This window comes from Petromyzon marinus (assembly GCF_048934315.1).
Source record: "Petromyzon marinus isolate PM22_M1 ecotype Great Lakes invasive population chromosome 68 unlocalized genomic scaffold, UKy_Petmar_22M1.pri1.0 chr68_unloc.1, whole genome shotgun sequence".
Lineage (NCBI taxonomy): Eukaryota > Metazoa > Chordata > Hyperoartia > Petromyzontiformes > Petromyzontidae > Petromyzon > Petromyzon marinus.
The window spans coordinates 4,101,836-4,173,924 of record NW_027422597.1 but is presented as its reverse complement, the minus strand read 5'-3'; the positions used below and the strand labels follow the sequence as shown (position 1 = coordinate 4,173,924).

At 43.0% G+C, this 72,089-nt stretch overlaps 1 protein-coding gene and 1 long non-coding RNA gene across 2 annotated transcripts; one reads left to right on the top strand and one right to left on the bottom strand.

Moving 5' to 3' along the window:
• Positions 1 to 43,162: 43,162 nt before the first annotated feature.
• Positions 43,163 to 50,664, top strand: LOC116957946 (E3 ubiquitin/ISG15 ligase TRIM25-like). The gene is made up of 6 exons (XM_032980404.2): positions 43,163 to 44,771; positions 45,259 to 45,354; positions 47,420 to 47,653; positions 47,777 to 47,799; positions 48,339 to 48,442; positions 49,580 to 50,664. Exons 1-6 carry the CDS (start codon positions 44,199 to 44,201, stop codon positions 50,125 to 50,127), a joined length of 1,578 nt encoding a protein of 525 aa, XP_032836295.2. The 5' UTR covers positions 43,163 to 44,198; the 3' UTR covers positions 50,128 to 50,664.
• A 3,699-nt stretch (positions 50,665 to 54,363) lies between these two features.
• LOC142908017 (uncharacterized) lies at positions 54,364 to 62,337 on the bottom strand. The gene is made up of 2 exons (XR_012931554.1): positions 61,658 to 62,337; positions 54,364 to 56,004 (listed from the first exon to the last, which is right to left on the bottom strand). It is a non-coding gene; the product is annotated as an uncharacterized LOC142908017 (long non-coding RNA).
• Positions 62,338 to 72,089: the final 9,752 nt, after the last annotated feature.

Here is a 72,089-nt window from a genome sequence, read left to right as displayed (position 1 = left end):
TTTCGTGACTGCAGGAATTAATACCCGATGGTTCTTTCGGTAAAGTCACGTAGATTGAAAAAAATATATTTAAAATTGAAAAAAATATTTTATTTAAATTGAAAAAATATATTTAAAAAATTGAAAATAAAAAAAATATTAAAATATAAAAAACTCACGAAGTTTCAAATTTTAATAAGAATAGGCATAACAGTACAAAGGCACACAGATAACTCTGTTTTTCACCATTCTCTGTGTGCAGGTATTTGTTAATTCCCTGATGTCGCACTCCACTGTAAATAGCAGGCGACTGTGTGGAGGTTGGGCATCTGTTTAGGATGTCAATGTTAATGTGAAATGCGTGTTTGTGTTTTTCAGGATCCCGTTAATGAGAGTCCCAGGTCAGTACCAACCCAGACTCAAACTCGAGCTCTGCCTGCCACCTGGTGGACAAATCATCAAACGGTCGTGATGTGATTCCTAATAAACCCAATTGTATGCAGTCGTATCCCATTGTGATCTATTGTATCCCGTACGGGCAGTCCTCGGGTTATGCACGCAATTTGTTCCTGAGACTCCGTTTGTAAGTCGAACGGTTCGTAAGTCGGAAAACAATAATGCACCGTATTTAAATGCCGACACGGTTATAAAATGTGTTGCGATTCAACAAAGCATCTAACAATGTAAAACAATATACTGTATAGTAAATTAATCATAAAATAATATAACACGAATAGAAAGCAAACTTTGTTTTCACTTACATGTAGTCGGTAGGGGCGCAATGAGTCACCACAACAAACGGGGCACGCATGCACACACAAAGACAAAGACACCGCAACGACAACAATCCCCCGTGTAGCCTTCACAAGATGTTTGGGGCAATTCTAGTTTTAAAGCTTTCGTGACTGCAAGGATCCATACGCTTTGGTTCTATTCGGTAAAGTCATGTAGGTAAAAAATCAAACAACAAAAATCACGACGTTTCGACCACAACACAAGTGGCCTTCATCAGGTGAAGAGACCAGACTGTTTGGGGCAAGTTCTCTCAGCGAGCAGCGCCTAAGATGGCCGCCACTGTGGCACACGAGGGGGTGGGTGCCCAGCGTCACGGCCCGCTGCTTTTGTCTCCCCGTTGGCGATGTTTACGCACCACACCAGGTACTGGTGTTGGCCGTGAGCAAGAATCGAACTCGGGTCGTCGCTTTCCTAGCGCAGCGCAGTCACCGCTAAACTGCCGCTCCCCACACCAATATCAATACCCGCCATTCACCACTAAGTGACGGTGACATTACCATGGCGCCTGTGCCAGGCCAGGTGCACTTTGAGGCCACGTGAAGTGTCGAAGGCTCGCTGGCAGCAGGTCTCGGGATGGACCCAGGTGCCATAGGTTGGCTTTGACTGAGATGACTGGGAGATGCACCAGCTGTACCCCCCACACTTTCACACACACACAATGTTAACACACACACAATGTTCACACACATGCACAATGTCTGTACACACGCAAACACTCCCAGCACGAGGCCGACTCATTACATCTCGCGGAAGATCGTTCCTCTGAACAAAATCGTTCTGATGTTCAGTTTGCAACTGCGAGTTTGCATTTTAAGTCAAAGTTATTTTTTTATTTCATGGATGCTGGTTTGTAAGTACGGCCATTCACAAGTCGAGGGCTGCCTGTTTTGTCCGTTTGTAGAGAAACATGGGCCTTCATTAGACTGTGAATCTCGTGCTGTGAGTGTAGAGAGACATGGACCCTCATTAGACTCTGTATGTCCCCTGTGCTATGAGTGCAGAATGAGCTCCGTCTCTCAGGAGACTCAGGATGACCCAGCCCCTGTCTCCAGCCGCCTGAACCTCGCAAAATTCATCTCAGTGGGAGGCGTCCAAACGAATTTCCTGGCTGCTGTGTGTAAGTCTCTTTGCTTCACTCATAGCTGCAGCCCCATTCGCTACAAACACACGATTACCACCACGAGGCGGGCCTGTGTCGTGTATTAAAGCCTGGCGAGAGTGCACGGCACTTGCCAACTTGGGTAGGGGAGACGTGAGGTGGATTCAGCGATAAATGCGGTCACCGAGGTGATAACAAGGAGAGCCTCAGTGTATCAAGAGGTGCATCACGCAGCGGACAAAGTGTTCCTTGAGAGCAGTACGGTGGCCGTCTAAGCCAGGGGTCGGTAGCCAAAATACCAATAAGAGAATTTTGTTTGAATCCAGTATATAAAAAAGACAGCTCGACATTTTAAAAGCCAAAACAATGCACGAGGTGAACACGAGACGGTGGTGACCTTGAGAAATAACATCATGAAGCAGTCCCTTAAGGAGAGCTGCAGGTTGCAGACCGCTGGTCTAGGGAGATCAATCGCCGTGCAGAGTCTCTGCGTAGAATGTCGACGCCGCTGGCCATAGGGCACCCTCAGGTGGGCACCCATTCTGTCACGCGGGGTGGAGTGGGGAGCAGAGGAGGGTGACGGTGCTGGCTGCCGAGTTGGACTCAGCGCTGATGTGAGACGAACACGTTGTGCCCTGCAGGTGTTCTAAACAAGGTACTGTTATAAGGATTGTACCCTTTCTGGCAATTAAACAGCTGTGTTAAGATGTTAAAACACCAAACTGAAACCTTTTGCAAGTAATCATGTCTGCATTAACTGCATACACTTGTGGTGAACATGCAAAAAAATATATTGAATTTTGATAGTGGCAAGGGAGGTCCCATGATGTAGCTGCTCATGCCGAGCTCTCAATGTCCTGATAGTGGCGTTGTCGATTTAAAGCTATCGTGACTGCAGGTATTCATTTTCTTGGTTCTTTCGGTAAAGTCACGTAGAATGGAAATAAAATAATAATAAAACATAATAAAAGTAAAATTCTCACGACGTTTCGGCCACAACACAAGTAGCCTTCCTCAGGTGAAGAAACAGTACTGTCGGGACGACAACGCTTCAATGAACACTGCTAAGCTTGGCAGCGTCTTTTAAGCTGGGTAGGAGGAGCAAAGCGCTTTGACAAAGGAGTTTACATATCAACAGAAAAATTTAGCATTGAAGTAGCTGTGTTAATGTGTTGGATTAGCTGGATGTTAAAGTAAGAAATTAGCATGTAACTGGGAGATTAGCATGATGTTAGTGTGAGGGATTAGCATGTAACTGATCACGGAATTAGCTATGTTAAAGTCAGGGTTTACATATCAACAAAGGCATTTAGTATATTGACGCTAAAGAACTGCAACTACCCAACTATCATAAAATAAGCCGATGTGAAAGAACTAAGTATAAACTACATCAATATAATAAATGTACTCAATATATTCTTCAATAAGTTGAGCTATTAACATAAAGTAACTGGGTATACACTACACTATATCATGAATACATATAGTAAACTGATAAAAAACTAAAATATAAACTACATCAATGTTATAAATAAACTCAATATACTCTCCAATTAGCTGAGCTACTAACAATAAGTCGTTATACATTACAATTCTGCGTCGAAAAAGTGGCGGTTTCTTTTTTCTTTTCAACATTAGCACAACGGAAAGCGACGAGCTTTGTTCAGACGGACGAGTCCATCTATGCTCGGAACGGAGGAGGGGGGAAAGAGAGAAACAGCCACAATGCGCTGTTCTGTCCTGTGTTGCGTTACAACTATGCTATAAACTAGACTACTATACATTACAATATTATACCTTCCAATCTAAAATACATTGTACAATATCGTATACACAGCACAGTGTAAGCTCTAACATTATGCATTATATTGATATGTCTCCAACTAAACTTTTTTCTAAATTACGTAACTATACACCGTAATATACACTGCCATAGACAAACCCCATCCTTGATTATACAATGCGTTACTATACACTACCCTATACTTTAGACTATCAAATATTAGACTTGTAATATTAAACTTTGTATTATTCTACCAACCATACTGTATACCACACTGCTGTATATTCACTATACAATAACGATACTACATATTGCCTTATACTAACTAGTATTAGTTTGTGTACACTAATACTAAGTAATATAGTGTGTGTACACTAATACTAACTAATATTAGTATGTGTACACTAATATAACTAATATTAGTTTGTTTACACTAATACTAACTAATATTAGTATGTGTACACTAATACTAACTAATTTTAGTTTGTTTACACTAATACTAACTAATATTAGTATGTGTACACTAATACTAACTAATATTAGTATGTGTACACTAATACGAACTAATATTAGTACGTGTACACTAATACTAACTAATATTAGTATGTGTACACTAATACTAACTCATATTAGTATGTGTACAATAATACTAACTAATATTATTATGTGTACACTAATACTAACTAATATTATTATGTGTACACTAATACTAACTAATATTAGTGTGTGTACACTAATACTAACTAATATTAGTGTGTGTACACTAATACTAACTAATATTATGTGTACACTAATACTAACTAATATTAGTATGTGTGCACCACTAATAACGAATATTTGTATGTGTACACAGATACTAACTAAAATTATTATTTAATAAAATAATACTAACGAATATTAGTATGTCTACACAGATACTGAAGAAATATTAACATGTATACACTAATACTAACTAATATTAGTGTGTGTACACTAATACTAACTAATATTAGTATGTGTACACTAATACTAACGAATATTATTATTTTACAAACTAATACTAACAAATATTAGTATGTGTACACAAATACTAATTAATATTAGTGTGTGTACACTAATAGTAACGACTATTAGTATGTGTACACGAATACTAATTAATATTAGTTTATGTACACTAATACTAAGTAATATTAGTATGTGTCCACTAATAATAACTAATATTAGTGTGTGTACACTAATACTAACTAATATTAGTGTGTGTATACTAAACCTTACTAATATTAGTGTGTGTACACTAATACTAACTAATATTAGTGTGTGTAAACTAATGCTAGCTAATATTAGTATGTGTACACTAATACTAAGGAATATTAGTATTTATACAATAACACTAACTAGTAATAGTATGTGTACACTAATGCTAACTAATATTAGTTTGTTTACACTAATACTAACTAATATTAGTATGTGTACACTAATACTAACTAATTTTAGTTTGTTTACACTAATACTAACTAATATTAGTATGTGTACACTAATACTAACTAATATTAGTATGTGTACACTAATACGAACTAATATTAGTATGTGTACACTAATACTAACTAATATTAGTATGTGTACACTAATACTAACTCATATTAGTATGTGTACAATAATACTAACTAATATTATTATGTGTACACTAATACTAACTAATATTATTATGTGTACACTAATACTAACTAATATTAGTGTGTGTACAATAATACTAACTAATATTAGTGTGTGTACACTAATACTAACTAATATTATGTGTACACTAATACTAACTAATATTAGTATGTGTGCACCACTAATAACGAATATTTGTATGTGTACACAGATACTAACTAAAATTATTATTTAATAAAATAATACTAACGAATATTAGTATGTCTACACAGATACTGAAGAAATATTAACATGTATACACTAATACTAACTAATATTAGTGTGTGTACACTAATACTAACTAATATTAGTATGTGTACACTAATACTAACGAATATTATTATTTTACAAACTAATACTAACAAATATTAGTATGTGTACACAAATACTAATTAATATTAGTGTGTGTACACTAATAGTAACGACTATTAGTATGTGTACACGAAAACTAATTAATATTAGTTTATGTACACTAATACTAAGTAATATTAGTATGTGTCCACTAATAATAACTAATATTAGTGTGTGTACACTAATACTAACTAATATTAGTGTGTGTATACTAAACCTTACTAATATTAGTGTGTGTACACTAATACTAACTAATATTAGTGTGTGTAAACTAATGCTAGCTAATATTAGTATGTGTACACTAATACTAAGGAATATTAGTATTTATACAATAATACTAACTAGTAATAGTATGTGTACACTAATGCTAACTAATATTAGTATGTGTACACTAATATTAACTAATATTAGTATGTGTACACTGATACTAACTAATATTAGTATTTTAAAAACTAATGCTAACTAATATTAGTATGTGTACACTAATACTAACTAATATTAGTATGTGTACACTAATACTAACTAATATTAGTGTGTGTATACTAACACTAACTAATATTAGTGTGTGTACACTAATACTAACTAATATTAGTGTGTGTAAACTAATACTAATATTAGTATGTGTACACTAATACTAAGGAATATTAGTATTTATACAATAATACTAACTAATAATAGTATGTGTACACTAATGCTAACTAATATTAGTATGTGTACACTAATATTAACTAATATTAGTATGTGTACACTAATACTAACTAATATTAGAATGTCTGCACTAATTCTAACTATTATTAGTATGTGTACACTGATACTAACTAACAGTAGTATGGGTACACTAATACTAACTAATATTAGTTTGTGTACAATATTACTAACCAATTATTATGTGTACACTAATACTAACTAATATTAGTATTTTAAAAACTAATGCTAACTAATATTAGTATGTGTACACTAATACTAACTAATATTAGTATGTGTACACTAATACTAACTAATATTAGTATTTTAAAAACTAACACTAACGAATATTAGTATTTTATGAACTAACACTAACGAATATTAGTATGTGTACACGAATTCTAACCAATATCAGTATGTGTACACTAATACTAACTAATATTAGTATTTTAGAAACTAATACTAACTAATATTAGTATTTTATGAACTAATACTATCTAAAATTAGCATGTGTACACTAAAACTAACTAATATTAGTATGTGTACACTAATACTACATAATATTAGTGTGTGTACACGAACACTAACTAATATTAGTCTGTGTACACTAATACTAACTATTATTAGTGTGCGTACACTAATACTAACTAATATTAGTATTTTATAAACTAATACTAACTAATATTAGTATTTTATGAACTAATACTAACTAATATTAATATGTGTACACTAATACTAACTAATATTAGTATGTGTACACTAATAGTAACGAATATTTGTTTGTGTTCCATAATACTAAGTAATATTAGTATGTGTACACTAATGCTAACTAATATTAGTATGTGTACACTAATACTAACGAATATTATTATTTTACAAACTAATACTAACAAATATTAGTATGTGTACACAAATACTAATTAATATCAGTATGTGTCCACTAATAATAACTAATATTAATGTGTGTACACTAATACTAACTAATATTAGTGTGTGTATACTAACACTAACTAATATTAGTGTGTGTACACTAATAGTAACTAATATTAGTGTGTGTAAACTAATACTAACTAATATTAGTATGTGTACACTAATACTAAGGAATTAGTATTTATACAATAATACTAACTAATATTAGTATGTGTACACTAATATTAAGTAATATTAGTATGTGTACACTAATACTAACTAATATTAGAATGTCTGCACTAATTCTAACTATTATTAGTATGTGTACACTGATACTAACTAACAGTAGTATAGGTACACTAATACTAACTAATATTAGTTTGTGTACAATATTACTAACTAATTATTATGTGTACACTAATACTAGCTAATATTAGTATTTTAAAAACTAATGCTAACTAATATTAGTATGTGTACACTAATACTAACTAATATTAGTATGTGTACACTAATACTAACTAATATTAGTGTGTGTAAACTAACACTAACTAATATTAGTGTGTGTACACTAATACTAACTAATATTAGTGTGTGGAAACTAATACTAACTAATATTAGTATGTGTACACTAAAACTAAGGAATATTAGTATTTATACAATAATACTAACTAATAATAGTATGTGTACACTAATGCTAACTAATATTAGTATGTGTACACTAATATTAACTAATATTAGTATGTGTACACTAATACTAGCTAATATTAGTATTTTAAAAACTAATGCTAACTAATATTAGTATGTGTACACTAATACGAACTAATATTAGTATGTGTACACTAATACTAAGTAATATTAGTATGTGTCCACTAATAATAACTAATATTAGTGTGTGTACACTAATACTAACTAATATTAGTGTGTGTATACTAAACCTTACTAATATTAGTGTGTGTACACTAATACTAACTAATATTAGTGTGTGTAAACTAATGCTAGCTAATATTAGTATGTGTACACTAATACTAAGGAATATTAGTATTTATACAATAATACTAACTAGTAATAGTATGTGTACACTAATGCTAACTAATATTAGTTTGTTTACACTAATACTAACTAATATTAGTATGTGTACACTAATACTAACTAATTTTAGTTTGTTTACACTAATACTAACTAATATTAGTATGTGTACACTAATACTAACTAATATTAGTATGTGTACACTAATACGAACTAATATTAGTATGTGTACACTAATACTAACTAATATTAGTATGTGTACACTAATACTAACTCATATTAGTATGTGTACAATAATACTAACTAATATTATTATGTGTACACTAATACTAACTAATATTATTATGTGTACACTAATACTAACTAATATTAGTGTGTGTACACTAATACTAACTAATATTAGTATGTGTACACTAATACTAACTAATATTAGTATGTGTACACTAATACTAACTAATATTAGTATTTTAAAAACAAACACTAACGAATATTAGTATTTTATGAACTAACACTAACGAATATTAGTATGTGTACACGAATTCTAACCAATATCAGTATGTGTACACTAATACTAACTAATATTAGTATTTTAGAAACTAATACTAACTAATATTAGTATTTTATGAACTAATACTATCTAAAATTAGCATGTGTACACTAATACTAACTAATATTAGTATGTGTACACTAATACTACATAATATTAGTGTGTGTACACGAACACTAACTAATATTAGTCTGTGTACACTAATACTAACTATTATTAGTGTGCGTACACTAATACTAACTAATATTAGTATTTTATAAACTAATACTAACTAATATTAGTATTTTATGAACTAATACTAACTAATATTAATATGTGTACACTAATACTAACTAATATTAGTATGTGTACACTAATAGTAACGAATATTTGTTTGTGTTCCATAATACTAAGTAATATTAGTATGTGTACACTAATGCTAACTAATATTAGTATGTGTACACTAATACTAACGAATATTATTATTTTACAAACTAATACTAACAAATATTAGTATGTGTACACAAATACTAATTAATATCAGTATGTGTCCACTAATAATAACTAATATTAATGTGTGTACACTAATACTAACTAATATTAGTGTGTGTATACTAACACTAACTAATATTAGTGTGTGTACACTAATAGTAACTAATATTAGTGTGTGTAAACTAATACTAACTAATATTAGTATGTGTACACTAATACTAAGGAATTAGTATTTATACAATAATACTAACTAATATTAGTATGTGTACACTAATATTAAGTAATATTAGTATGTGTACACTAATACTAACTAATATTAGAATGTCTGCACTAATTCTAACTATTATTAGTATGTGTACACTGATACTAACTAACAGTAGTATAGGTACACTAATACTAACTAATATTAGTTTGTGTACAATATTACTAACTAATTATTATGTGTACACTAATACTAGCTAATATTAGTATTTTAAAAACTAATGCTAACTAATATTAGTATGTGTACACTAATACTAACTAATATTAGTATGTGTACACTAATACTAACTAATATTAGTGTGTGTAAACTAACACTAACTAATATTAGTGTGTGTACACTAATACTAACTAATATTAGTGTGTGGAAACTAATACTAACTAATATTAGTATGTGTACACTAAAACTAAGGAATATTAGTATTTATACAATAATACTAACTAATAATAGTATGTGTACACTAATGCTAACTAATATTAGTATGTGAACACTAATATTAACTAATATTAGTATGTGTACACTAATACTAGCTAATATTAGTATTTTAAAAACTAATGCTAACTAATATTAGTATGTGTACACTAATACGAACTAATATTAGTATGTGTACACTAATACTAAGTAATATTAGTATGTGTCCACTAATAATAACTAATATTAGTGTGTGTACACTAATACTAACTAATATTAGTGTGTGTATACTAAACCTTACTAATATTAGTGTGTGTACACTAATACTAACTAATATTAGTGTGTGTAAACTAATGCTAGCTAATATTAGTATGTGTACACTAATACTAAGGAATATTAGTATTTATACAATAATACTAACTAGTAATAGTATGTGTACACTAATGCTAACTAATATTAGTTTGTTTACACTAATACTAACTAATATTAGTATGTGTACACTAATACTAACTAATTTTAGTTTGTTTACACTAATACTAACTAATATTAGTATGTGTACACTAATACTAACTAATATTAGTATGTGTACACTAATACGAACTAATATTAGTATGTGTACACTAATACTAACTAATAGTAGTATGTGTACACTAATACTAACTCATATTAGTATGTGTACAATAATACTAACTAATATTATTATGTGTACACTAATACTAACTAATATTATTATGTGTACACTAATACTAACTAATATTAGTGTGTGTACACTAATACTAACTAATATTAGTATGTGTACACTAATACTAACTAATATTAGTATGTGTACACTAATACTAACTAATATTAGTATTTTAAAAACTAACACTAACGAATATTAGTATTTTATGAACTAACACTAACGAATATTAGTATGTGTACACGAATTCTAACCAATATCAGTATGTGTACACTAATACTAACTAATATTAGTATTTTAGAAACTAATACTAACTAATATTAGTATTTTATGAACTAATACTATCTAAAATTAGCATGTGTACACTAATACTAACTAATATTAGTATGTGTACACTAATACTACATAATATTAGTGTGTGTACACGAACACTAACTAATATTAGTCTGTGTACACTAATACTAACTATTATTAGTGTGCGTACACTAATACTAACTAATATTAGTATTTTATAAACTAATACTAACTAATATTAGTATTTTATGAACTAATACTAACTAATATTAATGTGTACACTAATACTAACTAATATTAGTATGTGTACACTAATAGTAACGAATATTTGTTTGTGTTCCATAATACTAAGTAATATTAGTATGTGTACACTAATGCTAACTAATATTAGTATGTGTACACTAATACTAACGAATATTATTATTTTACAAACTAATACTAACAAATATTAGTATGTGTACACAAATACTAATTAATATCAGTATGTGTCCACTAATAATAACTAATATTAATGTGTGTACACTAATACTAACTAATATTAGTGTGTGTATACTAACACTAACTAATATTAGTGTGTGTACACTAATAGTAACTAATATTAGTGTGTGTAAACTAATACTAACTAATATTAGTATGTGTACACTAATACTAAGGAATTAGTATTTATACAATAATACTAACTAATATTAGTATGTGTACACTAATATTAACTAATATTAGTATGTGTACACTAATACTAAATAATATTAGAATGTCTGCACTAATTCTAACTATTATTAGTATGTGTACACTGATACTAACTAACAGTGGTATAGGTACACTAATACTAACTAATATTAGTTTGTGTACAATATTACTAACTAATTATTATGTGTACACTAATACTAGCTAATATTAGTATTTTAAAAACTAATGCTAACTAATATTAGTATGTGTACACTAATACTAACTAATATTAGTATGTGTACACTAATACTAACTAATATTAGTGTGTGTAAACTAACACTAACTAATATTAGTGTGTGTACACTAATACTAACTAATATTAGTGTGTGGAAACTAATACTAACTAATATTAGTATGTGTACACTAAAACTAAGGAATATTAGTATTTATACAATAATACTAACTAATAATAGTATGTGTACACTAATGCTAACTAATATTAGTATGTGTACACTAATATTAACTAATATTAGTATGTGTACACTAATACTAACTAATATTAGAATGTCTGCACTAATTCTAACTATTATTAGTATGTGTACACTAATAGTAACGAATATTTGTTTGTGTTCCATAATACTAAGTAATATTAGTATGTGTACACTAATACTAACTAATATTAGTATGTGTACACTAATACTAACGAATATTATTATTTTACAAACTAATACTAACAAATATTAGTATGTGTACACAAATACTAATTAATATTAGTATGTGTCCACTAATAATAACTAATATTAGTGTGTGTACACTAATACTAACTAATATTAGTGTGTGTATACTAACACTAACTAATATTAGTGTGTGTACACTAATACTAACTAATATTAGTGAGTGTAAACTAATACTAACTAATATTAGTATGTGTACACTAATACTAAGGAATTAGTATTCATACAATAATACTAACTAATAATAGTATGTGTACACTAATGCTAACTAATGTTAGTATGTGTACACTAATACTAACTAATATTAGAATGTCTGCACTAATTCTAACTATTATTAGTATGTGTACACTGATACTAACTAACAGTAGTATAGGTACACTAATACTAACTAATATTAGTTTGTGTACAATATTACTAACTAATTATTATGTGTACACTAATACTAGCTAATATTAGTATTTTAAAAACTAATGCTAACTAATATTAGTATGTGTACACTAATACGAACTAATATTAGTATGTGTACACTAATACTAAGTAATATTAGTATGTGTCCACTAATAATAACTAATATTAGTGTGTGTACACTAATACTAACTAATATTAGTGTGTGTATACTAAACCTTACTAATATTAGTGTGTGTACACTAATACTAACTAATATTAGTGTGTGTAAACTAATGCTAGCTAATATTAGTATGTGTACACTAATACTAAGGAATATTAGTATTTATACAATAATACTAACTAGTAATAGTATGTGTACACTAATGCTAACTAATATTAGTTTGTTTACACTAATACTAACTAATATTAGTATGTGTACACTAATACTAACTAATTTTAGTTTGTTTACACTAATACTAACTAATATTAGTATGTGTACACTAATACTAACTAATATTAGTATGTGTACGCTAATACGAACTAATATTAGTATGTGTACACTAATACTAACTAATATTAGTATGTGTACACTAATACTAACTCATATTAGTATGTGTACAATAATACTAACTAATATTATTATGTGTACACTAATACTAACTAATATTATTATGTGTACACTAATACTAACTAATATTAGTGTGTGTACACTAATACTAACTAATATTAGTACGTGTACACTAATACTAACTAATATTAGTATGTGTACACTAATACTAACTAATATTAGTATTTTAAAAACTAACACTAACGAATATTAGTATTTTATGAACTAACACTAACGAATATTAGTATGTGTACACGAATTCTAACCAATATCAGTATGTGTACACTAATACTAACTAATATTAGTATTTTAGAAACTAATACTAACTAATATTAGTATTTTATGAACTAATACTATCTAAAATTAGCATGTGTACACTAATACTAACTAATATTAGTATGTGTACACTAATACTACATAATATTAGTGTGTGTACACGAACACTAACTAATATTAGTCTGTGTACACTAATACTAACTATTATTAGTGTGCGTACACTAATACTAACTAATATTAGTATTTTATAAACTAATACTAACTAATATTAGTATTTTATGAACTAATACTAACTAATATTAATGTGTACACTAATACTAACTAATATTAGTATGTGTACACTAATAGTAACGAATATTTGTTTGTGTTCCATAATACTAAGTAATATTATTATGTGTACACTAATGCTAACTAATATTAGTATGTGTACACTAATACTAACGAATATTATTATTTTACAAACTAATACTAACAAATATTAGTATGTGTACACAAATACTAATTAATATCAGTATGTGTCCACTAATAATAACTAATATTAATGTGTGTACACTAATACTAACTAATATTAGTGTGTGTATACTAACACTAACTAATATTAGTGTGTGTACACTAATAGTAACTAATATTAGTGTGTGTAAACTAATACTAACTAATATTAGTATGTGTACACTAATACTAAGGAATTAGTATTTATACAATAATACTAACTAATATTAGTATGTGTACACTAATATTAACTAATATTAGTATGTGTACACTAATACTAACTAATATTAGAATGTCTGCACTAATTCTACCTATTATTAGTATGTGTACACTGATACTAACTAACAGTAGTATAGGTACACTAATACTAACTAATATTAGTTTGTGTACAATATTACTAACTAATTATTATGTGTACACTAATACTAGCTAATATTAGTATTTTAAAAACTAATGCTAACTAATATTAGTATGTGTACACTAATACTAACTAATATTAGTATGTGTACACTAATACTAACTAATATTAGTGTGTGTAAACTAACACTAACTAATATTAGTGTGTGTACACTAATACTAACTAATATTAGTGTGTGGAAACTAATACTAACTAATATTAGTATGTGTACACTAAAACTAAGGAATATTAGTATTTATACAATAATACTAACTAATAATAGTATGTGTACACTAATGCTAACTAATATTAGTATGTGTACACTAATATTAACTAATATTAGTATGTGTACACTAATACTAACTAATATTAGAATGTCTGCACTAATTCTAACTATTATTAGTATGTGTACACTAATAGTAACGAATATTTGTTTGTGTTCCATAATACTAAGTAATATTAGTATGTGTACACTAATGCTAACTAATATTAGTATGTGTACACTAATACTAACGAATATTATTATTTTACAAACTAATACTAACAAATATTAGTATGTGTACACAAATACTAATTAATATTAGTATGTGTCCACTAATAATAACTAATATTAGTGTGTGTACACTAATACTAACTAATATTAGTGTGTGTATACTAACACTAACTAATATTAGTGTGTGTACACTAATACTAACTAATATTAGTGAGTGTAAACTAATACTAACTAATATTAGTATGTGTACACTAATACTAAGGAATTAGTATTTATACACTAATACTAACTAATAATAGTATGTGTACACTAATGCTAACTAATATTAGTATGTGTACACTAATACTAACTAATATTAGAATGTCTGCACTAATTCTAACTATTATTAGTATGTGTACACTGATACTAACTAACAGTAGTATAGGTACACTAATACTAACTAATATTAGTTTGTGTACAATATTACTAACTAATTATTATGTGTACACTAATACTAGCTAATATTAGTATTTTAAAAACTAATGCTAACTAATATTAGTATGTGTACACTAATACGAACTAATATTAGTATGTGTACACTAATACTAACTAATATTAGTGTGTGTAAACTAACACTAACTAATATTAGTGTGTACACTAATACTAACTAATATTAGTGTGTGTAAACTAATACTAACTAATATTAGTATGTGTACACTAAAACTAATGAATATTAGTATTTATACAATAATACTAACTAATAATAGTATGTGTACACTAATGCTAACTAATATTAGTATGTGTACACTAATATTAACTAATATTAGTATGTGTACACTAATACTAACTAATATTAGAATGTCTGCACTAATTCTAACTATTATTAGTATGTGTACACTGATACTAATTAACAGTAGTATGGGCACACTAATACTAACTAATATTAGTTTGTGTACAATATTACTAACTAATTATTATGTGTACACTAATACTAACTAATATTAGTATTTTAAAAACTAATGCTAATATTAGTATGTGTACACTAATACTAACTAATATTAGTATGTGTACACTAATACTAACTAATAATAGTATGTGTACACTAATGCTAACTAATATTAGTATGTGTACACTAATATTAACTAATATTAGTGTGTGTACACTAATACTAACTAATATTAGTGTGTGTAAACTAATACTAACTAATATTAGTATGTGTACACTAAAACTAAGGAATATTAGTATTTTATAAACTAACACTAACGAATATTAGTATGTGTACACGAATTCTAACTAATATCAGTATGTGTACACTAATACTAACTAATATAAGTATTTTAGAATCTAATACTGACTAATATTAGTATTTTATGAACTAATACTATCTAAAATTAGTATGTGTACACTAATACTAACTAATATTAGTATGTGTACACTAATACTACATAATATTAGGGTGTGTACACGAATACTATCTAATATTAGTCTGTGTACACTAATACTAACTATTATTAGTGTGCGTACACTAATACTAACTAATATTAGTATTTTATAAACTAATACTAATATTAGTATTTTATGAACTAAAACTAACTGATATTAGTATGTGTACACTAATACTAATATTAGTATGTGTACACTAATACTAACGAATATTTGTTTGTGTTCCATAATACTAAGTAATATTAGTATGTGTACACTAATGCAAACTAATATTAGTATGTGTACACTAATCCACAACTAATATTAGTATGTGTACACTAATACTAACTAATATTAGTGTGTGTACACTAATACTCACTAATATTTAGTATGTGTACACCCCTTGACAAAGGAATTAGCATAGAATATAGTAACCATTGGAAAGATGTTTTAAACCATTTCGGTTCTTAATTAATTGTATTATACGATGACCTACAGACCGCAGCTCTTTCGCTGGCATTGACTCTTAATACCTCTCACACCACGGTTAATGGTATGGTTTACAACATGGAGTATAACAGCGCCTCGCAGCTGTCTCTCTTCCCCTCCTCTGTTCCGACCATGGATGAACTCGTCCGTCTGAACGGGGCCTGTAGCTATCTGTGTTGCTAAACTTGAGGGTAAGAATCCACCCATTTTTTTCGCCATATAGCATTGTGATATATAACGACTTATTGTTGGTAGCTTGCTGATTGGAGAATATATAGAGTTTATTGATAACATTGAGGTAATTTATATATATTTAATTGGTTTACTATATATTATTCATTATATATTGTAGTGTATCCCCAGTTACTGTGAATAGCTCAGATATGTAGGCCTTGACTTCAACATAGCCATTTCTGTGACCAGTCACAAGCTAATCACTTAGTTTTTTGCAATGTTAAATTCGCCTAGTTATTTCAATGCTGAATTATCCTGTTTGATTTGTACTAGGTGCCTCTGTGAATGTGTATGCTCTGACTCTAACATAGATATTTCTGTGACAAAAAACAAGCTAATCCCTCAGCTATATCAATGCTAAATTGTATGCTAATTCCTTTGTCAAGGGGTGCCTCTGCGGATGTGTATGCTTTAACTTAGCTATTTCAATGCTAAATTCTATGCTAATTCCTTTGTCAAGGGGTGCCTCTGCGGATGTGTATGCTTTAACTTTAACATAGCCATTTCTGTGACCAGTCACAAGCTAATCACTCAGCCATTTCAATGCTAAATTCTATCCTAATTCCTCTGTCAAGGCACCTTGTTTGCTCGCACACAGCTCAAAGGTCGCGATCTGAGCGTGGCTTTTTCACTCCAGCGCTGTCCTCCAGACAGTCTCGTCCCTTCACCTGATGAAGGCCGCTTGTGTTGTGGCCGAAACGTCGTGATAAAATTAGTGTTATTTTATTTTATCAATTTATTATTTTATTCTCATTCTACGTGACTTTACCGAAAGAACCAAAGAAGATGAATCCTTGCAGTCACGAAAGCTTTAAATCGAAATTATTATTGGTATGTGTCCAGTAATACTAATATTTAGTGTGTGTACACTAATACTAACTAATATTAGTGTGTGTACACTAATACTAACTAATATTAGTATGTATACACTAATACTAACTCATATTATTGTGTGTACACTAATACTAACTAATATTAGTATGTGTACACTAATACTAACTAATCTTATTGTGTGTACACTAATACTCACCACAGATGGACGCTCACCGACTCTGGACACAAACTCAGCCCACGACGACCTCCAGATTTCCTCGGATCTCAGGACGGCGACGCTGAGCGATGTCCCCCAGGGTCGCCCCCATCACCCACACCGCTTTGATGTCTATCCACAAGCGCTGTGCTCTGAGAGCTTCTCGTCGGGTCAGCACTACTGGGACGTGGACGTGGGGAGCGCGAGGTGGTATCGGGTTGGAGTCGCGTGCGGGACGATCCCACGGAGAGGGGGTGGTGCTGAGTGCCACCTGGGAGAGAGTGACGTCTCCTGGTGTCTAGAGAAACGTGGCGACAGCTTCTCAGTGCTGCATGGCGGGGTAGCGACGTCACTGTCGGTGCCGCAGCCTCCGCGGAGAGTCGGGGTTCACCTGGACTGTGACGCGGGGCTGCTGTCGTTTTACAGCGCCGACTCGATTGCGCCGTTGCACTCGTTTCACCAAACATTCACTCAGCCCCTACACCCGGGGCTGGGGGTGTGGTGGGGGTTGTTCGGGGGTAATGTTGGTGACTCAGTGAGGATCGTGGATCTGAGTGGTGCGTCCTGAGAGAGGTGAACGGGAACAGCGCAGATGGCAGACGCCACGACGCACGGCGCTCGCCACCCTCGTCACTGCCACGCGCAGCGCCACGCCCGTGACTGGCTGGTGGCGATCGGTGCCTGGGGGCTGCGTGGCTCTCCATAACAACGGGGTGGTTGAGCGTAAACAATCCTCACAATCTTTATTGGGTGGGGTGATAAAATAAGTACCGCTCTGTGTGTGTGAAGCCAGCGTGGATGTATTCACCCTGCCAGAGGAGTGTGACTGTGGTGTAGGGTGCAGTGATTAGCAATGGTGAACTGGGATTTGTTTATACACTGGTGGTGTCATGGGTTGTGGGAGAGATACAACAATAATAATATTAATAATTAAAAGTATAAATGTACGCGTACGACAGTGACATTGTAACGCTTGTATCGTTGATTCTACAATAAAAATACAGAACACAACAACAACAATGTAGTTGTGTACAGCGTCATTCGTGCTCACTGCATCTCGCAACACCGTTGATTAATTGAACACGAGGACAAAATCCTCTACACAGCCACTGCCAAGCAAATTAAATCTGCAAATTAATAAACAAATAAAGAGACGGCGCCAAACACAAAAGGCGCCACCAATGTCCCAGCTGTTCTAGTTGTCTGCTGCTAAATTTCGATTTAAAGCTTTCGTGACTGCAAGGATTCATTTTCTTTGGTTATTTCGGTAAGTCACGTGACTTTACCAAAAGAACCAAAGAAGTTGTCTGCTGCTGCGTCATGAACGTGGTGACGTCGCCACGCTCACTCCCCCAACGCGGTGACGTCACCATGCTCCCCCCTCTCCCCCTACCCCCACACGCGCTCCCCCGACGCCCGCCCCTCAGCACTGCACCATCTGTGAACACAAAGAGCTTCACAGCTCTACCTTCTACGTGACTTACCGAAAGAACCAATGAGTATGGATTCCTGCAGTCACGAAAGCTTCAAATTATTTGTAATTGTACAAGGATAACAATAAAATAAATACATTTATTATTCAGTTGTATGTTCAAGTGGATAATGTAATAGAACTTTATTTATCTTGATTTACTTATATTTAGTGACTTGCGTAACTTTTGAAAAAAAGCGAATTCTTCAGTCGGCTTTACCTGGTAAGATAAAACATCGATTAGTTGTATTTGTATATTTTGTATAATTCTACTTGCGTAGTTTTATAATTGACTTTTGACTCTCTTTTATACCCTTATCGGTTTTTATTTAGCATTGTTTGCTGCTGTAACTTGCCGTGACCCCGTGCCCTTACTGGACATCTGTTAGAACTTAAAGAGCTTCACAGCTCATCGTATTCCCCCTCCTGCAGCCTAAACCACGACTCTGACAGTGCGCAGCTGTGGCAGTGTGGGGCAGGGGGCTAAGTGGAGCAGAGAACTCGTCAGCTCCACTACATTGGTGGGCATGGAGTGGGGTGGTGGTAATAGTGGTGTTAGTGATGGTGGTTGTGTTGGGGGTAGTGGTGGTGTTGGTGGTGGTAGTGGTGTTGGTGGTGTTAATGATGGTGGTTGTGTTGGGGGTAGTGGTGTTGGTGGTCGTAGTGGTGTTGGTGGTAGTGGTGTTGGTAGTGTTGGGGGTAGTGGTGTTGGTGGTTGTGGTGTTGGTAGTGGTAGTGCTGGTGGTAGGGTGGTGTTGGTGGTATCATAGGCCTTGACCTGGTCAAGGCCTATGATACCATCAGTAGGCCTGGGCTCTGGGTTGTTCTTAATGCTTTTTGAGTACCTGACCCTCTGCTCACGATCATTAAGGACCTTCATGATGGTGAGCGGGCCCGGGTAAAACTACGTGGCCGGGAGTCAGAGCCATTCCCTGTACACCTTGGGGTACGACAGGGATGTCCTCTGGCTCCCACATTATTTAACATCTATTTTGACCACGTAGTTTGTGAAGCCTTCAATAGCTGTACCGGGGGAATCTCCATATGGTACAGATATAATGGGAGGCTGATCGATGCCCGGGTGCGGTCAAGGGATGGCTCCCTATTGCTCAACCACGTTATGTATGCTGATGATTTGGTAATAGCTGCTCATTCAGAGGAGGAGTTGGAGACGCTGCTGCTGAGACCGGAGCGTGCCACTAATAGATGGGGCCAGATGACGCCAAAAGGCGCACAGATAAATGGGTAAAAAAAAACAATTATATTTTGCTACTGGCAAAGGAGGTTCCAATGGTGTCTTATGGTTGATATTGTTTGACTTGCATCACACTGGAATTTTTGCACACAGCGTTGTAATACGGTGTGGGGGGGGGGGTTCTGGAAGATTTGCTGGTTTATCCCAGGATGTTTCTGTTGCGCGTTGTCGCTTTAAGATGTTTCTCTGTTCATATTTTGTTTGTTGCGGTTGCACCCGACTCAAGAGCCGCATGGCTCACAGGGCTATACCTAATAAATGAAACTTGAAAACTTGAACTTACCATCAGCACCACCAAAACTAAGCACCTGCCTGGGTATTTTGTACCATCGGACACTCCACCCCCACAACTCCCAATCGGGGATGGGGCAGTTGTGGAGAGAGTGGAGAGTTTCCCATACCTGGGCAGTGTGCTTATAACCGGCTCCAGTTTAACAGCAGAGGTCTCACTCCGAATCAGTCGAGCGGCAATATCTTTTCATTGGTTGCATAACGCTGTTTGGAAGCTACCTGGTCTTTCGCTCCGCACTAAGCTTCAGGTCTTCTCGGCCACGGTCATTCCCTCCCTTCTCTACGCTTGCGAAATGTGGACCCCCTAATGGAACATCTTCGCCGGTTAGAAACATTTAGGCTAGCCTGCCTACGATACATCCTGGGTTTAACCAGGCTGGATTGTGTGAGGAGCTCACAAATCCTTGAAAGATCTGGGCAAGGTCCCATCGGTGAGTTCCTCCGGCAGGCAAGGCTGCGTTGGCTGGGTCATGTAGCCTGCATGCCCAGCCACCGCATGCGAAAACAGCTTTTGTTCGGCCGGATCGAGGGGGCTAAACGGGCGCGGCATGGGCTAGAGAAGAGATGGAGTGATGTGGTACAGGAGGACGTGGAGCTGAGTGGACTTGCCGATGACTGGTACCAGCGGTGTCAAGATCGGCCTCTGTGCAGGAGGCTCGTAAAGGACGCTACTGGGCAGTTGGATGTAGTCGCCCTCCAACAACAATGGAGGGCGGAGGAGCGACGCTCACAACAACGAGCAGAGCGCCGGGTGGCTAAAGCACAGCAGGTTGGCACAGTAGGGGACACAGGTGGTGCATCAGCCAGTCATCTCAGTCAATCGACCCGTCGCACCTGGGTCTGCCCCGTGATCTACTCGCGGGCGTTCGGCGTTTCACGTGGCCTCAAGGTGCACATGGCCTGGCACAAGTGTCGTGGTGACGTCACCGCCACTTAGTGGCGAATGGCGGTTGTTATTGTTGTTGGTGGTAGTGGTGTTGGTGGTAGTGTGGTGTTGGTAGTGTTGGGGGTAGTAGTGTTGGTGGTTGTGGTGTTGTTACTGGTAGTGGTGGTAGTGCTGGTGGAAGTGGTGGTGTTGGAGGTAGTGGTGTTGGTGGTTGTGGTGTTGGTGGTGTTGTTGTTAGTGGTGGTAGTGGTGTTGTTGGTAGTTGTGGTAGTGGTGTTAGTGGTGGTGGTAGTGGTGGTGGTAGTGGTAGTAGCGGTGTTGGTGGTTTTGGTGGTAGTGGTGGTGTTGGTGGTAGTGGTCGTGTTGGTGATGGTGGTGTTGTTGTGGGGAGCGATAGTGTAGCGGTTAGCGCGCTGCGCTATGAACCCGGCGACACGGGTTCGATTCCCGCTCACGGCCAACACCAGTGGCCATTATCTTAACCGGTCCCGGGCCTCCCCTAGGTCGACTCAGCCTCAAATGAGTACCTGGTGCAGTGTGTAAACATTGCCACTAGGGAGACAAAGGCGGTCGGGCGTGGTGCTGGCCACCCACCCCCTCGTGTACCGTTACCGGCCTTCATAGGTGCCCGCTAACAGCACTTGCCCCTACAGTCTGTTAAGGCTATATGGGGGATCTTTGTCTTTGTCTTTTGTTGTTGGTAGTGCTGGTAGTGGTGGTTGTGGTGTTGTTAGTGGTAGTGGTGGTGGACTGTGACCATGTGTGTCGATGCGGTGTCTCTTGGCCAGCGGTGACGGTGCGAGAAGTTAACTTTAAGCTTGGGCCCAGTTTGGGCACCTTTATTAATTTAATTTTAGTGTTTACAATATAAAATAAACTAAATGCACCCGCGATTCCTAATGTGAGGGACAAATATAGAAGTCAAACTCCGCCAATGATTTTAAGTCTTCAACGTTGCCTCATTCGCTGCTTTATTTTTTTTTGGCGCCAAAAGTGCAAATACAAAATGGCGTCGGGAACTCCATTCCGTTTTATTTTTATTTATTTATTAACAATTAACGATCGTTGACAACTTTGTTATGGAAATTCTGAGGTAAATGAATATGCATAAAGGAATCGGAAGGTGGCTACAACGTTCTGAATGGTAAGGAAATATAGATGCCGTTATGTATGGAGCTTGTTCAATTTGATGTTTGTTTTTAAGTGTTAATGGTTAAAACGTACAAAATGGCTGTCTTCAGGTTGGTTCTGAGTCTTGATCGAGATGACCGCAGTGGCTGATTCAGATTGGAGAGGCGTTTTTGTTTTATTTATTCGTGATTAGTACGGTGTTATTTGCCTCATGAATATGATGAGATATGAAGATGTATTTATTATTATACCTAAATATTGTTTAATTTCTGTATAATAGCGATTTTGAATAGGAAACGTCGGCTAACTATATATTTGAGTATCTTTTGTTAAAGTACGTCTTGTGTTCAGTGCTGGTTCAATAAGCCATGGGGGGGGGGGGGGGGGGGGAGCACAGTGGTGGATTGTGGCATGTGCTGTTTTTTCCTGTATTTTCTGTTTGCACAGTCACATAGTCACTTTAAGATGATTTTTTGTTCGTGTTTTTTGTTTGTTGTGGTTGTACTCGTTTCAAGAGCCGAATGGCTCACAGGGCTATACCAAATAAATGAAACTGAAATGTGGAATGATGCAAACTAAAAACTATTTTCTATTTTACTAGGCAAGGCTCACTGAGATAAGTCTTTCTTGTTCACGTGTGACCTGGTTATCACAAATTACAGCTCAATGGAGTGGCTTGTCACGTGGATATTTACAGCGGCAGCCAAATCCTCTGAATGCAAATTGATTCTGAATACTCTTTGGTTCTATTCGGTAAAGTCACGTAGGTAAAAAATAAAACAACAAAAATCACGACGTTTCGGCCACAACACAAGCGGCCTTCATCATGTGAAGGGATCAGGCTGTCTCGAGGACAGCGCTGTAGTGAAACACAGCCACGCTCAGTCCGCGACCTTTAAGCTGTGTGCGAGGAAACAAGGTTCCTTGACAAAGGAATTAGCATAAAAAAATAGCATTTGATTGGCCGACTTAGCATAGAGGTGGTTTACATGTGGGTGCACATGCCGGTTGGCGCGGGGGGGGGGGGAGTTTACATATTGATGGTGTTGAAAGGGAATTTAAGAGCTGCGAAAGTTTGGGGTACCACTACTTGAAAAATATACTGCACCATTGAAAATTAGTTTAATGTTTGGTTTGATTTAGAACACCTTTCCAATGGTTGCTTAATTTGAAACCATCTTCTCGGTTGAAATTGTGTCTGTGCTTGTAGATCTGAATTGCCTCGTGAACAAATCTCTGATAGAAACCCGTGGGTTTGCAAAGAACCTTGGTATCAGAGAAAATTATATCGTGATCACCCACAGCGTTGTAACAATGATCAGCTACGGCAGAATAATTCGTTTTGCCGTGTTTCAAATCTGATTTGTGCTCGCGAATTCGGTCAGAGACATGTCACTTTGTCTCCCCGATATAGCAATCACCACAGGTACAACTCAATTTGTAAACCCCGTAAGTCAGGAATGACATCCTTCACGGATGGGATCAGATCACGAATTTTGTGTACTGTATTGAACCGGACCTGGATCTTGGGGAGACAAAGCGACATGTCTCATACCGAATTCGCAAGCACAAATCAGATTTGAAACACGGCAAAACGAATTCTTCTGCCGTAGCTAATCATTGTTACAACGCGGTGGGTGATCACGATATAATTTTCTCCGATACCAAAGTTCTTTGCAAACCCACGGGTTTTTATCAGAGATTTGTTCACGAGACAATTCAGATCTACAAACACAGACACAATTTCAACCGAGAAGATGGTTTCAAATTAAGCAACCATTGGAAAGATGTTCTAAATCGAACCAACCATTAAACTAATTTTCAATGGTACAGTATAATTTTCAAGTAGTGGTACCCCAAACTTTCGCAGCTCTTAAATTCCCTTTCAACACCATCAATATGTAAACTCCCCCCCCCCGCGCCAACCGGCATGTGCACCCGCATGTACACCACCTCTATGCTAAGTGGGCCAATCAAATGCTAATTGTTATGCTAATTCCTTTGTCAAGGCACCTTGTTTCCTTGCACACAGCTTAAAGGTCGCGGTCTGAGCGTGGCTGTGTTTCACTCCAGCGCTGTCCTCAAGACAGCCTGGTCCCTTCACCTGATGAAGGCCACTTGTGTTGTGGCCGAAACGTCGTGATTTTTGTTGTTTTATTTTTTACCTACGTGACTTTACCGAATAGAACCAAAGAGTATGGATCCTTGCAGTCACGAAAGCTTTAAATCTAGAATTGATTATAAATGTGGAGGGGAAAAACGGAGGACCCGGGGATAAATCTACGCAACAACGGAGAGAGACATGATGACTCAAAATATACAGCAGGCATTAGGGTCGGGATTGAACCCACGACCTCCTGTGTACCAGGCGAGGTAGTTAACATCTCGCCACCAACGCAGTGACTCTTGACCACTGTTGCAGAGATACGAGGGCTAACCAGAAGTGATTTGTTGACTTTTGTTTAGAGCGCACAATGAAATGATAACTCGGAATGCTGCTGAGCCTTGTGCCAGTGTTTTATGAATCATTCCACTTCTAGTTGGTCTCCAAAGTACGCAAGTGTTTAAACGTTTAAGCTGCCTGACAGTTCTCAACGTAAATCAAACCTCTTATGTAACTTGTAGATTTAGAATTATTATTTGATGACACTTCGTTGGCAGTTGTGCACAAGCAAAGATAACAAACTCTCCACACATTGGTTAATAACAGCCAAGTAATATAAAGCGTGTAACTGGTGACGTTTCAGGCAATGGCTCTTCTTGAGAGCATATTCAGAATGGGTTTAAGAAGAATGGCAATTGCTATAATATTAATTCATTTTATGGCGGTGTTATTGACTAACGTGTTGAGTTGTTTTTAAAAACGATTAAGAAGATTACAATTCGTAAAGCGCAGCGCATCGTCAGTAGAACACGCGCACAGACTGAAGAGGCTTGACCACCACCTTGATCAGCTTCACTTGGTGGGGCCCACCTGAGTGGGGTGGGGGTTGGGGGTTGGTGGATCATGAATATTTGTGAAACTAAAAAATAGCTGAGGCTGCAAAGAAGCCAGATGTTGTACATGAAGCAGGTTCGTTAAACCTTCTGTGTGGCCCTATATGTGTCTTGCCTCTGTCAGTCAGTTATTTTCCAGTTGCTTGGCTGGACATTGATGTGGGTAGAACAGGGTAGAGCTGAACAACCCAATGTTGTACTGGAACATGTACCTCTGTCTATAGATGCCACGTCTACCACCAACCAGTACTGGCTGGCGTAGTGAAGTATGACCAAACAACCCCCACGATCCACACGGCCTGTGGATACTATAAATTATTTATTCAGAATAAATGCGTGCGTTTAAATGGGTGGCTCGTAGATGAATAGCTCCGTCCATAGCAGAAATACTCAACTTTACCGATCTCTTTCGATATCTTACCCCTTTTTACTCCACCAGCTAAAGCCTTTAATTTTTAAATCATTCATAAACTTCACAGACTTTCTAACCACGCTCTTTTTTGCCCTCCAACAACCTACTCTACTGTACCTGTATAGCACTGGCTGTGGCAATGCGTGCCTGAAATCCAGTACTGGATTCCATTGGGGATGGATCCTTTGTAATACAGGTGGAGCAATCCCTTCCTCCTGGGCATTGAGGTCACCTTACCCTGGCTTGCCAGAAGATGGCAGTGCAGCATTTAGATTAACTCCTGCTCCATCGTGTTAGATGTGTCTGCGCAGACGGGTTCCCTCCCGCGTGTACAATCACTCATTAATGGAGTTGGACAAACATCGCTATTTAGATGTGTCCAAGCTACACATTTCGAACTCAACATGGAATGCGTTTGTGCGTTTATGCTTTTGCATACACATACATACAAAGACATGTACCAGTGCATAGATTAACAAAGACAATGATCCCCAATGCAATTTCCATAGACAGGTGATTGCAGTGTTGCAAGCGAGCGCATTTTAAGGCTATGGGGGATGAGGCTCACGCAATGCCAAGCCAGGTTTATCTCCCTAGCATTAGGCACTCGTTTCAGAGATAATCGCCACTGATGTTTGAGCACAATGCCACCCACCCCATCCTCCAACTCATACTACAGTCAGACAAGACTAAGACAAAGGTCCCCATTACAGCCTTAACAGACTGTTGGCGCAGTGGTATTGGCGAGTACCTATGATGACCGGCACAACAGACCAGGGGTTGGGTGGCTAGCACCACGCCCGGCGGCCTTTGTCTCCCCAATGTTAATGTTTACACACCACAACAGGTCGTCATTTGAGGCTAAGTTGACCAAGAGGAGGTCCAGGGCCGGTTCATTAAAGAGCTGCATAGCTCGGTGGAATTTTACTGGTACAATAAAAATATAGTAAAGTTTATGGATTTATGATGCCACGTGTTGACGGCTGATTGTAAAGAAGAATCAGAAAGGGGCAGCCTCAGAATGAATCGCATCCAAGAGAAAGACAACCAAGGAGATGGAGCGATGAAATCGGTTCGTGTAGAGATGCTCGGTGGATTATTACAATGCAAGTGTTGTGAGAGTTGTCAGCAGATTAAAATAGGTCTACATCTAGCAGCAGATTAAGCATTTCCAATGATGACTTTAAACAAAGAGCATACATGCTCATATTTAATTTATGAAGAGTCTACAGACCTGAAATGCCTCAATCATGGCATGATGCCTCAATCTTCTCTCTATTTAAACGTGGTGACAGAACTGATGTGAAAAATGTCACACGTTAGACTCGTATTGCATGCACGTTTATATATTCTTGGATGAGAAAATTTTAATAAATAAATGCCAACCAACCAGTTGAAATGTTGTATATATCTTCTTTGGTTCTTTCGGTAAAGTCACGTAGAATGAGAATAAAATAATAAATTGATAAAATAAAATAACACAATAAAAATTCTCATTCTACATGACCGAAAGAACCAAAGAAGATGAATCCTTGAAGTCACGAAAGCTTTAAATCGAAATGTTGTATATAGTTAACTGGTTCACAGTGGGTGTCTACTACGTGCACTGTACTGAAATACATGGAAGGCTTCGCAATTTGGACTCAACTAGGCTGAGTTGTACGTGAGGGTAATTAGTAAAATACATTTGGCGATGAAGGGAAAAACCGCAAAGTAAAATATTACACAAGACTGTAAAGGTTCGTCATTTATTATGTAAAACACCGATAAACTTAATGAACTTCCCCCATTTCTGTTTGATCATGGATGAACTTTGACCTTTGTACCCAGACTTATTGTTTGGTGGCGACATCACGTACAGCAAAGCCTTGCCTATCGTGGAGGTTACGTTTAAAAAATATATATCTGCCAACGGCAAATCTGCGATAGGCAAACTGAACGACAATGGGAAGACTCGGGTTTGGTTCGTGGTTCGCAATACGACACCCCTCTCATTTCCTTTCATGAGATAAACCCAGACATTAAACATTAAGTATTGTGAATGTAAAATATGATTTATATATTCTCGTTTTTAATACATATTGTATGGTAAATGTATAGAATGAAAAAAATAAAGAATATAGTGTATACAATACTGTACATGTAAACAGTACTGTACACTAGAGAAAGATAAATCGTGGGGGGCTGAACCTCCATCGCCTCCTCACTGTGGGCTGGGAACACCACGTGGCCTGAAAGCCGCGATGAGTCTCTGCAAGTTCTCATGATAAAATTCTTATGACATGGCTATCACTCATTCCCCATTTATCCAATTAATTCATCATCATTTACTGTCATAAATTTGGCTATCACTAAATTCTCGCATAAAAGATTTGTCCATTGCTTCCCGTCATATATTTCATTTACCTAATCTCCACCATTACATTCATTTGTACCGTCGTTAGTTACCAATACAGCACCTCGGTTTAGGCGCTATATAAATTGCTTTAAGATAAGATAGAAAGATGTAAGAGCAACGTCAATGACAGAGCAGGCAGTTATAAACAAAGTGCTGCATGGTGCCACGCTATCAATAACAAGTAAATATGCAAATTATACTGCAAACCACATTCACTGACAAATCAACAAAACCAACCCAACTAAGATATGTGTATATATTTAACCTGATGAGTAACATACTCTTTGGTTCATTCGGTAAAGTCCCCCCCCCCCCACCCTGCGTCCGTCCTCCCTGGCTCCTACCCCCTCCTCTTACCCTTTATAACAATCTCTCATCACAAATAGCTCTCTCTATGGTAATTTTGATGTGCTATTTACACCTGATAAAGGAAGCTTGTGTTGCCTCCGAAACGTCGTGATTTAATTTAGTTAAAATTTTTGTTGTATTTTATAAATTATTTACTTATTTTTTTACCTACTTGACTTTACCGAAATAACCAAAGAGTATGGATCCTTGCAGTCACGAAAACTTCAAACCTGAAGAATAACAATACAATAATAATATAGTCCGATAATCACACGAAGCAAAACCATTACGAAAGCAAAAAACTGACCTATTTGCAGCGGGCGTCCATTTTAATTATTTAAATAATCAACATATCAAAAGTAGTGAAGGCCAGAATAGCGAATTCATGGAAATGACCCACTTAGACCAAAATGCCCATTCATTGGCAGTTTATGATGTCACAGTGGGGTAATTAAAGTGCAGTCGCCTGAAGCAGCCCACACGATTTCCAAGCGAACTGTATCTGCATAAACTCTATGCAGTCTGAGAGATGCACGTTGTATATTGGTGTTAAACTCTGTCAAAATTATTACACCATTGGTGAGTTAGTTGATTAGATTGTTTAGCCAGCTAGCCAGGATTAGAAAATTTCTCAGTGGGTCTCTATGCATTGCTTTGAGTTTATATGTATTGCTAGGAATCTCTTTCTATCTCTATGTATCTCTATGAGTCTCTATATACATCTAAGAGTCTCTATGCATATATAAATCTTAATTTTTCTCTCTCTCTATGTACCTCTATATGTCGTGTTTGTTGAGCCAGCTGGCTCGGATTGGACAATACCAAGCCCACTTTTCACCCAGGCAACTGAAAATCAGCAAATGCTAAATGTTTCTCATGAACATCAAACTTACAATGCAATATTTAATAATCACAGTTAAGCTACAAGGAACATTACATATACACTATAACAAAAATTAGAAGGAAAACATGATTGGTCAAATATTTGATAATTTAATTAGCCACGTGTCAATGCAACTTTTGCAAACGTGGAAATCTTGCAAGGCAGTGGAGATGCATTCGTGAACGTTTCAAAGAGGTTTTATTTCGATTTCACGCACCGTGGTCACACTTATGCCAGTTAATAAGCTGACCAAATACATCCAGGCCACGTGTTTAGTGCAGTGCAAGTCAGGCTCAGATTCCAACTCCGGTATAACATCCACGGGATCCTTTATGTACCGTTCACAACTTGCAGGGGTACCAACTTCTGGAACAACTAACCTATACGTATGTAGAGGTGTTAACTACGCGCTGTTGCGTAACCTGCGTTGCCACCAGGGCGGTGCAGCATTACCCCTGGGTACAACGGTTGGGGTCAGTTGAGGTGAAACGGATCGTGGCCAGGGTTTGGTGCGAACCAATCAGACGGTTCCACGTGGGAATGTATGATTGGTTCTACCTGGCCACGAAGGGGTATAAGACGGGTGACCCAACGGACCTCGAGGAGTTCTCTCCCTGCACGAAGACAGAAGACTGGGCTGAAGCCTAGCTAGGACCCTGGACCAGCCTTTCAGCCCTTCTAAGGGCTAAGGCTCGGCATACCCAGTGGTCAGGACCCACCGGGCCAGCGGTGGGTCAGATAGCCTCCCCTAGGTCCTAGCCGGAGGACTAGGATAGCGGTAGACGTGTGAGTCCCGCCAAGTCCGGAGGCTGTACCTCCCTAGGGTATCGGGTGAGGGGACCGAATATCCCTCTGTGTGTGTTAAGCATTGTATAAGGAAATAATACAATAAACAGAGTGTGCCTCCATAAGAAGTCTGCTCGTCCTTACAACACTACAACTGGAGTCAGAAGTGGTTGGAAATGGAAACCAGAAGTTCAGCCCACGCGCGGAGCCAGAACGAAGATAATGCTGTCTCACCTGCATGCACCGGCTGCTCCGCTGAAAACGCTGCCGCGTTGACGGCCGCCCAGCCACCGGTTGAGCAGCCGGTTGCTTCCCCTGCCATGGGGGACGGACTCAGGGCAGCACACGGCCGTCTCGCTCAACTCCTACACGCCGCGGCCTCCATTCTCGAAGAGATCAACTTGGAGGTTGCGGGCAGGCCGAGTCAACCGCCGGCAGACGTTCCCGCCATCGGCCAGGGCAGACATTTTGATTTTCCCGCCGGGGAACCACGTGATTCCGCCGGAAGCGGAAGCCAGGGGCATCCTGGGAACGCGGGGGGCCCATCACAACCCGCAACGTCATCAGCACGCGACGCTGCGAATTCAAGTTTCCCAGCGGACGCCGCGTCATCACTGTACCGACACGGTACAGTAGACTCGATCGGCCGGGAAATCGCCGATCTCCGGCTCGAGACGGTACAAGCTGAGGGGGAGACGACGTCCGCCCTCCAACAACGCCTGCCCATCTTCCGAGAATTCACATCTGAAGGGGGCGACTGGGCAGCGTTCCAGCGTCGCTTCCTGAGCCACCAAGAGATGGTGGGCTGGTCGGACGCACAGGCGCTCCGAGCACTACCGGCCACTTTGGATGACGACGCTCTCGCCTCGCTCCTCACCATCCCCAGGCAACAAAGGGCGACTCTTCAATCGGCCCTTCGACGGATGTCCGACGTGTACGGGCCTCCATCTGACGTCCGCAGCCGATTTTACGACAGGCGACGCCGCCCTAAAGAGTCTCCGTTGGCATTCCGGACCGCTCTACTGGCGATGGCAAGAGCGGGTTACCCTCGCATGGACGACGAGGCCATCGATGCCATCGTTCTCCAGAAAATGCTGGAGCTGGCGCGCGAGCTGCGCATCGTCATCCAAGCGGTGGACGACGACAGTATGTGCTCGCTACGAGCCGCTCGGTGCATCCACGCACATCTGCTGCTCCACACGGAATCGACCATCGCCGCCTCGGCTTCGACGTCGGAGCCTGCCAGCAGGGATGCCGAGTTCTCCCCCGACCGGGCCTTCATGGCGACCAGGTCAACGGGCCGGCGATCGTCCGACCACGCTGGTCGCCGCAACGACCAGCAGCGGGGACGGCCTTCTCCACGCGGCGACGTGACGTGCTTCAACTGTGGCCGACGAGGCCACATCTCCTCTGACTGCCGTGCGCCTCGACGACGCCCCTCCGCATCCCGGGGCCAGGACTACAGGACGTCCACGGCATCGGGGCAAAACCAGGCAAGTCGCGACGCCTCTCACGCTCGGCCCTCATTCACACCATACACACTGCAACGCACCATAAGAAGGGCTCGCGATTCGGCGTGTGATGGGGGGTATTCTGGCGGTTGTTCGCGGCCACTCGGACCTGGGCAGTGGTCTGAGTTGGCCCATAGGGTAGTCGCGGCGACGGCAGGTTCGTCCGTGGTTGTCGGATCAATCGAGGGTGTGGAATTTCGCGTGTTGGTCGATACTGGTGCGTCGGCTACGATCATTTCGGATCTGATTTACAATATACTGCCCGTACGATGCCGCCCCTTGGAACGGGTTTCTATCCCGTGTTTCGCCGCTAATGGCAGTTCACTTGGCATTATTGGGCAAATACGGGCGCAAATTTTGATTGGAGACATTAAATTGGCAGGGCCTATTTTGGTCTCTTCTTCCCTCGCCGTGCCGTGTTTGTTAGGCACTGATTTTCTCGCGAAAATGCCTATTAAGATCCTTGTAGATCAAGGCTGCATCGAACTCCCGTCGGGTCGACGGATGGCGTTCTTGCCCACACCCTCACATCCGCGCATGGCTAGTGCCTCGGTGCAGGCGTTTGTTGCGAGCACAGTTCGCATTCCACCAGGGACACAAATGCTCGTGCCCTTGCAACTTAAAAAACCGCTAGCCCCGGAGGCCTCGGCACATGGCATTTTGCTGGGGCCTTCAAACGCAGCTGCTAAGGGGTTAGATTTGGTGGCTGCACAGACCCTCGTAGCAGCCGACAGGGAGCCGTTCTTGCAGGTTTTGAATGTCGGATTGTCCACAACCGTCATTCCGCAAGGAACTGTGCTCGCTCACGCGACCCCGGTGCCGTTGGGGACCGGAGTCGCGGGACACGTGCGTGACATGCCGCAGGTCCCACCTCCTTCCGAATCGGATGAGAGATGGTTGGACGCGCTCTGCACAGACACGGGTGATCTGTCTCATTCGCAGCGAATTAAATTGCGCGCTCTTCTGCGAGAATTTTCCGATGTCTTTAGTAAATCTAAATTTGATATTGGCTGCACCAAGCTGCTGCGTCACCACATTGATACTGGTGACGCTGCCCCGATTCGACAAAACCCGTTTCGGCTTAGCCCGGCGGAGAAACAGCATGTTAAATCGGCTGTGGATGACATGCTGAAGGCCGATATAATTTCTCCCTCCACTAGTCCCTGGGGTGCTCCAATAGTGCTGGTCAAAAAGCACGATGGCAGTCTCCGTTTTTGCGTTGATTTTCGGCGCCTAAATAAAATCTCGGTAGCGGACGCCTACCCTCTCCCTCGTATGGACGAGTCATTGGATGCCCTGGCAGGGGCGCACTATTTCTCCACCTTGGACCTTCTGTCGGGGTTTTGGCAACTCCCCCTCGACGAATCGTCAAAACCTAAGACTGCTTTTCGGACACCACAGGGCCTTTTCGAGTTTAATAGATTGCCCATGGGTCTCCACTCGGCCCCAGCGACGTTCCAGAGGCTCATGGAGCTGGTCCTCGCTGGGCTCCAGTGGGACTCATGTCTCATTTATCTTGACGACGTCATCGTCTTTAGCCGCACGTTCGGCGAACACATCGAACGGTTGCGTGCTGTCTTCTTGAAAATGCGGGCCGCTAACTTGAAATTCAAGCCGCAGAAGTGTCACCTTCTGCGTGAGTCTGTGCGCTATCTGGGCCACATAGTTAGCCGCTCGGGCATTTCTACCGACCCTGAAAAAACCAAATGTGTTCAACATTGGCCGACCCCTACATCTGCGGGCGATGTTCGTAGTTTTATTGGTTTTGCGTCGTACTACCGCCGGTTTGTTGCTGGCTTCGCGACGATTGCCAAGCCGCTCCACGCCCTTACGTCAAAAGGGGTGGCGTTTCATTGGGGGGACGCAGAACAGGCTGCGTTCGACTCCTTGCGGAACGCGCTCGTGACGGCACCGTCCCTTGCGTACCCCGATTTTTCCGTGCCATTCGTGTTGGACACCGACGCTAGCAATACGGGGATTGGGGGTGTTCTGTCACAAAAAGTTGATGGCATTGAAAGGGTTGTTGCCTATGGTAGCAGAGTCTTGTCTCTTGCTGAACAAAGATACTGTGTGACCAGACGTGAGCTGCTGGCCATTGTTTTTTTTATTCAGCAATACAGGCCGTACCTGTATGGTCAGCATTTTACCGTGCGATCTGATCATTCGGCTTTACAGTACGCTCTTCGGGTTGACCAACCGTCCGGGCAGCTTTCTCGGTGGCTCGAAGTCCTTCAGGACTACGATTTCAATGTCACTTACCGTAGGGGTGCACAACACACGAATGCCGATGCGTTGTCTCGCCTTCCGCCGGCTCAAAAATGTGCGTGTTTTTTGGGCTCGGGCCGTTGTAAGCCGCCACTGCCTGCGCAGGTCGCGCCTCTCACAACGGTGTCAGCCGCACTTCCCGCCGCCTCAGCGCCGATGTTGGATCATGCAGATCCAATGGCCAGTGACGATTTGCTGGGGCTAACTTTGGCCGAATGGGGTCGGCACCAGGGCGAGGACATGTCATTATTGAGGTTGCGTCGCCACGCGAATAATGCGGTTCCAAGACAGGGCAAATTTAATTCATTTGTCATGAAGCGCGGCTTGTTGATGCATTGGGATGCTGACTCGTGTCAACATAAAATCGTCGTGCCATCCGCCTTGCGATGCAAGGCCGTATGGGCGGCGCATGAGCGTTTATTGCACCTGGGTGTTCATAAGACCATTGGGTTGTTGCGGTTGCAATTTTTCTGGCCGGGCATGCTGCGCGACGTCACTGACATTTTGCTGGGATGCACCCATTGTGCGCAACGTAAACCGCCGGCTAAACCGGCATGCCCACCCCTGCAACCCATTTCGGTCTCTCGTATAAATGAGTTGGTGGCTCTCGATATTTTGGGCCCTTTTCCTACTACGCCACGGGGTAATAAGTACCTTCTGGTTGGGGTAGAGTATTTTACACGGTGGCCTATGGCCTGGGCCCTCCCCAACCAGTCGGCGGCGGCCGTTGTGGACGCCTTTGTTCAAGGCTACGACCTGGACAAGGGTGCACCAGAACGGTTGCTGACCGATCAGGGAAGAAATTTTTCAGGAGCCTTGCTGACTGATGTGTGCCGCCTGTTGGGCACTAAGAAAGTGCGCACTTCGCCCTACCATCCCCAGACCGACGGCATGGTGGAGCGCCTTCATAGAACTCTCACCGCTATGTTATGCCATCAGGTCGATGAATCCCACCTCGATTGGGACTTGCAGGTTCCGGGGGTCCTCGCCGCATACCGTATGGCACCTCACGCGGCGACGGGATTTTCCCCGTTCTTTCTAATGTACGGCAGGGATGCCTTTCCTCCCGCCGACGTTCGGCTGGAAATCGAACAGCCACCGCAAAAGTCAAAGCTCGTTGACCACTTGCGATTCAACCTCCGTAAGTTGGCCGAGGCACGGGAGGCCGCCATTGAAAATTCGGCTTCCCGCCAACGGGCGAATTTGCGACTGCGGGACCCTCGGTCGTGCACGCATCGGTGGGCACCGGGAGACAGGGCATGGCTCCACTGCCCCCAGGTGCCGGTGTCCACATCGGCCAAACTTCTCAGACCATGGCGAGGCCCGGTTGAGGTAGTGGAAGTCCTGCGTCCCCAATGTGTTAAAATTAGCTGGGGACGGCGTCGCTGGTGCGTTCACCCTTCTCGGTTAAAACCCTTCGTCACGCCACGCGTCCCTCCACAACACACATGACATGGGGGCCGAGTGTGCGACGCGTCCGACGAGCCGGATGTTGCCCCGTTGGTGCCTAACCCACAGCGCAGGCGTGTTATTCCTCCTGCAGATGACGTGGGAGTGACGGCTCCATGCAGGCCACGTTCGGCCTCAATGGACCGTGGAGCAGCACGTGTCCCCGTGGAGATGCCTAAAGGCCCACCGGATGCTCTGGCTCATCCTCCTCCTTCCCTTGTGCCGCCGACAAAGCCTGCCATCCCCTACGATGGCCCCGCGAAACGCACGCGCGCGAAATCTCGCCGGTTGTTATAATGTTTTTTTGGCATGTCTTGTGCCTTGTACATACGTTATGTTGTTAAGGGGGGGTATTTATAGGGGCTTAATTGTTCTTGTTGTTCGTGAGGCACACTCACAATTCTTCTACCGTTGGTAATTTCAAAGTTTCCCATTGTTGCAGCCGGGACGGCTGGAGCTTCCGAAGGAGGGGGTGATGTAGAGGTGTTAACTACGCGCTGTTGCGTAACCTGCGTTGCCACCAGGGCGGTGCAGCATTACCCCTGGGTACAACGGTTGGGGTCAGTTGAGGTGAAACGGATCGTGGCCAGGGTTTGGTGCGAACCAATCAGACGGTTCCACGTGGGAATGTATGATTGGTTCTACCTGGCCACGAAGGGGTATAAGACGGGTGACCCAACGGACCTCGAGGAGTTCTCTCCCTGCACGAAGACAGAAGACTGGGCTGAAGCCTAGCTAGGACCCTGGACCAGCCTTTCAGCCCTTCTAAGGGCTAAGGCTCGGCATACCCAGTGGTCAGGACCCACCGGGCCAGCGGTGGGTCAGATAGCCTCCCCTAGGTCCTAGCCGGAGGACTAGGATAGCGGTAGACGTGTGAGTCCCGCCAAGTCCGGAGGCTGTACCTCCCTAGGGTATCGGGTGAGGGGACCGAATATCCCTCTGTGTGTGTTAAGCATTGTATAAGGAAATAATACAATAAACAGAGTGTGCCTCCATAAGAAGTCTGCTCGTCCTTACAACACTACACGTATGTAGAGTAGTTATTAATGACGTGACGTCACGCTCACCCTCCGGTGCAGTGACGTCAGACAGTGATGTCATGTACGTCGGGTGGGCAGGTGACGTCATGTCTCCCTGGGGTATTGACGTACGCGAGGTCGTCGCGTGGAGTCGGGAAGGTGTGAAGATGAAAGTTGGGACCAGGGTAGGGGGAAATTAGCACCAGGATAGAGTAGCCTGTGTGAGTGCTAGGGAATTCCCAGTACCCTTCCCCTGGGGTGTGGAGTGTGAGTAGAGATGGGAACGAGTGCCTGCAGTGGGAACAGCCCAGTTGCCGCCGAGGGAAGGCTGGAGGGTTAGAAGCCTCACCTCGTCGCCGGGCGGTGATGGCGTGCCCCCGCCCAGGGCAGATGAGGGGAAGCCGTGCCAGGGCGCAGAATAATGGGAGACAGTTCCACGTGCAGGCCAGAGTTCTGACCCGCACCATAATGGGTGTGGGCATCCAGTGTAGAGGGTAACTAGTAAGTGAGTGTGCAGTACACAGAGTCGTGTGTGAAGATGTTAAATGAACAACTGGCGTAAGCCCTTACCTGAAGATCCGTCTCCGTGTGGTTCTACAAGTCTCCAGTGGTGTCAAGATTAACCACACAACACGTATCCATAGTACACCTACGAATAATAAATTGAAGACTGAATTGAAGACGGTATTTTCAGATTGCGTATGAATAACTCAAATGATGTGGCCACAAAAAAATGTCGTCTCAAATAGTTGTTTGTTAATTTACTTTGTTTTTGCACACTTTATACACGATTGTGTTGAACATTGTAAACCTTAGCTTATCACTTCCTTACCCAGCAAACATTTCAACTACCTGTTTGTTCTGCAGTACTAGAGACATAGAGAAGCATGCAAAGAACGACACACAGAGACACATACAGGAGACACACAGAAGCATGTACAGTACTACACACAGACACTGGAGACACAGAAGCATGTACAGTTCTACACACTGACACACACACTGGATACACACAGAAGCATGTACAGTACTACACACAGACACTGGAGACACAGAAGCATGTACAGTTCGACACACACACTGGATACACACAGAAGCATGCACAGTACTACACAGACACTGGAGACACAGAAGCATGTACAGTTCTACACACTGACACACACACTGGATACACACAAGCATGTACAGTACTACACACAGACACACACAGGAGACACACAGAAACATGTACAGGCCCTCTCAGACACACACACACAGGAGACACATAAGCATGTACAATCCTACCCACAGAGACTCACACAGACTGGAGACGTACAAAAGCATGTACAGTTCTATACACAGAAACACACTGACTGGGGACACGCAGACACTCATACAATACAACGACAACGATCCTCCATATAGCCTTGAAAGACTTAGGGCGAGTGTTTTTAACTGGCACCTATGAAGGCTTGAACGGCACACGAGGAGGTGGGTGTCCAACACCACGCCCGGTCACCTTTTTCACCCGAGTGGCGATGTTTACACATCATACCAGGTACTAATTTGAGGCTGAGTCAACCTAGAGGTGGACTAGGACTGAATTAGTTAATCGTCACTGGTGGTGGCCGTGAGCAAGAATCGAACTCGGGCTGCCGGGTTTGTAGCACAGCATGCTAACCATTGCGCTCCCGATTCCTCCTACAGAGAGAAACATACATAATCATATAGTGTACAGGACCACGCACAGACACACACACAGGCTAGATACACTCAGAAGCATATACAATACTACGCACAGCCACACACACACAGGTTAGAGACACACGGATACCTATACACCGCTATAAAAACAAAGATACCCATATAGTCTTAACAGGGGCAAGTGATGTTAGTGAGCACCTATGAAATCCGGAACGGCACACGAGGGGGTGGGTGGTCAGCACCACGCCCGGTCCCCTCTGTCTCCCAAGTGGCGATGTTTACGACACACTGCACCAAGTACACATTTGAGGCTAAGTTGACCTAGGGGATGAGGCCCAGGACTGATTGAGATAATCGTTACAAATTGTGGTTGACGTGAGTGGGAATCGAATTTGGGTCTGATGGGTTCGTAGTGCAGCGTTAACGGTACAGACACCACGCCCTAAGCTGTCGAAGAATGAGTTTATCTCTCTTTACTCATCTCACAAAAGAGCCATCCCAGCTGAATCTCTCCAATTTATATTGACAACAAAGCTCTATGATTTAGATCTAGGGAGGTGTGTACAGTAGACGTGGTTACCTTGAGGCTGCTGTTTGAGCACCTAGGGGCACGGGTTCACATTAGTGTTCAATTTCCTTCTTGAGTGTCTCTATAAGAGAGAGGCCCTGGTCCAGCATTTATCTGAGCCACATAGCGAGCGATCCCAGCAAAGCCCATCGGTCATGGCGAGCACAACTCCCAATGAGATTTTGGAGAGTGAGCTGTGCTGCTCCATCTGCCAGGACACATCTGTCTGCCCATCCATGCTGTACTGCGGACACTCGTTCTGCCTCTGGTGCCTGGAGGCCGCCTGGGAGACGGCGAGCAGTTTGAGCTGCCGGCAGTGCCGCGCGGCCTTCCCTGTGCGACCCCAGATGAGTAGGGACATGGTCCTCGCCAACCTGACGGAGCAGATCAGAGTTCGAGACGGGATGGCCACGGCCGTTGTGTGACAACTGCAGTGGTGGCCAGACTCCTGAAGTGAAGAGCTGCCTGAGACGTGAGATGTCCTACTGTGCAAGTCATTTGATGCCTCACTTGGAGAATCCCAGGTTGAGTGACCACCTCCTGATGGTTCCCATCACGAACCTGGAGGAGTGATGGTGCCAGGAGCACAGAAGGGAGCTGGAATTCTACTGCACAGTAGACAGTAGCCTAGTATGCTCAACTAAAAATGTGTGCTAAGTGGAATTAAGAATGTGTGTAAAATATATAGAATTAATGTGTGTACATGTAACACAATTTCTATTCTAGGGTTTTAATTGTTAATTTCTAATTGCTTATGCCTCAAAAGTATAGAAAATGGCTATTATTCCCCACAAACTTTGCTTTTTTGACCAGGAAACTACCCAGGAACATTTTTTTTTCTTACACAGCGATTATGTATAGTCTAGCGGTATGTACATATGTGTGTGTGATCTCATTGTGTAGGGGTATGCATGTATGATTATGTGTGTTATGTGTTAGTGATTATGGGTTTGTTTGTGCTTTTATTATGCGGTGGAATTATTATTGGCTCTCGTGGTCTAGGGGTTTGTTTCAGCAATCGTGATAATATCAATGATCCTCGCTCTGATTTTATGATTTTCGCTTTAACATTTGTAATTCTCGCTTTAACAATTATGATTCTCGCGTTAACAATTATGTGTGTAATTATGTCAGGTCTCGGGATTCGGATCTACCGCAAGAGACAGTTCATCATTACGACAATGATGCATGAGTTTAGGAAAGAAGCACTCGGAAACCTATTTTTAATCTAAGAAACTTTAATATCAACTTACTCCATTATCCACAACTCTTATCAGCAGGAATTTATAGCAACGAAAGTAGCCATGCAAATATACCTACCCATAAATCCGTTTTTAATGACAAAAAAACAATTATTGGATAATATTCACGATCAATTGATAAAAACAATAGGCCGACCATAAAATAGCAATATCCGTATGGAATGCGTGTCTGAAAATATGCGAATCAAATGGTTAAAAGCATCAACAATCAGATCTCCGACTACGTGATCAAAGGAAACCTACAGGCTAACCCACAACAACGGTATCAATGTCAACATTTGTGTTTTAAAAAATGGTATCCTTATGGAATGTTTAGAAGGCATCAATGATCAGATGAGTTCTGGAGAGAGCGAGGAGCAAGATTATACAATTCCAAAAAAACTCCGCTAATATCAAAGTTATCGTATTCATGCAGGCATGATTCATAAAATAAATGATTATCAAATGGTTAGAAGAACATCAACGATCGAATCTCACAATCACGTGATTAAAATAAAACAATAGGCTGTCTCATGGTAACGCGACCTGACACAATTCCCTTGTTGTATGTGAGGCATGCAAGCTGAGATTCTTCTTGGCCCACAACCTGTACAAGGTACTGTGACACATGGTGAGTATCAAGTTCATGTTTCTTTCTGAACAACACGTCATGTCCCACAAAGAAGCAGTAGAACGGCAGGCTTGGTCCAAACTTGTTGTGGCAAAACATTTTTAGAGAGTGCCACGGATTGTCGGAGTGGAGCTGTGGTGCAGCTGTTGCGCTGCACGGGAGGTCGTGCACCGGCATGGACGCAGAGGCATGAACACCACACAGCTGCACCTCATGCCATCCCTAATCGCGTCACCAGAGCCCTGCTGCTCGCCACTCCTTGCCACCGTTGTCAGTGCATCGCGCTCGCTCCACGCTGCATGGTGCTTGGGGCTCCCGAGTCGGCACGCTCGTAGTCAGCCACTAGCAGCTGCGCTGCGCGGCTTGCAGGTGATCTGCACTCCAGGCTCCATCGCCAGTTGCAGTGCTCTGTGGCCACGCTGCTCCTTGTTCCTTGTCAGCAGCTACCTGCTTCGCGCGAACACCCTTGGTGACCACCTCCCCTCCGTCGGGAGGTCTCCTGCTGTGCGCCGTTGTCTCACTGCTCCTTGCACTCTCCAGAACTCATCAAGACTCTTATCATCAGAGTATCAGTCACTTGGTCAACATAACTTGTTCAGCATATAGCTTGGATAACATTTCATGCACACTCGATATTGGTGTATATCTGAAATCTCCACTTCTCACACGTCTCAGCTGATAACAGAATTATATGAAAATGCATTCGCACACCTCTTAGCTTCTTACAACTCTTAGCTTAGTACAGTACAACTTCGCAAAGTCTTTGACTCTGCAAATCACGCGAAACATGAAGGAAAAAGTAGAATAAAACTTTCAGCGATACTCAGAGTCTGTCAACGCAGAACTCAACACTTAGCAACACAGAGCCTTTGCCTCTGCAAGATTCGGCACTTATGGTTGATTTCGAGGACCATACCCCGGGGTTTGCCTCTGCAAGACTGACTTGCATGATTTTCTTATGTTATATAGGGACTTCTTTTCAAGACATCAAAAGTCCAAAGGTCCTCCTATCACGTCCCTTGCATTGATCTGGTCAGCCTAGTTGCCCCTTTTTTCTGTATGCCTGGACATCCTGAAACCTGATGTTATAACCCCTATAAAACCCCCCTCCTTCCAGAGGTCATCCCAAGATTGTGTGAGCACAGATGTTCATAATTGAGTGTGTGAGTGTGTGTGAGTGTATGAGTGTGTTAGTGAGTGTGTGAGTGTAACTGAATGGGTAACCGAGTGTGGGCTGCTTGACACCCGAGGGGTGCTGAGCTGTCACCTCACCGTCTATTCCCGGGACGCTGCGAGGATTTGGCTGCAAAACCCGCGGCGGAACACGCTGCCTGCCTGACCTGGAACAACTGCGCCTCACTAAGCACATAGCTGTCGCTGCTGCTGTCGCTGCTGCTGCTGCTGCTGCACCGAGGAATGAACCGTGGACATTGTGGGAACCCCCTTTGCTCGCATTGGTGACCTTGTAGAAGGAAGCTTTCAAACGCAGTGCCTCGTATTTTCCCATTAGTAAGCAAAGTGGATGACTCCAGGCCGTATTCAGTGGACTCTAGGTCGGGTTTTCCCACGAGTCCGACTGGGGTGTAGAGTCCAAGGCATTCGTTATTTTGCTGTGAACAACCCGCAGAGCCCAAGGGAGCGTCTCCGGGTTCAAGCAGCGTTTAGAGGACAGTATTTAGATTATTTGGCTGATATACATTTCCAACATGATGAGCCACTTTGTTGAGCTATCATTTGTGATGGGCAGGTCGCTTTGAAAAAATAACATAACAGCTCAGTGGAGCATTACACTTGGTAAAATAAAACATATTTTAGTTTTATTCGTATTTTGTAACAATAATGGTGAACACTGATGGTCATTTGCGTTGCTGCGTGTGTATGCGTGTTGAGTAGCCTTGCGTGTGAATGTGAAACAACAACGCAGGTGAAGTAAGCGGTGGGTGCGGCTGTGAATGGTCGGCACGGGAATCGCCATTCTCGGACAAGGCGAGAGTGAGAGACGGTGACATCGCCAGCAATGGGTGATAGAGGCAGGTAGAGTTTGTGATCGATTCACACTGCTAGCAAAAGGCTCAAGATTCCAGGATAGGTCAACGGAGGCTACAGACAAATTCCATCTCGGATGCTACAATGACATTCACGCAACTCGTCACGTTGGGGTAATTACCTGGAGATGAAGTTACAGGACATCATGACATATCTACAACTATGCCAACAATTTATTAAAATTTTCCTTGGTAAGGCTCACTGAGCTGTGTAGCTCTTCTTAAAAAAAACCTGGCCACAAATAATAGTTCAACGAAATGTATTGCGGCCAACTACGCTAAATGCGTGATGTTGATTGTAAATGTTGAGGGAAAAACCGGAGAACCCGGGGAAAAATGAACGTGACCACGGAGAGAGACGCAAATTTTAAATATAAAGCATGCGTTAGGGTCATGATCAAACCCACGACCTCCTGTATACCGGGCAAGAGAGATAACATCTTGCCACCAACGTGCTGTAGAAGGATGAGTTTATCTCTCGACACTCATCGCATGAATGAGCCACCGCAGTTGAGCCTCACCGATTGATATTAACAGCACTAATTTATTTAAATGTCGAGGTGTGTACAGTAGCCGTGTTCACCTTGAGGCTGCTGTTTTCACACCTCGGGCGCGGGTTCACATTCCAGCCAGTGACTCGTGATGTCAGTGACGACAATGGAAATATTTTACATGTTTTACTTCCTTCACCGTCGCTATAAGAGAGAGGTCCTGGTCCAGCGTCTCTCTGAGCCACACAGCGAGCGATCCCAGCGAAGCCATGGGTCATGGCGAGCACGACTCCCAGTGAGAGTGTGGATAGTGAGCTACGCTGCTCCATCTGCCTGGACACGTTCGTCTGCCCCTCCACGCTGAGCTGCGGACACTCGTTCTGCCTGCAGTGCCTGGAGGCCGCCTGGGAGACGGCGAGCAGCTTCAGCTGCCCGCAGTGCCGAGCGACCTTCCCTGTGCGACCCCAGCTGAGGAGGAACGTGACCCTCGCCAATCTAGCGGAGCAGCTCAGAGTTGGAGTTGGGATGGCCGCCGCCATCGTGTGTGACAACTGCAGGGATGGCCAAACTCCTGCAGTGAAGACCTGCGTGAGATGCGAGACGTCCTACTGTGCGACGCACTTGAAGCCTCACTTGGAGAATCCCAGGTTGAGAGAACACCTCCTGGTGGCTCCCATCGCCAACCTGGAGGAGCGACGATGCGGAGAGCACAGCAGGGAGCTGGAATTCTACTGCACAGTAGACAGCAACCTGGTCTGCTCAACTTGCACCATCGCAGGTGAACACAAAAGACATGATGTCACCACGCTGAAGAAGGAGCACGAGACACGGAAGGTGAGGCCCCCGAGACACCACACCACGATCTGACTAATTCTGTCACTCGGCTTCACATCTGATGAAAAAAAAACAATTGTGTGTTCATGCTCTCCCTTTTGAATCTCTGTCTCTCTGCCTGGTTCGCGTTTAGAAAACTGCCTTATGATATATTGCATGCCAGGCTCTCACTAACCCTAAATGCTGTATAAAGGAATTAAGTGGATATATATTTTACAATGATATCACACCCACTTGATAGACAACTATTCTAGATTTGTCTTCTAAACTAGACAGCTGTGGGCACGTGGGCCCTTGGATCCGAGGTGCTACAGACACCAAGCCAGCACGGCTCTCACCGGCTGCTGCTACACTCCCCGTGCCCCCCGTCTCAGTCGCTGTAGAGAGGCAGCGTGGAGATGAGGGCTTTCACTGTGGAGGGGTCGGTGTGGAAGGAAGGGCGATGTGAGGGGTGGCTCAGGAAGCTGGAGTCTCCCCCAGGTGACGTCTCGTCTCTCACTACACTCGCGTAGGGGAGGAGACGCGAGCAGTGGAGGAGAAGAGGAAGAAGGCGGAGGAGTCCGTGAAGCGGATGGAGGCCGCTCGCAAGGAGGTTCAGGTGCCGTGTCTGGGTCTGGCTCTTTGACCCCCGTGACCTCCACCCACCGCGGAAGTGGTGAAGGTCAAAATGCATTCATGCCAACTTTGTGCAGCTTCATAACTTTGATGCCTCTTAGTTTAATTGAATCATTCACTTTTGAACTCAATATTAACTACAAGGGGGTTGCATGTTTACCGCATTCGATAACCGCATTTGATAACCGCATTGGTGAGTCTGCCGCGAGGTCGGGTTACTAGGCTTGGCGTCTTCCACTCCTGTGGCAAAACATTTTTAGAGAGTGCCACGGATTGTCGGGGTGGAGCTGTGGTGCAGCTATTGCGCTGCATGGGAGGTCGTGCACCGGCATGGACGCAGAGGCACGAACACCACACAGCTGCACCTCACACCGTCCCTAATCGCGTCACCAGAGTTTATTTAAACTATTATTTGATCAGGCAATGCCCCACTGAGCTATGTAGATTTTTCCGAAGCGACCCTGGCTGTCACAAACATAGCAGCACAACAAAGTGGCTGACATCATCACGTAGAAATATATAGCAGCAGACCCATAGAGAATAAACCTACCATTAAAATTATAGACTTATCATTTCTTTGTCAGTGGGCAAACGTACAAAATCAGCAGGGGACCAAATACTTTTTTTCCATCACTGTAGAGACCCATAGAGATACGTAGTGATGAAGAGAGGTACAAAGAGACCCAAATAAATACCTAGAGACCCATAGAGATACATAGGGATACATAGAGATACATAGAGACCCATAGATATACATAGGGACAAATAGTGATACATAGGGACCCAAATAAATACCTATAGACCCATAGAGATGCATCCGGACAAATAGTGATGAATAGGAATACATATAGATACATAGAGACCCATAGACTGAACCATTTTTTTTAATTTTACTAGGTAAGGCCCCGCTTAGAAATGTAGCTCTTTTGCAGAAGGAAATTGATAGCAGCAAAATACTCTAAATACTGCACTCAAAACGCTTGCTTGAAACCGGAGACTCTATTGGGCTCTGCGGGTTGTTCACAGTAAATAACGAATGCCTTGGATTATAAACCCGAGTCAGACTTATGGGAAAACCCAACTGGGATTACGCCGATTCTGAATGTTGAGGGAACAGCCGGAGGACTCGGAGAAAAATCCACGCAGGCATCAGGGTCGTGGTCGAACCCACGACTACCTGTACACCAGTCGAGGTAGTTATCATCTCGCCACATCTCGTTGGATCCACGAGGGGGCCCCCACTGGACTCCAAATGCCCGAGTCTCAATATCAACGACCCCAGCGCCCTCTAGAGGAGAAACAAGAAGAGAGCGGAACCCCTCTTGTCCCCTTGGCATGGATAGTCTCAGTCCCATGGGCTCCTCGTCACTGGGGCATGATTCACAACTCGGAAATATTATGTCATTATATTACCAGGTAAGGCCCACTTTGCTGTATAGCTCTTTTTTGGAAGCGACCTGGCAACCACAAATGATTGCTCAACCAAGTGGCTGATATCATTATCACGTGGAAATGTATAGCAGCAAAATATACATAACGACCCATATCTATACATAGACACTAATATACATATCAAAACCATAGAGATACCTAGACACCATAGAGACACACACATATACATAGAGATAGAGGCCCCGAGAGAGGCCTCAATACCCATAGAGACCCATAGACTAAACTAATTTTTATTTTACCAAGGACGGCTCCACTTACCTGTCGTTCTTTTTCAGAAGCGACCTGATTATTACAAATTATAACTCAACAAAGTGGCTGATTGCAATGTGGAAAATGATAGCCAAATACTCTAAACGCGCAACGTTGATCCAAAATGTGCAGGACCCAGAGAAAAATCCATACGACTACAGAGAGAACAAACACGACTACAGAGAGAACAAACACTAAATATACAGTCGTCAGGATCGGGATCGAAACCACGACCTGATGTATACCAGGCGAAGGAGTCAACATCTCCTAGCCACCATGGCGCCCACACGCACACACGGAGTGGCTCATGGCTCAGGGAGCCAACCGTGGTCCCCGGATCTCCTCAGGAATCAATGGCCGGGATCAGGGGTCACATCACGGGCAAGTTCGCCTGCCTCAGGAAGGCTCTGGACGAGGACGAGAGGGAGGCTCTCCGTCGCGTGACCATGAAGGAGCGCAAGCTGCTGTCCCGGATCAAGGAGGACATCGCTCGTCACAAGCGGGAGATCGGCGAGCTCAAGGCAGCGGCCGCTCGCCTGCACGCTCTGCAGCAGGAGAGGGACTCGCTCACCTTCCTGCAGGTGGGGAGCGCCTCTGTGGAGATGCCGTTTGGGTGTCCAGAACAACAGAGCGGGCAGTGGCAGAGGGACTCGTGGTCCAAGGGTAGAGACTTCACTCATGATCCCTGTCTCTCTCTTCCACAGGGGCATCTGGAGGTGACGCGCAGGTACAGATGCTTAATGTCTCATGGTTAAACACTCACAACACATTAGGTGTTAGACACACGGGCTGTCTGTGTTAGACACACGGGCTGTGTGTGTTAGGCACAGGTGTTTTTGTGTGTCTTAGACATACACGCTGTTTTTGAGACACTGTGTGTGAGACACGGGCTGTGCATGAGACATCGGCTGTGTGTGAGACACGGACTGTGTGTAAGAAACTGCCTGTGTGTGACAGGGGCTGTATGTGAGACACAGGATGTGTGTGAGACACTGGCTGTGTGAGACATAGGATATGTGTGAGACAAGGGCTGTGTGTGAGACACAAGATGTGTGTGTGAGACACTGGCTGTGTGTAAGACACGAACTGTGTAAGACACAAGATGTGTGTGAGACACTGGATGTGTGTAAGACACGAACTGTGTGAGACACTGTGTGTGAGACACGGGCTGTGTGAGAGACACTTGCTGTGTGTGCTATGGATGCTGAGTGTTCCGATGCTGTGGTTAAACGAGGCTGTGTGTAATGCTGTTGGTGGTTGTCCCAGGAGAAAGTTCCCAAAGGAATCTGCACCCCCACCTGCCACTTCACTGGACGCCACCACGATCCGCTCCCTTGAAAGGGCCATGCGCAGACTCCTGCCTCTCGTCTGTGAGTTGCACAGTCTTGCACCCGCGTGTCCCGCCGTTTTGCACTGCACTTCTGTGCTCTCCACCTTAATCAACTTTTCATTTTATTTTATCTGGTAAGGAACCCACTGAACCATTTCCCTCTTTTTCGGAAGCGACCTGACTATCACAAATGACAGCTCTACGACGTGGCTCATCACGTGGATATTTACAACAGCAGCCAAATCCTCTGAATGCAAATTGATTCCAAATGTGGAGGGAAAAACGCGAGGAACCAGGGGAAAATCCACGCCACCATGGGGAGAGAGACGCAGACTCTGAAAGAGAGCGACATGGATCAGTGGGCTCTACCTGCTGAAATAAAATTAGTTTAACAGTTTAAATATTCTAGTAAACTCTACTACTGGGTACTGGGGCAAGTGCTGTTAGCGAGCAGCAGCACCACGCCCGGCCGCCTTTGTCTCCCTTGTTTCGAATGTTTACACATCACATTGTTGTACTGCACCTCTACGCTTCTACGTTCACGATCCCCATCATCGCCAACGCGCACCGACGAGAGTGGTGAAGTATGGTCAAATAACCCCCCCCTCAAGGACGTGCATGGCACGGGGAGGCGCTCATCCCGCAACAGAGTGACACGCAATGTCTGTGCGTGGATGTGAGAGTGTGCGAGGCTCTGATGTCTGTGGTACAGGCGTCGTGTTTGTAGAGACGCTGTGAGAGTGGCATTAACATCGTGGTGCTGGCATCATCACCCCTGTTCACTACCACTGCACACACACACATGGTCAAGTTAGTGTAGTACTATTGTTATTATTTATTATTCACTAATCATTCACTAATTATTGTTATTCACAAGTGATTATATAATTGTGTACACAGATACTAACTAATATTAGTATGTCTTCACTAATACTAACGAATATTAGTATGTGTACACTAATACTAACGGATATTAGTATGTGTACACTAATACTGTATGCATTTGTCATACGCGTGATAATCACAGTGTTATTATCAAGGTATAACGTAGTGCGGCATGACCACAACAACACAACAGACAACACAACACCAGCGTGTGTGTGTGTGTACACGCTACGTGCACTGCGCACACGTCTCCATGACCACTGTGCGGGTGTCGTTGCTGTCCTCACCACAGATGGACGCTCACCGACTCTGGACACAAACTCAGCCAGCGACCATCTCCAGATTTCCTCGGATCTCAGGACGGTGACGCGGAGCGATGTCCCCCAGGGTCGCCCCCATCACCCACACCACTTTGATGAGTGGGATCAAGCCCTGTGCTCTGAGAGCTTCTCGTCAGGTCAGCACTACTGGGAGGTGCACGTGGAGGTAGCGGGGTGGTGTCGGGTTGGAGTCGCATACAGGACGATCCCACGTAGAGGGGGTGGTGCTGAGTGCCGCTTGGGAGGGAGTGAAGTCTCCTGGTGTCTACAGAAACTTGACGACAGCTTCTCAGTGGTGCATGGTGGGGTAGTGACGTCACTGTCGGTCCCGGAACCTCCACGGAGAGTTGGGGTCCATCTGGACTGGGACGCGGGGCTGCTGTCGTTTTACAGCACCGACTCAATGGCGCTGTTGCACTCATTTCAACAAACCTTTACTCAGCCCCTACATCCTGGGCTGTGGGTGTGGGGTGATGATGGTGACTCAGTGAGGATTGTGGATCTGAGTGGTCCGTCCTGAGAGAGGTGAACGTGAACAGCACAGATGGCAGACGCCACGACGCACGGCGCTCACCACCCTCGTCACCGTCACGCGGAGCGCCACGCCCGTGATTGGCTGGTGGCTGTCGGTGGCTAAGGGCTGCGTGGCTCTCTATCACAATGGGGGGGTTGGCGTAAATAATCCTCACAACCTTCATGGGGGGGCGGGTGATAAAATAAGTACTGCTCTGTGTGTGTGAAGCCAGCGTAGATGTATTCACCCTGCCAGAGGAGTGTGACTGTGGTGTAGGGTGCAGTAATTAGCAATGGTGAACTGGGATGTGTTTATACACTGGTGGTTTCATGGAATGTGGGAGAAACACAACAACAATAATATAATTGATTTTAAAGGTTTAAATGTACGCCTACGGCAGTGGCGTTATAACGCTTGTATAATTGATTCTACAATAAAAAAAATACTGAACACAAACAACAATGTAGTTGTGTACAGCGTCATTCATGCTTGCTGCATCCCGCAACACTGTTCATTAATTAAACACGAGGACCAAATCCTCACAGCCACTGCCAAGCAAATTAAATCTACAAATTAATGAACAAATAAAGATATGGCGACAAACACAAAAGGCACCAACAATGTCCGAGCTGTTCAAAATATCTGCTTCTGCGTCATGGACGTGGTGACGTCACCATGCACGCTCCCCTAACGCGGTGACGTAACCACGTCACCCCTCTCCCCGCCACCCCCCACGCGCTCCCCCCACGCCCGCCCCTCACCACTGCACCATCTGTGAACACAAAGAGCTTCACAGCTCATCGGATTCCTCCTGCACTACAAACACAGATTCCGATATCACTGTGTAACATTTATTTATTTATTGTTCCTTGGTAGTACGTATTAATTCCTAATTGCTTATGCCTAAAAATATAGAAAATGGCTATTATTCCCCACAAACTTTGCTTTTGTGACCAGGATATTGATACTTTCCAGAACATTCCAGATTCAGTGCTGCGTAAACTTGGAGTAACTTCTATAACTTTCTAGAACTTTCAAGTAATATAAATAGTAATTTAAATACAGGGGCCTTAGGCCCATCAGTTCAGTTTAGTTCCAGCTGCCTAAGTGGATACATTCTGCGTTTTTCTGAGATGGCATCAAGAGGCTGCAAGCATCCGCCAGATACATTTTGCTATGTCTGCCGCCAATTTATCAAGACAAGAGTTAAAAGTACTCTGTGGAAGCATCTGCTAAGATGTATGAGGCCTGCAAGCCATATTTTGGCATGCCTGTCGGGGTTCAAGACAAACCCTGGGCACCTCATTTCACCTGCGAGCAATGCAAAAAAACTCTGGACGGTAAGACGGACAATTGTTGGTCGGAATTTGATGTTATAAAATATGTTAACATTTTTAAAATTGTAAAAGGTTTAGTTTTCAAATGTTATTGAAAAAATATATCATATAGGAAAAATGTTGCGAGAATTTCTTACACATTAGTCATGGGTGAAATAAATGTATTTTTGAAGGATTGTACAGAGGGGAAAAGAGAGCCATGAAGTTCGCTATCCGAAGAATTTGGCGGGAACTCACTGACCACAAGCAACTCCTACTTCTGTTGTATATATAGGCCTTTTTCCAAAAAAAATTATTAAGAATAATTCCGCCAAGATATATTTTTAAAAATCAATTTTAAAAATTTCGATTTAAAGCTTTCGTGACTGCAATGATTCATCTTCTTTGGTTCTTTCGGTAAAGTCACGTAGAATGAGAATAAAAGAATAAATTGATAAAATAAAATAACACAATAATATTCTCACGACGTTTCGGCCACAACACAAGCGGCCTTCATCAGGTGAAGGGAGCGAGACTGTCTGGTAGGACAGCGCTGGAGTGAGAGAGCCACGTTCAGATCACAGCTTTTAAGCTGTGTGAGAGGAACAAAGAGCCTTAGAGTCGCGGCTCTAAGGCTCTTTGTTCCTCTCACACAGCTTAAAAGCCGTGATCTGAACGTGGCTCTCTCACTCCAGCGCTGTCCTACCAGACAGTCTCGCTCCCTTCACCTGATGAAGGCCGCTTGTGTTGTGGCCGAAACGTCGTGAGAATATTATTGTGTTATTTTATTTTATCAATTTATTATTTTATTCTCATTCTACGTGACTTTACCGAAAGAACCAAAGAAGACAATTTTAAAAAGTTAAACAAACACTCTCACCCCACTACCTCCCACAAGCCACACCAAGCATCTGGAGGCCATTAAATAATAAAGCCCCGGGGCAAAGGGAGGTTAATGAAATCTCCATGGGGCAGGGGACCATGCGTCACAACCTTTTCGGACGTTTTGGAAAGTTCACAAACAAATCTCCAGCAGGACAGCCTGGTTTCAAATCAAAACTTGCTGACATAGCCTTTTCGGCTTTCCACGGACATTACAACTGGCGTTTCTTTATCCTTTTTCTCCTCCAATGGTAAATGTTCGAAACTTAGCAACAAGAATAAATCGACATTATAGACCCAGTACACTCTCAGATTAAGAACCAGACTGCAGTCTACATTAGTGGCTTTTATTATTACTTATATTACTCTTCTTCTTTGGTTCTTTCGGTAAAGTCACGTAGAATGAGAATAAAATAATAAATTGATAAAATAAAATAACACAATAATATTACTCTTGTTCACCTTATATATAATTTTTGTTGATATATTTCTATATATGTGACTTTACCGAAAGAACCAAAGAATATGAACTCCAGCAGTCACGAAAGCTTAAGTCAAAACGTTGCTATATCTCCAACCTCAGGATATCAAAATATAACTCGAGAATAAGAAGCATGGATCCCTGGCGACATGGATGGAGAACAAAGCTTAATAAAAACCCTCGGAAGACCTGAGGTAACAACCATGGTACATTACAAATATTGGTTAAACATAAACCAAATAATAATCATGAGGTATTAGACCTAGAATAATTCATAATAGATACAAGACACAATAGGTCAAACACACATGCCCATATAGTATGTAGTCCAGAAGACCAGAGCTTCCAAACCGCCTTTGTCTTCCCACAAATTTGACAACACATGGTAGCAATAAAATATGTATGAACAGAGGGTGCCTCCCCTTGAGATAGCAAACACCACGAAGGCAGAGAGGGAGGGAACCAAACCAAAATATAAACATGGTGATGGAGAGCAGCCAGTCAAATGTCAAAGGGGGGGGGGGGGGGGGCAACCAGGCAGCTGCGGCCACGGGAGGAGAACGAGACAGCGGGCATGTGTTTTTTTTCTCGCAAGAGACGCGCAGAGAGGGGAGAATTTCACACGTAAGGACACAGATCATACAACTGAGTCTTGCTGCGGCAAGCTCCGGGGGTAGGCCCCGCAATCGACCGAGGATGGCGAGGCTTGCAGAGTTACGATGTGTCACCGAGTATGAGTTTGGCGCTGACAGACGAAGCATCGCTAAAAGTTTTATTCCACATTGGGTGCCAGCTCCCACCAGCAGCTGCAGCAAGAGAGAAAGAGAGAGAAAGAGTGACGAGCAACGACAAGCAATCAACCTGGAGAAAGGGTGGAAAAGCGCCAAACATCGACCAAGCGAGCATCGCACAGGACCAGCAGCAGCGGCTAACGACTAACTACGAGCATGTGGACTCGGAAGCCGAGCACACTCCTACAAAGGTCAAGTCAGCAAGAACCTGGTGCAAGGGAGAGTGTGTGACCGGCACAACCTAGAAAGAGTTTCGGCACCGGCGACCTGCGGACGAGTTGAGAGCGCAATCAGGCACCTTCAAAGACAAGAGTTGTGCCGACTCAGCTCTACCAGCAGCAGAGAGGCCTGCAGCTGCCGCCAAGACAGAAGGAGAGAGTGCCGTGTGTATGACACGCTCACACACACACATGACTCATTGTTCAACAGGGAACCAAGGAATTGTTGGTACAAGACACGCCCTACCTCGGCGTCTGCTTAACACAAAGAGTTGAGCAAGGAGACAATCCACCCACACACATAACGCACATATCGGGACTAATAAGATTACTCCAAAGTTGTCTTTGTTTCAAAAAGGGTGGCCATCCTAAGCTGGTGTGTTATCTATTAGCTGATCGTGAAAAGCATTGCTGCCCATTGAGTTACGTTGATATGGTCGTTTAGAAGTACTTTAATCATTCTTTTTGTTAATAGCCTAACTGTACCAATGAATTTATTGATGTAACTAAACATTAATAAACATCTGTGTTACAAATATACACACTCACAGGGAGACAATTGTGTAAAATATTTATTTTGATCGCAGAATCTTGCCTACAAATTTATTGAAGCCTTAGCCAATTGGTAAGCATTTGCTAGACAAGCAAGCACACTTCCGCACACCATTGTTCCAAGACAATTCGTTAATTGCATAATCTTACCAATGAATTCACTGAGGTCCACTTTTGCTTTTGGGACATGTTTCTTTATTACTGTTCGTATGAATATTGTCTAAATTTTTAAGGACTTTTTCCTATTGCCGTATATGCTCACCTTACTCTCAGGAATGAGCCAATTGTTCTGTTACCCAGATTAACAAACGTAACCATTGAAGGCTAAATGTACGGATCAATGAGGAGGACATCTCCAGGAGTACTGTGTTGACATTCCTAGCATAAGAGTTCGCATATTAGAATGTTATGGGTTTTTTTAGATATTAAAGCTGCTTAACACAGAAGAGTCTGAGTGGTGACTTCCTAAGTTCATGCATAATAATCTTAATTATAAGAACTGTTTCCTGCGGTGAGATCTGCATTTTTAGACCTGACACAAACATGCTAAAATACAATCAGTAAAAGTTAAGCAAGAATCATTGTATTATCCCGATTTATAATACAACCCTAAACCACGAAGCGAAGCATAATTACATAAATTAGCATGAATTTTAGATTTGAAGTTTTCGTGACTGCAAGGATTCGTACTCTTTGTTTTTTTTTGGTAAAGTCAAGTAGGTAAAAAATTGCGCCCAAAACGTCGTGATTTAATTTATATTATTTTTTTACCTACGTGACTTTACCGAAAAAACCAAAGAGTATAAATTAGCGTGCTTCTGAAATATACAACTTTTTTCATTTTCATTCAATTTTTATAATTTTTCAAGACCGAATATATACAACAGTGGGTTCGATCTCGACCCTGCCGTATATTTGGAGTTTATTTGTCTCTCTCTAACCGTCGTTGCGTGGCTGTGGCGCCCATCTCCCTAGCAACCAGCTTCTGCATTAATCAGCTGTTTGCATTTAAGGCGGTAAAAACAACTTACATCGATCTATTTGTATCACTCGATGTCAGCACAGCCCTGACTAGCAGAGACAAAGACAAAGGTCCCCCGTGTAGCCTTAACAAACTGTTGGGGCAAGTGCTATTAGTAATTAACACCTGTGAAGGCTGACAGTGGCACACGAGGGGGTGGAAGGCTAACACCATTCCCGGCCGCCTTTGTCTCCACAGCGCCGATGTTTACTACACACACGCACCAGGCACACATGAGGCCGAGTCGACCTAGGGGAGGCCCAGGACCGGTTGTTCAGAACATTCGTCACCAGCGTTGGCGGCCATGACCGGGAATCCAACTCGGTTGGCCCGGGTTCGTAGCGCAGCGCGCTGCTAACCGCTGCGCCACCGCTCCCCACGCCGGGTGGCAGCGCAGCCCTGAGCGGCAGAGACGCGGACACCGTGGGGCTCCCATCACGAGGAGACCCCACGTGGAGATGTCTCAACGTGAACTCGCGCCGCTGACGTTGCTCCTTCACATCGTTGCCGTAGTCCAGCATGTATCACACTCAACAAATACGAAGAAAAGTCCTTCACCTCCTGGTCTGTAGGGGTCACGGGGACGTTCCTTCCCCCACACCTCTGATTAGCACTGTTGGCCCTGTACGGTGCGAAAGAAGTTGAACCGTACATCACAATCAAAATCTGTATATATACTGTGGGAGGAATCCAATGAGATATAAGCTCGTTTGTCACAGATGGTCCAGTAGCGGCACGGGGGTCAGAACGTTATGCAACAAACACAAAACACAAACACGTCAGGAAAAGTAAACAAATCAATTTGAAAAAAGATACAAATAAAACTAAACTATATTTTGTATCTTACCAGGTAAAGCCCACTGAGCTATTAGCGAATTGTTCTGAAGTGGCCTGGCTATTACAACTAAGTGGCTTACCACGAGGAAATTCATAGCAGCCAAAGACTCTAAACGCGTGATGTTGTTTGTAAATGTGGATACAAACCGAAGGACCTGGAGAAAAATCAACGCCACCATCGGGAAAGCAACAAACAGGCTCCACATACTCTTTGGTTCTATTCGGTAAAGTCACGTAGGTAAAAAATAAAACAAAAATCACGACGTTTCGGCCACAACACAAGCGGCCTTCATCAGGTGAAGGGACCAGGCTGTCTCGAGGACAGCGCTGGAGTGAAACACAGCCACGCTCAGACCGCGACCTTTAAGCTGTGTGCGAGGAAACAAGGTGCCTTGACAAAGGAATTAGCATAAAAAAATTTGCATTTCATTGGCCGACTTAGCATAGAGGTGGTGTACGTGCGGGTGAACTTGCCGGTTGGCGAGGGGAGGAGGGGGAGTTTACATATTGATGGTGTGAAAAGGGAATTTTTAAGAGCTGCGAAAGTTTGGGGTACCACTACTTGAAAAATATACTGTACCATATACAATAGAAGTCAGGGCCGGGATGAAACCCACGACCTCCTGTACAGCAGGCGAGGAAGTGAACATCTCCTAGCCACCGAGGCGCTGGGGCGAGTGCTGTGAGCGAGCATGGGAGCTATGAAGGGCGGTGTGGGACACTGCAAGGCGTTGAGTCTTCACAGTACTCACGCTTACACACTACAGCAGATGTCGTTTAAAAGGTGAAGTCGACCTCGGCGATGTTCAGGACCAGTTCAGATATTTGTAAAATATTAAAAACTAAGATATTACTTGCTTTGAATGTCAGCCATCGAAGGGATTTTAATTAATTTCACTGGGGTTGTAGTGCAGTGCACAATCCACCGCATATTACACTTGAACACTCGGTATATACAGACACACAGCCTACTCTCTACACTGCATACACACGATACACAGAGTCTACTCCATACACTCTGTATATACACACAGCCTACTCTCTACACTGTATACACACGATACACAGGATCTACTCCCTGCACACAGAGACAAACATACACCAGAAACGCATAGAAACATAGACATCACTATACACAGACTAGAGAGACATACACACTATACTGAGATACACATAGACTGGAGACACAGATACACATCCTACACAGAGATCCACAGACTAGAGACACGCAGAAGCACAGACAGTACTACACACACAGAGACACACACTCAAGACTCACAGAATCGTGCAGTGGTATACAGACAGGACACAGAGGGCTTTATACCTGGCACGGGGGGACAACGCCCCCCCACCTAACAAAAACTGGACACCTTTATTAATTTATTTTCATGATTTACAAATAAAAATAAATAAAACACACCCACGATTTGTATTGTGAGGTGCAAATGTAGAAGTCAAACTCCGCCGATGATTTTAAGTCTTCAACTTTGCCTCATTCACCGCTTTTTTTTTGGCGCCAAAAGTGTAAATACAAAATGGCGTCGAGGACTCCATTTTGTTCCATTTATTTATTTAGTTATTAACAAATAAACGAGCGTTGACAACTTCGTTATGGAAACTCTGAGGTAAATTAATGCGCATTTAGTAAGCGGAAGGCGGTTACAACGTTATGAATGGTAAAACAACAAAAAGATAGAGGTCGTTATTTGTATAGCTTGTTGAATAAAATGTTAATTATGTTAAAAGTGTTAATGTTTAAAACGTACAAAATGGCTGCCTTCAGGTTGGTTCTGAGTCTTGGTCGAGATGACCGCAGTGGCTGATTCAGATTGGAGAGGCGTTTTTGTTTTATTAGTTCACGATTAGTACGGTATTAGTTGCCTCAAGAATATGATGAGATATGATGATGTGTTTATTATTACACCTAAATATTGTTTCATTTCCATATTATAGTGGTCTTGAATAGGAAATGTCGACTAACATATATATTTCAAGAGTGTTGGATTGTGGCATTTGGGATGATGCGAACTGAAAACTATGTTTATTTTAATAGGCAAGGCTCACTGAGATAAGTCTCTCTTGTTCACATGTGACCTGGTTATCACAAATTACAGCTCAACGGAGTGGCTCGTCACGTGGATATTTATAGCGGCAGCCAAATCCTCTGAATGCAAATTGATTCTAAATGTGGAGGGGAAAAACGGAGGACCCAGAGACAAAGCTACGCGACAACGGAGAGAGATGTGATGACTCAAAATATACAGCAGGCGTTAGGGTCGGGATCGAACCCACGACCTCCTGTGTACCAGGCGAGGTAGTTAACATCTTGCAACCAATGCAGTGACTCTTGGCCACTGTTGCAGAGATACGAGGGCTAACCAGAAGTGATCTGTTGACTTTTGTTTAGAGTGCACACTTAAATGATAACTCGTGCTTAAACTGTTTATCATTGTAGCTTTTCAAGAGATAAGACGCTCAACTTTGGAATGCTGCTGAGCCTTGTGGCAGTTACATTATGAGACCTCCTTTGCCAGTAACAAGATATAGTAATAGGTTTTACCCTTTTAACTGGCACAAAAACTGACACCTTAATTCAAGGCATCATGTTGGTCCAACACCAGTGGAGACTAGGCTCTAAGAAAAGCTGTCTCGGGTGTGGACCAATCAAATTCAAGGACAGTGCATATTATTATCAGAGTTGTCTTTTTTGTTTGCATTTTGACTGCTTGTGTTGTGGTTATTGCAAACATGATGCCTTGAATAAAGGTGTCAGTTTTTGTGCCAGTTAAAAGGGTAAAACCTATTACTATACCTTGTGGCAGTGTTTGCTAAATCATGAACTTCGAGTTGCTCTCCAAAGTTCGCAGGAATTTTAACAATTAAGCTGCCTGACAGTTCTCAACGTAAATCAAACCTTTTACTTAACTTGTAGATTTTGAATTATTATTCGATGACACTGCGTTGGCAGTTGTGCACAAGAAAAGGTAACAAAATCTCAACACATTGATTAATAACAGCCAAGTAATAGAAAATGTGTAATTGGTGACGTTTCAGGCAAGGGCTCTTCTTGGGGACATTCATAATGGGTTTAAGAAGAATGCTAATTGCTATAAACGTCGCGTATTGTGTATATAGCTGCATTTCCTTTAATGATGAACGTGTTGAGTCATTTTGAAAAACGATGAAGATTCGTGAAGCGTAGCGCATCATCAGTAGAACACGCGCACAGACTGAAGAGGAAACTCTAAAATAGCTGAGGCTGAAAAATAGCCAGATGTTGCACATGAAACGGGTTCGTTAAACCTCTCGTGTGGCCCTATATGTGCCTTGCCTCTGTGAGTTATTTTCCAGTCTAATTTGTAGGCTTTTGCGTCCAATATCCAAAATAGAGGGTTTTTTGGGTTAGATCGCGTACATGTATAAATGTGTTGTTAAAACCCGCTACCACTTGACACAGCCAACTAATAAGGGTTGTCACGTAAACAGAACGTGGCCAGTTCGTCACTAGTACAGCTTGGCTCTCCAACACAATCTGTAAATGTTGTGGCTTGGCTCTCCAAAACACGGATCAGCACGGCCTGTAAATACTAAAAATGATTTACAAATTGTAAATGCTGTGGCATGGCTCTCCAACACACCGTTGTGCTGTACAAGTGACGAATTGGCATGTTCTGTTTACGTGACAAATCTTAATAGTTGGCTATGTCGGGTGGTGGCGGGAACGAATCGCATCCAGGAGAAAGACAACCAATGAGATGGAGCGATGACATCAGTTAGTGTAGAGCCGCTCGGTGGATTATTACAATGCAAGTGTTGTGAGAGTTGTCAGCAGATTAAATAGGTCTACATCCAGCAGCAGATTAAGCATGTCCGATGATTACTTTAAACTAAGAGCATACACGCTTATCTTTAATTTACGAAGAGTCTACAGACATGGCATTCCTCAATCGTGGCATGATGCCTCAATGTTCCCTTTTTTTAAACGTGGTGATAGAACTGACGTGAACAATCCCACAACTTAGACTCGTATTACACGCGTGTTTATATTCTTCACGAAGATGACTGTACGAGAAAAAAATGATTAAATAGATGCCAAACAACCAGTTGAAATGGTGTTTATAGTTAACTGGTTCACAGTGGGTTTCCACTACGTGTACCGTACTGAAAAACATACGTGGAACGCTTAGCAATTCGGACTGAGCTAGGCTGAGTTGCACGTGAGGGTAACGGTAAACTTATCTGTCGAAGGAGAAAACCGTAAAGTTAAATATTACACAAGACTGTAAAGGTTCGTCATTTATTGTTGATGTTAAACGCCAATGAACTCAACCAACTCCCCCCATTTTTGTTTGATCAGGGAACATCTTTGACCTTTGTGCCCAGAGTAATTGCTTGGAGGCGACATCGCTTACAGCAAATCCTTGCCTATCGCGGAGTTTGTTTTCTTTAAAAAAAATATCTGCCATTGGTAAATCTGCGATAGGCAAACTGAACGACAATGGGAACACTCGGGTTTGGTTCATGGTTCGTAATACACCCCTCTCATTTCCTTTCATTGGGTAAACCCAGACATTAAACTTGAAGTATTGTGAATGTAAAATATGATTAATACATTCCCGTGTTTAATACATATTGTATGGTAAATGTATAGAATTAAATTAAAGAAAGAACATAGTGTATACAATGCTGTGCATGTGTAGGGTTTTCATTTCACGCGCACAACTTTTTTCTTGTGTCACTTTGATTCAACAGAACTCTTCGCATTCAACACCACGTGACTCCGTCGCAACCCTCCCGCTTGCGTTGCTTGCCTACCACACTCCGCTCGCTCCACTTTCTCACTCTCAGCCTCTCTACTGATGATTTTTTTGCCTCGCTTCGCTCTCTCCACTGCTACCTTATCGCTACACACCCCGGTAGCTTGTCCACTGCTAGCCTCTCACTATATATTCCGCTAGCTTCTCCACTGTTAGCCTATCACTATATGCTCTGCTAGCTTGTCCACTGCCAGTCTATCACTATATACTCTGCTGGCTTCTCCACTGTTAGCCTATCACTATATGCTCTGCTAGCTTCTCCACTGCTAGCCTATCACTCTATGCTCTGCTCCACTGCTAGCCTATCACTATATACTCTGCTAGCTTCTCCACTGCTAGCCTATCACTATATACTCTGCTAGCCTCTCCACTGCTAGCCTTCTGCCGTATACTGATAGTTTCTCCACTGCTAGCCTTCTGCTAGCCTTCCGCTATATGCTCTGCTAGCATCTCCACTGCTAGCCTTCTGCCGTATACTTTGCTAGTTTTTCTGCTAGCCCTCTGCCGTATATTCTGATAAGTTTCTCCAATGCTAGCCTGTGCGCACTCAAACTTATGATTCCACTAGCCTTTCTACTGCTAGCCTGTCTGCCCTCACTTCTCCAGCATCGCCTTAGTTACCAGTGGGGGTTCAGACATCACCGCAGGAGAGGGCGAGGTGTGGAGAGCAGGGCCCGGACTTATCTTGTGTTCAATCTTCTCTTCACTTCCACCAACTCAACTCCTGCCTCACACGCTCCCGTATTTATCTTCCTTCTCATTAACTCCTTATTAATTAATCTGGTGACCTCCCGTCTCCTCACGCCCGTGGCTTCCGCCGTTATCGTCTCAATCTCCAGACACCGAGACGCCTACACCGTGTCTGCATTTGCAGCCAGCCAATCACCGTTATGCATCGTAATTAGCCGTTCCCATTGACGTTGATCTCTCTCGCTGCACTTGTCTGCCCTGATGCGACCTAACTGTCCGTAACTTGCACATGCGTGCACCCCACTTGCAAACCCCACACGCGTTTACTCCACGACACATGTCAACTGTACCGTACATGTAAACAGTACTGTACATGTAAACAGTACTGTACACTAGAGAAAGAGAAATCGTGGGCGGTTGAACCTCCACCGCCTCCTCGCTGTGGGCTGGGAACACTACTTGGCCTGAGAGCCGCGATGGGTCTCTGCAAATTCTCATGAAACAATTATCATGACATGGCTATCATTCATTCCCCCATTGATTCCATCAATTCATCATCATTAGCTCTGATACATGTGGCTATCACCAAATTCTCGCATCAAAGATTTGCCCATTGCTTCCCGTCATATTTCTTTTACCTCATCTCCACCATTACATTCATTTGTACCGTTGTTAGTTCTCAACAAAGCACCTTGGTTAAGGTGCTATACAAATCTCGTTAAGATAAGATACAAAGATGTAAAAGCAACGTCAATGACAGAGCAGGCAGTTATAAACGAAGTGATGCATGGCGCCAAGATCTCAATAACAAGTAAATATGCATACTGTACTATGAACCACATTCGCTTACAATTCAACAGAACCAATGCAACTAAGATCTATATATATTTAACCTGAGAAGTAACAATACAATAACAATATAGTCCGATAATCACACGAAGCAAAACCATTAAGAAATCTACAAACTGACCCATTTGAAGTGTGCGTCCATTTCAGTGAGGGGCCAAAATTGCGAATTCATGGAAATGACCCATTTAGACCAAAATGCCCTTTCTTTGGCAGTTCATGATGTCGCAGCTGGGTAATTAAAGTGCAGTCACCTGAAGCAGCCCACTCGATTTCCAAGCGAACTGTAGCTGCAGAAGCTCTACGCAGTCTGAGAGAAGCACGTTGTATATTAGAGTTAAACTCGGTCGTGAAAATTCTCATGCCACTGGTGAGTTAGTTTATTAGATATTATGGCCATCTAGCCAGGATTAGTAAAACTTCTCTATGAGTATCTATGTATCGCTATGAGTTTCTATGTATCTATGAATCTCTGCGTTTCTATCTTTATGTATCCCTATGAGTCTCTGTATACATAAATTAGTCTCTATGTATCTATATGAGTCTCTATGTTTCTTTCTCTATGCACCTCTATGAGTCAATGAGTCTCTATGTTCGTTAGATTTTTAAGTTTGTTGAGCCAGCTGGCCAGGATTGGGCAATACCTAGCTCACTTTTCACCTTGGCAACTGCAGATCAGCAAATACTCAATATTTCTCACAGAAGATTAAAACTAACAATACACTATTTAAGAAGCACAGTTAAGATACAAACAACATTACATATACACTATTGAAAAGTATAATGAAAACAACATGATTGGTCAAATTTCTGATAATTTCATTGGCCACTTATCAATATAATTTTTGCAAAACGTGGCAATCATGCCACATAGTGGAGATGCTGGATGAGGCGTGGCCGTTATTTGATCCTCTTGGCTGGCATTGGTGAACTTTTTGAGGAAAGTTTTATTTAGATTTCACACACCGTAGCCACACGTATGCCAGTTAATAAGCTAATCAACTACATCTAGGCCACATGTTTAGTGCAGTGCAGGTCAGGTCAGGTTCAGAGTCAAATTCAGTTGTAAAGTCAACGGCATCCTTTATCTACCGTTAACAACTTGTAGGGGTACAAACTTCTGGAACAACTAACCTATACATATTAATAGAACACCAACGAATAATAAATTGAAGACTGAATTGAAGACTCAAATGATGTGGCCAAAAAAACCAGTCGTCTCAAATAGTTGTTTGTTAATTTACTTTGTTGTTTCACACTTTATACACGATTGTGTTGAACATCGTATACCTTAGCTTATCACTTCCTTACTTTCCAAACATATGAATTACCTGTTTGTTCTGCTACCTCGAGATGTATTTTATAGGAGGCGCAGTATTAAAGACAGAGAAGCATCCAATGTACTACACACAGAGACAGACTGGAGAGACACAGATGCATGTACATTAATACAGACACACACAGACACACTGGAGTCGCACATAGAAGTATGTATACAGTATATACGTAATAATGGGGAGAGAAATTTCGATTTAAAGCTTTCGTGACTGCAATGATTAATCTTCTTTGGTTCTTTCGGTAAAGTCACGTAGAATGAGAATAAAATAATAAATTGATAAAATAAAATAACACAATAATATTCTCACGACGTTTCGGCCACAACACAAGCGGCCTTCATCAGGTGAAGGGACGAGACTGTCTGGTAGGACAGCGCTGGAGTGAAAGAGCCACGTTCAGATCACGACCTTTAAGCTGTGTGAGAGGAAACAAAGCGCCCTCAAATTTAGCACCACGGTTAATGGTATGGTTTACAACATGGAGTATAATAGCGCCTCGCAGCTGTCTCTCTCCCCCTCCTCTGTTCCGACCATGGATGAACTCGTCCGTCTGAACGGGGCCCGTAGCTATCCGTGGTGCTAAAGTTGAGGGCGCTTTGTTTCCTCTCACACAGCTTAAAGGTCGTGATCTGAACGTGGCTCTTTCACTCCAGCGCTGTCCTACCAGACAGTCTCGTCCCTTCACCTGATGAAGGCCGCTTGTGTTGTGGCCGAAACGTCGTGAGAATATTATTGTTATTTTATTTTATCAATTTATTATTTTATTCTCATTCTACGTGACTTTACCGAAAGAACCAAAGAAAATGGGGAGGGAGTGAGAGACACGCAAACTCCAAATATACAGCAGGTGTCATGGTCTGGATTGAACTCACGACCTCCTGTATACAAGGCGAGGTAGTTAACATCTCCCAGCCACCGTGTTAGTTGATGATATCACCCACGCTGCCATGTTTGGCCTTGCGTCATGCGGTGATGGTGGTGGGCTCAGTTGTCGTGCAGCTCCCACATCGGGTCGTGGAAGGCGTGCGACCCAAAATGGGGCCGCCCATGCCGATGTCGCCCAGGATGGAAACCGGTCTCCGAATCGCGATGCTGGCTGCCAAAGAACTCTACAACGGACGAATTGATGGGTAAACCGAGGGAGGGGGCTCCATGGCGAATATTGCCCAGAAAGCACCTGGGCTCTCTTCAGATCCCGGGTAGCGAAGCAGGATTTTCAGCCTGGATAAGCACGGAAAAATACATCCGAGTGGGACATCAAGGCATTGGCGAAGGGGTCGGGTTGTGGTTGGGTTCGGGTTGGGTTTAGAGGAGCGAGAGGGGAGGGGAGGAGGACGTAGGAGGTAGGAGGCCTTTTTGGTGCTATAGACTGTACAGGGACTACATGCTGGGCAGCAGAGGGGGTGTGGCAAACTCCATTGCTGTGCTGTACGCCTACGCTCAGCACATCCTAACCAAGGTGGTGAAGTATGGTCAATCAACTCCCTCCGCGATCAATACGGCACGGGGAAGGGTTGTCTATTCATCCAACAGTGGATTGGCCAATGGGAACGAATTAATGATTGGGGGTGAGAGACGTCTCTATCCGTCTTGCACAGGGGGTACAGAGGAAGGAATGAATTAATTTAATGAGAGGGAGGTATGTCTATCCCTCCGGCATGGTGTCCGCTTGTGTGGGCCCTTCTTTGCGCAGACTGGAACATCACTTCGGATCTCGGAGGTATGTATTGTGAAATCCACTTCCTCGGAGCATTTCTGAGCAACACAGAAGAGCCGTTCCACTCTGTGAGACGTCCGGATGGATTTCTTGTATCGCAGGGGCGACGACGACGCTTCAAGTAAACGTTACCGTCTCTCGTGCCCCCCACGGTTTTCCGAATCGCCACCGTTCAGGGTGGTGAATTTTGTTGAGTCAAGCGTCGATTTGTTGTTGTTGTGGTAAACACAGCAGTGAAGAAGGGTGGGGGGGGGTCACCAAGCGAAGCAACCATCCACAGTGTCGCGAGGGGGCATCTCCCCCACAGACGATGCTCGCCCACTTGCCGTGCCGACGAGCTCGCATCACGGCGAAAACGCTCCGCGGTTCTTGCCCAGTGCTACATCACGCCACCGCCACTGTCCCCAGCTGGCCCCAGCGGTTTGCTCGAAGCCCGTTTTGATGGTGACCGCCCCCCTCCCCCGAGATAAAGAGCAGCCGCGGTGCTTAGGGGATTGCGCTGGCAGTTTCTGCACTTGCGTGTACAGCGTCGCTGCGTCACTCTCCCCGCCACCCCCCCAACCACCCCCCCACTACCCCCCACACGCGCATTGACGGACATGGCGAGGTGAGCACAACGGCAGCTGGAAGGAATCAATGGGTGCCGTCATGCGGAAGACGGCGGCAGCGGCTCCGCTTTGCGCTTCCGCGGCTATCTGGAAAGCTCTTCCCTTCCGATATTAAGAAGCCAATGGAGCTACGTACTTTTAAATCAGACCTGGCCCGGGAAGTCGAACTCAAGGTTAGCCCGCGTTAGTGTGGTATGGCACTGCACGAGCCACTGTACCACCGCTCTACGCCAAGAGTTGTAATGACAATGATTTACCCAGCATCAAGAGCCTCTAAACTAAACTAAAAACGAAACTATCTTTAAAACTATTTTACCAGGTAAGGCCCACAGAGCAATGCAGCTTTTTTTTTAGAAGCGACCTGGTTATCGCAAATGATAGCCCAACCAAGTGGCTTATCATCATTGTCACGTTGAAATTTATAGCAGCAGCCAAATAATCTAAACGCGTGGTGTTGATTCAAAATGTGGAGGGAAAAATAGGAGTAATCGGAGAAAAATCCATGCGATCACGGGGAGAGAGACACGCAAACTCCAATATACAGCAAGTATCAGGGTCTGGATCGAACCCACGACGTCCTGCATACCAGGCGAAGCACTCAACATCTCCTAGCCACTGCGGCACTTCGGCGCTCTTCTCAAGTGATCAGCTTCTCGTGGGGATAAGCCGGAAAAGCCGGGTGGAGAGACAGCGTGCCACCCCACGGCCGGGTTACACTCAGGGTCAAGGGTCAACTTCCACCGGTTCCACCTCCTGGACACCTCAGCGGAGGGGAAGCCCACACCACTGACGTGCCGCGGCAGTTTCCCATCCGAGAATGAAGCAGGCCCGAGCCTGATTGGCTTTCGAGCTCCAGTGAGACTGGGTGCTTGCAGAGCAGTGTGGTGATGGTGGTGCATGTGGTGGTGCATGTGGTGGTGCATGTAGTGGTGTCTATGGTGGTGGTCCATATGGACCACCACCACATTGCACGTTGCCAGCGCCGCAGTGTCACGGAGCAATAATCGGTGCTCACAATAAACCAAAGCGGACATCCTCTGCGAAGAGCAATGTAAATATATAGAATAAAAGAAAAGGAATATAGTGTATACAATACTGTACATGTATACAGTACCGTACACTAGAGAAAGAAAAATCGTGGGCGGCTGAACCTCTACTGCCTCCTCGCTGTGGGCTTGGAACACTGCGTGGCCTGAGAGCTGTGATGGATCTCTGCAAATTCTCATGACATGGCTATCATCACTCATTCCCCCATTCATCCAATCCATTAATCATTTACTGTCATACATTTGGCTTTCACCAAATGAATGCATCAAATATTTTCTCATTGTATCCCCTCATATATTTCATTTACCTCATCTTCACCATTACATTCATTATGTACCGTTTTTAGTTCTCAAATAAGCATCTTGGTTAATCCACGATATAAATTATGTTAAGGTAACATAGAAAGACGTAAAAGCAACGTCAATGAGAGAGCAGGCAGTTATAAACGAAGTGCTGCATGGCGACACGCTATCAATAACAAGTAAATATGCAAACTATACTACGAACCACATTCACTTACAATTCAACAGAACCAATGCAACTAAGATCTATATATATGTTTAACCTGATAAGTAACAATATAATAACAATATAGTTCGATAATTATGCGAAGCAAAACCATTAAGAGAGCAACAACCTGACCCATTTGCAGCAGGCATCCATTTCAAAGAAATAACTAATCAACGTATCAAAATTAGCCAAGGCCAGAATTGCGAATCCATGGAAATTACCAATTTAGAGCAAAATGCCCATTCTTTGGCAGTTCATGATGTCACAGCGGTGTAATTAAACTGCAGTCGCCTGAGCCAGTCCACACTATTTCCAGGCGATCTGTAGCTGCAGAAGCTCTACACAGTTTGAGAGAAGCACATATGGCTAGTATTGGACAAAACATATCTGAGTCTCTATGTATTGCTATGAGTTTCTATGTATCATGTATCACGGCCGCTTCATCGCCATTGCGGGAGAGCTGGGATCTTTTCACCTCCCAGTTCAGACAGCTGCTGCAGACGACCGCTCAGCTCGCCGCTGTGATAACAGAGGTGGGTGCCCAGTCACGCGCAATCATCGTTCTTCTGGAGCGGGATCGCGCGCATCCCATCGCCATTTCCTTTCACGCCACAGCACAGTTTCCCGTCAATTCTCCCATCGACGCGACGCGGGTATCGGGTGCCATCTTGCCCTTGGGTGCGCCGCTGCAAATGGACGCCATTTTGCATGTGACGCGGGAACTCAGCAACACTGCATACGCGGCTCAGCAACCGGCCGCTATTGCCCGTCTCCAGCTACGCCGCTATGTGTTAATTCTGGAGCACAATCGCCGGTCCTTGCTGCCAATTCATCATTTTTGTGATGCTTGCCGCCCGTGCGTCCTCTCATCGCTGCCGCGGGTGACTGGGTGTCCTTTCGGAACCGCTTTTAGGTGGCCTACATCTCCATCGGGTGGCCCATGGAGGAAGCACTCAAAGCCCTCCCGACGGCCCTCAATGACAACTCTCTGGCAGCGTTTAACTCCATCATGCCTGCAGAGAGGGCGACGCTTCCTATGGCGTATGCCCAGATGGCGGCCATCTTCGAGCCTCCCTCTAGTGCTGTCACTGGCCCGGGCCGCTTTCCCCGGCATGGATGTGGCTGCACTCGATTTGTTGGCCCTGGAATGCCTGCTTTTCTTCGCACATGAGCTTGGGGTAGCTCTGTCAGTGGCAGAGGAGGCACAGGTCTCGTCCCTCAAAGTAGCGCAAGGTATTCAGGCACACCTCAGCCTGCGCAAGCCACCCGGGGTTAAGTTGTGTGCGGGGGCCCCGAGTACAGCGATGGCCGTCGCACCGTGGGACGAGGACCACGACCACCTCGTTGCTTTCGCTGCTCGTGACCGACAGGGAAGATGTGTCAGAGGCCGACAACCGGACCAGCAGTGGCGCCTGAGATAATCCCTTCTACAGTGGATGCCGTCCACTGTCTGCTTCCATTGCGGTCAGTTCTGTCTCATGCTGTACTCGCTCTCCGTCGGTATCCGGGTGGGCCACATATGTCCGTCAGTGGGCTGCTCTCGCACATCGCGTAGTGCCGGCCACGGCGGGTTCCTCTGCCGTCGCAGGTTACATTCAAGAAGTGGAGGTTCGCATTTTGGTAGACACGGGGGCGTCGGCCACCATTATATTGGAATGCATTTTCGAGTTGCTACCACGAAGCATTGGTCCACTGAGACCTGTGCAGGGGGTGTGTGTTGCTGCAAATGGGGACAGTCTGGGTATAGTGGGCCATATTGTGGCATCAATTCGGGTTGGAGACATTCAACTGGAAGGTCCTGTCTTGGTCTTTAAGACGCTCCCAGTGCCATGCCTCTTGGGCACAGACTTCCTGGCCAAAATGCCCATGAAGATACTCATCGACCAGGGTTGCGTCGAGTTACCATCTGGCCAGCGCTTGAACTTTTTGAATTCTCTTATGGTGTTTACCCCTCTTGTGGCCTGTGTAACCAGTGTTCGTGCCTTGGCTAGAGATTCCTTGACTATCCCGCCGGAATCACAAATGCTAATACCCTTGAGGCTGCGTGGCAACTTACAATTTCATACTCTGGAGGCAGGCATCCTCTTAACGCCCTCCAACTATTTCTCACAGACACCCTCCCTTGTGGTTGCCCTTACGGTTGTGGCAGAAAATCAAGAGCCATTCCTACAAATTCTCAATGCGAGGCCCTCGCAGGTAACAGTCCCGTGGTGCACCATCGTGGCACACGCGTCCCCGGCCCTCCCACCTCTCAGGGCCACGCCAGAGGGGGGGGGGGGGGTGGTTGGGGTGGCTGTGCTGCCTGAGGAGAAGTCTGGCACGTCCTGGGTGGATGCACTCTGTCATTAAAACGTTCTCCTGTCCCCAGAGGAGCGGCACCAGCTTGGAACACTCATCAACAAATTCTCCGACGTGTTTAGTCACAGCAAATTCACTTAAATTCCCATCGCTTTAGCCCAACGGAGAAGGAGCATGTCCACTCAGCCATGGATGACATGTTGGCAGGGGACATTATCCCCACTTCCAATAGCCCGTGGGGAGCCCCTATCGTTCTGGTCAAGAAACGGGATGGGAGTCTCCGTTTATGCATTGATTTTCGTAAGTTAAACAAGATTTCCGTGGCAGATACCTATCCCCTGCCTCGGATGGATGATTAGCTTGACACTCTCTCTGGCGCACGGTTCTTTTCGACCCTGGATTTGCTTTCGGGATTTTGGAAATTGCCATTGGACGAGGCTTCCAAGCCCAAAACTGCGTTCTGCACACCTCAAGGGTTTTTCCATTTTAAAAGGCTTCCTATGGGCCTCCATTCAGCCTCTGCCACATTCCAACGCCTTATGGAGATGGTTTTGGCAAGTCTCCAGTGGGAATCTTGCTTGATCTATTGAGACGACGTCATTGTTTTCAGCCATACGTTTGATGAACACTTGCTGCGGCTGGAGTCAGTCTTCACCAAAGTACGCGCTGCTGGGTTCAAATCCAAACCCCAGAAATGCCATTTGCTGCAGCCCTCTGTTAAGTATCTAGGCCACATTGTTAGCGCCTCAGGTGTGGCCACGGACCCAGAGAAAACGACGTTCATCCGTATGTGGCCGACTCCTACATCTGTCGCCGAGGTTCGAAGCTTCGTTTGCTTCGCATCTTACTACCGTCGCTTTGTGTGCAACTTCGCGACGGTCGCAAAGCCTCTCCACGCGCTCACCGCAAAGGCACAGAAGTTTTGCTGGGGCACGGAGGAGGAAGATGCCTTTGTCGCACTCCAGACATCTCTGGCAGATGCGCCCGCCTTGGGATATCCGGACTTCTCACGGCCCTTTGTGCTCGACACCAATGCCAGCGACACGGCCATAGGGGATGTGTTGGCCCAAGTGGTGGATGGCGTTGAGCGAGTCGTGGCATTTGGCAGTCGAGTATTGTCACCCACCAAGCAGCGGTATTACATCACCCGAAGAGAGCTGTTGGCCATTGTGTTTTTTGTGCAACTGTATAGACCCTACTTGTACGGTCGACGCTTACCGTTCATACTGACAATGCGGCACTACAATATTCATTGCGCATCGATCAGCCTTCAGGCCAATTGTCCCAAGGCTCAAAGTGCTCCAGGAGTACTCATTCGAGGTCATACACAGGAAGGGTACTCAGCACGGAAATGCTGATGGGCTGTCTAGGCGGCCTCCGGAGAATGGGTGTGCCTGCTCAATGGGATTGAGTCGCTGTAGGGATACGAGTAACGTCTGAGCACAGTTGGTAGTGACGACCGAGGTCCTGCCCGTCAACTTTAGCTTAGGAATTCTAGGAGAGCAGTGGTCACGCTTGCAGATGGAGTATACCTCTCTGCTCAAGCTGCGACGCCGGGTTAGGCCTGATGGCCCACACCCCTCTCTGCCGACCACTCTGCCAATTGCCCTACACGACGGCCTACTTATGCGCTGGAACCCTGAGCTCGATAAATATTGTCTGGTGGTTCCTGTTGTCCTACGAGGGAGAGTAACTTGGTCAGTTCATGAAAAGTTTATGCACTTGGGGGACCACAAAACATTGTTGACCCTCAAGTGCGACTACTATTGGCCAGGCATGGAATGAGATGTTTCCCTATTTGTAAAAGGATGTCACGGCTGTGCACAGTGGAAGGCCCCGGTGGCGCGGGACCGATCCCCACTACAGTCCATCCAAGTTTTCCGCGTTAAAGAACTGGTGGCCCTCGATATTTTGGGACCATTTCCAACCTCCGGAAGGGGCCACAAGTATCTTCTGGTGGAGGTCGAATACCTTACACATTGGCCCATGGCATGGCCCTT

What these genes read in the sequence shown, in the direction of transcription:
- LOC116957946 (XM_032980404.2), top strand. Translation starts at nt 44,199, where the DNA reads ATGGCGAGCACGACTCCCAGTGAGAGTGTGGATAGTGAGCTACGCTGC. An exon ending in ACTCGCTCACCTTCCTGCAG is followed by an intron (nt 47,654 to 47,776) that starts GTGGGGAGCGCC and finishes TCTCTTCCACAG; the next exon opens with GGGCATCTGGAGGTGACGCG. An exon ending in CAGACTCCTGCCTCTCGTCT is followed by an intron (nt 48,443 to 49,579) that starts GTGAGTTGCACA and finishes TCCTCACCACAG; the next exon opens with ATGGACGCTCACCGACTCTG.